A 70240-nucleotide genomic window follows, 5' to 3' on the forward strand; every position below is an offset into this window, starting at 1 on the left:
TAAGCACCTGTTAGAGGACGCCTGTCCTAAGCACCTGTTACGGGACCTGTTCCTCCCCTGGGGCCCTGGGTCTCAGGACCTGGGAGCTGGCCCATGAGGGAATCACATTTCCCTCATGTGCCCCTTCCCTGGCCAGTGACTTCCAAGTGTCCCTTCCACGGAGGGGCGGTCGGCATGTTGAGTGAAGCCACAACATCAAGGCCCCCAGCCCTTCTCCCACGTGGCATACCTGGGCTCTCACCGTCCCAGGGGCTTACTCTCCCCATCTGAAAAGTCGTGGTAGTTCTTGAGGTTTGCTTTTCAAATTAAGTACTTTCAGTAAAAAGTGTTGCTCTTTCTGAATTGATAGAATCTAGGAAATGCGTCCACCCTAAATTCTCCCTTAATACTATATTCACTTTGTTTTCGGAACCGTAACTTGACTAGGTGTTATCAAATTGCAATAAATGTTTTCTGAACAGGCCTCTTCTCACATATTTTGTGTAAAGCATTTCTAACACCTGGAGTGCAAGGGAATGCTGGATTTGTGGCTCTAAAGGATGACAGAAGCCTCCCAAGTCCAGTGCTTGAGACCCAGTTTTCCAGGTTTCCTGCTTCAGCCTCCCTGTGCTGCCATGTGTGCACCCTGCCCTGAGCCTCCCCTACTCCCCTGGCACCTGCAGAATGCCTCTTAGGTCTCCAGGCCCTGGGCAGGACAGCAACTTGGGGCTCTCTCTGATGGGAAACGGCACGGGCCTCCCTGGGGGTACGGAGGAGGCCCTCCTAAGGAGAACCAGTGTTCCAGCTCTTCCATTGGTGTAAAGGAAACTTCAGGGTGAATTAAAACCCATGCTGATTAAGGAAGGATTGAGCCTTTATCTCACAGAAAAGGTGCTCTTTAGCTGGCCTCAGCTAACACAAGTTAGGTGCCCTGGCACAGGCCACACCCCTGGAACTGATTAAGCCACTGGTCATTGATGTGCTGTTTGAGTTAATGGGGTGCAGGTAGGGAGCCATTTGGATGGCTCTTCTAACTCATAGAGGGTGATTGGGAAGTTTGGGGAAGCCTCACCCATGCATTACTTCTGTGTTGGGTGGGCCTGACTCTCCCAGGCCCAGGGGACACAGGGGTCCTAGGCAAGAAGCCCTAGTGAAGCCCACTGAAGTGCCCCTCTGGCCTGCCTGCCTTGATTCCTTGGAAAAACACTGGCCCAAGTGTTGGGTGACCAATTATGGGTCAGATGGAGCAGGCCTTGCTGAATGAAGTCACCCTTGACTAGCCGGGTCCTGGAGTGACCCATACTGGACTTTGGGCCCAAGAGGGCAGACCAGACCTTGAGTCCTGTCTTCCATAGGAAGTAAAAGCACTTTCCCTTCAGAATTTCCTTTCGGCTCCTATGGTTTTAGTATTCTTATTTCTGTGTCTTCTATGAAAAAATCTTCATTTATTTATTTTTCAATAGGTAACACCAGCCTGGTACAAAACTTAGAAGATGTCAGACAGTACAAATGTAAAAGCAAGCCTTCCTCTTGCAGGGACCCCTGTTCCAGTCCTCTCCCCAGAGTATTCCTTAACTCTGTTTTTAAACAGTCTTTTAAAACCATTCATTTCCTTTTATTTGTTAGTGTTTGCTGATGAAAGCTTAGAAAAATCCAGAAAAGGATGATGTTTTACCGCCTAGATTATCACTCTTTGTTTTTTAATGTTTGTTTATTTTGAGAGAGAGAGAGAGAGAGAGAGAGAGAGAGAATCCCAAGCAGGCTCTGAGATGTCAGCCCAGAGCCTGATACCGGGCTCAATCGCAGGAACCCATGAGATCATGACCTGAGCTAAAATTAAGAGTCAGATGCTCATGGGGCGCCTGGGTGGCCAGTTAGTTAAGCGTTCAACTTCAGCTCAGGTCATGATCTCACAGCCTGTGAGTTTGAGCCTCGTGTTGGGCTCTGTGCTGATGGCTCAGAGCCTGGAGCTGCTTCAGATTCTGTGTCTCGCTCTCTATCTGACCCTCCCCTGCTCACGCTCTGACTCTCTCTCCTGCAAAAATAAATAAACATTAAAAAAAAATTCAGACACTCAACTGACTGAGCCACCCAGGCACCCCTCAGAATATCACCCTTAACAAATTTGGTGTGTTTCATGCAAACCTTTTAATGCTATCTGTGCATATTTCCACCATATTTGCGTTCTTACTGTTTAGGCCTCTTTGAACACTTTTACCAATTAACATTAAGTAACATTTGTGATATAATTTAAAATTCCTTGTAAATATGTAATGGCTGTATAACATTCCATCACACTTAACCATATCCCTGGTATGGTTTCCATTGCTGCAGTGAACATTTTTGTGTTAACATTCGTTTCATATTTTACATTACAATAGTCTTTCAGATATATTCCTCAAAGTGAAATTAGTGTATTAAGAAGTATGCAATAGGGGTGCCTAAGTGGCTCTGGCAGTTGAGTGTCCAACTCTCGATTTTGGCTCAGGTTGTGATCCTAGGGTTGTGGGACTGAGCTCTGCATCTGGCTCTGCGCGGAGCGTGGAGCCTGCTTGGGATTCTCTCTCTCTCTCTCTCTCTCTCTCTCTCTCTCTGCCCCTCCCCTGCTTGTTCATCCACACTCTCTCTCTGTCTCTCTCTCCAAAAAAACAATTTTAAGTATGCAATATATTTTTTTACATTTTAAATTTTATTTATTTTTGAGACAGAGAGACGGAGACAGAGTACTAGCAGGGGCGGGGCAGAGAGAGAGGGAGACACAGAATCCGAAGCAGGCTCCAGGCCCTGAGCTGCCAGCACACAGCCTGACGCGGGGCTCGAACTCGTGGACCGTGATATCATGACCTGAGCCGAAGTCAGACACTCAACAGACTGAACCACCCAGGCACCCCAGTATGCAATATTTTTTAAAGCTGTTATATCCTGTCAAAATTCTTTCTAGGTAGTGTTAATAATCTGCTTTCCCCACAACAGGGTTTGGGGGTGCACATCTCACTGTATCCTCACCCAGAAATAGGATGATAAGTGTCTTAAACTTTATTTGTTGAGTGATTACTGACATCTTGGCTTGATTAGTTTTTCTTTGATAGTGGGGTTGACAAGGCTGGGGTGACCTCCTGGTGGCCGTCTTCCCAGGTGGTGTTGAAAGCCCCCGGGTCCTACGGCCTGAGCAGAGGGCTGGCAATGGGCTGGCCCCCTGCGGCTGGCAGGGCAGTAGCTGGCTGGGCGGTGGCAGCGGGGTGGCCAGGAAACACTAGGGGGCTGCCAGCAGGGTAAGGAGGCAGCTGAGGAAGAAGCCTTGCTGGTGGTGGGGGGGACCCAGTAATTATAAAAAGAAACCATCTGTTCTGGGCCGGTTATTAACCTGCTTTGGGTGTTGACATGACAGCGCCGGGCAAGATTTTTCACAGGCAGATGGTGTATTTTTAGCTAGAATGAACTTTTTTATTTTTCTGTTTTTTTATTTTATTTATTTATTTTTTTGAGATGTCTGGCTTGGAAGTAAACACGACTGGGGTGTGTTGCAATGCATGGTGGGGAGGCTGTCAGGAATGGGGCTGGAGGTTTGGAAGGAAGCAATTCTCTCCCCATTAGTTATTGAGAGGTGCCATCTAGTGGTCAAGTATGCACATCCTCTGTCAGTTTCCCTCCCAGCCTTCTTGGGTTACCTGACCGGCCAGGACGTGGCTCCACCAGGATGCCTGTTATTGAGTTCCCCTTGGGAGGGCGGCTAGGGTCTTCCTGAGGTTTTAATAAGCCATGAACAGAACATCAGCCATATCTCCTGCAATCTTTTTGCATAGAAACCAGAATGTGTCTCAATCCTGAACAATCAACATATGGCAATTAAGAAATGCCAGGATTCATCTAAACCACACAGGGAAAGGGGGCTGACTGATGCGTTTTCAGTTTGTTGGGAGGAGGTAAATGGCTTTATTAACCGGAGGAGGCTTCTTGGACTATTTGATAACGGTGGGTCAGGAGGTGAAGCTCGAGCCGGCCAGCTGGATTGTAGCCTCAGGGCAGCTGTGGGTATCCCAAGTGCTGGCACACAGAAGGAGCCAGAGGTGATGGCTACTTAATTTGTATGAGTTTTAAGGGAAGGACTTCACTCATTCTCATTTGCAAAGCAAATGCCAGGATAATAGCTTCTGTTTCATAACAATTAATTGGTAACAATAAATACAAATGATCAAACCCAGAACTGGCAGGGCTGCAGGAAGACACACACACACACACACACACACACACACACACACAGAGTGCTGGAGAAAATACTTGGTGATACAGTCTTTTGGGAGAGTGATTTGAAGAAAAAAAGTCACAGGAACCATAAAATTGTATACACTTTCCAGCCAACAAATTTCACTTCAGGGAAAACATTACAATAAAATAATTCAAATGGAAAAAGGATAAAGATATTCATAGCACTGCTGTTTATGGCAGCAGGAGAAAAGGGAACCAGCCCCAGTGCTGAGCAACAGGGACATAGTCAAACTGCATATGTGGGCAATATAATGGAATACTAATAGCCAATTTTAATAAGTAGTAAATGGGGATGGGTATATGAAATTCGGTAGAACTTCTCCATACACATTGTTTACCTTACAGCCGTTTCACCCTTCCATGCTTGGGGGGAATAAAGAAAAAGACAAATTCTAACAGGTGCTGGTGACCCTCCAGGCTTCCAAAGCTGTGAAGGCATGGTTCAGAAGAAGCAGTGTGCAGCAGACAAGAGGCCCTGCGTTGTGGGCATCTTGTGCCCCGAGGCGTTCTAGTGTTACGAAGTGTGAGTGCTTTACCTGTCCCTAAACCACACAAGGACCAGCCTGGTCCCCAGCTCCCTGGGGCTGCCTCCTGGGCTGGACTCGAGGCTGAGTCTTCACGAGCGTGCTCCGGGGGCCCTACCTCCTCAGAGGCATGGCCCCACTGTAACATGAACTCCTTGAGCTCCACCCCAGGCACGTGGCACTTGTACCCACGGACTCTGGCAGGAAGGTCAGCCATGCCGGGAACCATTTTGGATGTGGGATCTTCTCTCTAGTGTCTCACCAACAGAATCTAACACAAGCCACAAATGTGAGCCACATTTCTAAAAAGCAAGAAGAAACAGATGACATTCACTTAATAATGTAACTTAACCAAATAGACCAAATATTATCAACTTGTAATTGATATAAATGATTATTGAGATCTTTTCCTTCCTTTAAAATATTAAGTCTTTAAACCTGGTGTATAGTTTTTATACTTATAGCACATTTCCTTTCTTACTAGCCACATGTCAAGCCACATGTGGCCAGTGGCTACTGTATCAGGCGTCACAACTCTCTAAAATACATAATAGAAAATGTAAAGATGAAAGATTTTTCTTTTCCACTTGGGTCACCAGTGACATGGACATCTCCCTGTAAAGGGCTGGGAACCTCTTTCTGTCCCTTCTTTGTTCTGAAGTTCAGGATCTGGGCTTGTTTGAGGTACTTGTTAGAGGTCAAGAGCAGGTTGGATGGTGTTGTGGGCTCAATTGTGTGCTCCCCAAATTCATAGGCTGGAGCCCTAACCCCCAATGTGATAGCATTTAGAGGTGGGGCCTTTGGGAGGTAATCAGGGTTAGATGAGACCATGGCCAGGACACCCATGATGGGATTAGTGCCCTTATGAGAAGAGACATCAGAGACCTCACTCACTATCTCTCTGTGAAGACACAGTGGAAAGACTGCAAACCAAGAGTTCTCACCAGAATGCAGCCACACTGGCACTGTCATCTTGGGCTTCCAGCTTCTGGACAGTGAGCAATAAATGTCCATTGTTTACATTAAGTACAAGCCCATTGTTGATGAGTACCCAGTCTTTGCTACTTTGTTGTGGCAGCCCAAGGCCACTGAGACAGATGGGGCACTGGAAGGTTGAGGAGTTGCTGGTAACTCCCTCCTCACCCTCTCTAACTAGATTTAGGGGCAAGGGCATTTTCTCTCTGTATCTTGGGATAACAAGCTGGTCTGGTGTGTGGCTAAAGACCTTCTCCCTGGATGAACCTGACCATCCTCAGCAAGAGGGCTGCTTGCTGCAGCCACTAACAACCAGCCTTGTCCAGGGGCACCTGGGTGGCTCAGTCACTTAAGTGTGCAATTCTCAATGTTGGCTCAGATCATGATCTCATGGGTGTGGGATCAAGCCCCACATTAGGCTCTGCACTGCTTCGGATTCTCTTTGGATTCTCTCTCTTGCCCTCTGCCGTCTGCTCACTCTCAAAATAAATAAATAAAACTTAAAAAAAAAAAAAAAAAGAACCAGACTTGTCCTTCCACCCTGGTACAGGCAGCCCACAGAGGCCTTCGATCCCTCCACTCTTCCCACACCCCTCCCAACCCCTGCCCCCGCACCTGCCTAAAGAACACCTGAACACAGACTGGTCTTACTTTTGGTTCATCATCGCTAAGCTCAGGGAGGTGGCAGTGTTGCAGGCAAGTATCCTGTATTCTCCCAGACCACTTCCGCTCCTGCTAACCTCTTCTCCCAGCTCCCACCCCTCCCCCTCTGCCTTCTCTGCAGTGTGGCATGGTGCCTGTTTCACTATAGAAAGGGAAGTGTTTGGGAGAGAACGTTCATTGCCCACACATCTCCTTGCCCTTGACTTGTGCCAGCCCCTCCTCTGGGCACCCCTCTCCCTCTGGAGGCTGCTGCTCCAGTCTTTCTTCTCCTTCCCCTTCATCACCATTTCCCACTCTGTGCAGGGTTTCGCCCATAAGCATGTACACATGCATTTCTTCCATACTAAAAAACAACAAAAATTTCAACAAGGGTACCAGGACAATTCCATGGGGAATAACTGTCTTTTCAACAGATGGTTCTGGGACAACTGTATAAAAAATGAAGGCGGGCAACCCCCCATCTGATACCATATAAAAAATTAACTCAAAATAGATCATTTCTTAAATAAAAACATGGGAATAACTCTTTATGATCTTGTATGAGTCAATGGTTTCTTAGACATGACACAAAAACACAAATGACAAAAAGAAATTGATAAATGGGACTTCATCAAGATTAAAAACTTTTGTATTTCAAAGGACACCATCAAGAAAGTGAAAAAAAAATAACACAGGATGGGAGAAAATAATTACAAATCATGTATCTGATAAGGGACTAGTATCTAGAATATATAAAGAGCTCTTGGAACTTGAAAATAAAGAGACAAACAACCCAATTAAAAAATATGCAAAGGATTTGAATAGACATTTCTCCAAAAAAGATATCCAGATGGCCAATAAGCACATGAGAAGGTGCTCAACATCATTAGTCATCGAAACAACAATGAGATGCCACTTCTCCCCTACTCTGATGGCTAAAATAAAAAAGGCAATAACAAGTGTTGATGAGGTCGGGAAGAAATTGGAACATTTATATATTGCTGGTGGGAACATAAAATGGTGCAGCCACTTTGGACAACAGTTTGGCAGTTCCCCAAAATATTAAACATAGAGTTACCATATGACCCAGCAATTCTACTCCTAGGTATATACCCCAGAGAACTGAAAACATGTCCACACAAAAACCTGTATGTGAATGTCCATTAGCAGCATTTTTCATAAGAATCAAAAAGGGTTAACAACCTAGGTGTCTGTCAGCTGATGAATGGATACACAAAATGCGGTATGTACATTGTCTGAAACATGCGATGGGATGTTATTCAGCAATAAAAAGGAATTATATACCGATACATGCTACAACAGGGATGAACGTGGGAAGATGCTAAGTGGGAGAAGCCAGTTGCAAAAGACAACATATTGTACGATTCCACTTGTGTGGAATGTCCAGAATAGAGACTGAAGGCAAATGGGTGGTTGTTAGGGGCCAGGGGAGGGGAGAACGGGCAGTGAGCACTCATGGGTGTGGGGTTCCACTCTGGCATGGTGAAAATCTCCTGGAATTAGATAGTGGGAACGGGTGCACAATCTTGTGAATGTACTAGCAATCACTGAACGGCAAACTTTAAAGGGCAGATAGATTTTATGGGATGTGAATTATATCCCAATAAAGCTGTTTAAAAAGCACCTCTGGGAGTGGCTGGGTGGCTCAGTCGGTTAAGCAACCAAATTCGGCTCAGGTCATGATCTCACGGTTTGTGGGTTCGAGCCCCGCGTCGGGCCCTGTGCCGACAGCTCGGAGCCTGGAGCCTGCTTCGGATTCTGTGTCTCCCCCTCTCTCTCTCTGCCCCTCCCCCACTTGCGCTCTAGCTCTCAAAAATGAATAAACATGAACATATATATATATATATATACACACACATACATAAAGCACCTCTTCCATCTCTAGCCACTGCTGCGTTTCTCTTCCCCTTTGCAATGGAATTCTTCAGATGACTTCACCAGTTTGGCTCTGTTCTCCGGGTGCTTTCCAGCGGGCCTCTGCTCCTACCACCCCACTAAATGTTCTCCTGTCACAGCAGCCACATTGTAGGCGACCACTTCACGTGACATCCACGTTACTGAACACAGGCTGGCTCTTGGTCCTCATGCCACCCGATGACCCCCGTGGGCAGCGTCTGGCACGGCTGGGCCCCCTGCCGGCTGCCGCGCTCTCCAGGCCCTCCTCCGGCCTGGCCGGCTGCTCCCCAATCTCCACCTCCACCTCCGCGGCTCTGGCCTCCGGTCTGTCCTGTGGGGTTGTCCACGTGTGCAACAGCGTTTGTCAGCCCGGACTCTCGCCTGCGCTCTAGTCCTTCCCGTACAACTTTGCATTCAGTCTCCAACTTTACATGCCGAAACTGAGCTCCTGATACCCACACTCTCCGCTCAGAAACCATGACAGACAACCACCACTGGTTGGTGGCTGGCCCCCAGCCTTCTCTGTCTCACAAACCAGGAGCTTCACGCTTGCAGCTGCACTGACCTCTTTCTTTCACACCCTGTATCCAATGCACTGGCAGATTCTGTTGGTCCCACCTGCAAATATATCGGCGTTTAATGTCTTAGCATCTCTGCACGGAGCCTGGTGCCAGCCATCACCTCCCACCTCCTTAGCGGCTCCCAGGTTGCCCTCCCGGCCCCCGTGAGTCCAGTCCATGGCAGCCAGTGGTCCTGCTAAAAGGTGAGTCAGGCGTGCTTCTCTGCTGAAACACCTCCCATGACTCCTGTTACCTCGCTCCACGCAAAGCCAAAGTCCTTACGATGCCTCCAGGGCCCTGCTCCGTCTCCCCAGCCTTGGACATCTCCAGCAGCTCTCCCCTTCTCTCACTCTGCCAGCCACACCGGCCTCCTCCGTGCTCCTCCACCAGCCTGGGGACATCTCCACCCCAGGGTGTTTGCACTTGTTGCTTCCTCTGTCCGGGATGTTCTTCTCCCAAATATCTGCCTCACTTCCTTCAGGTCTTGACCCAAGTACACCTTTTCAGTGATGCCTTGTCTGGCCACTCGATCTGAAATTGTAGCCACCCAGCTCTCACCGTCCCCCTCTCTGTGTTGCTGTTATCTGTACACTCAATCCTTCTCAGATACTCCATTATTACAGGATCGACATCAAGGAGAAGGGTGTTGAGATTATTTCTTCAGAAACCAAATGAAAAAAGGCTCGTCAACAGAGCTGAACTAACAAGGGGCAGGCCGAGTGCCTCCATAGCGCACCTCTCTTGGTTGGGAATATTCCTAGTGCTGGAAAAGACCCCAGAGGTATGAAAGAGTATATTTTCCAGTTGTGCTTGTGGTCTGTCTCTCTCTCTCACACTGTGGTCTGTCTCTGTCTCTCACACTTTTACGAGTGTGAGCTCTGCGAGCGGAAGGATACAGCTCCACAGCTATATCCCCAGTGCCATAGGTACTCAAGGGGCTCTTGTTGAATGAATGAATAAAAATAACACTGATGGGCTTCCTTGGGGTTTCATTTTCCATCTCACGTGCAGGCCCAACACCAGCACCACCTCAGTCTCCCACACCGGCTTCTCTTGAGCACAAGGAAAGGCCACATCCCACGAGCCCGCCGAGGTGAGCTCCGGAGTCAGGATGCGTTCCAGGTGACTCCCCAGAGTCGCTGCAGTGAGAGAGCCCTACGGAACGCAGTGCTGGTGAGGCTGGTGAGGTGTGGAGCGTCTGCAGCCCACATCTGCTGGGGGGTGCAAACCGGCTCAACCACTGCAGGGGACAGCCGGGCAGCATGTGCTAAAGCTGCACATATGTATGTCCCGTGGCCCAGCACTGCCACCCCAATCATACCCTTGACAGAAATGAGAGCTTCGTCCACCAAAGACGTCTACGGAATGGTCATGGCCCCTTTTTTCGTGACGACCTGGAACTGCAAACAACCCAAATGCCCATCCACAGTAGAGAGGACATATGGTTGTGGAGGGCCCACCAAATAGAATATTCCACCACAATGCAAAACACCAAGTACACACAGATGCTTACAACAACACGGAGAGTCCTACAGACAGAATTTGAGCAAAGAAGTCTGAACAACAACAAAATCTTAGACTATGATTCTATCTATATGAAGTTAAAAAAAAAAAAACAGGGGAAAACTTACGTGAACACCAGTCCCTCGGAGGCAGGGACCCTTGGAAGAATCTGAGGGAGGCTTCTGGGTGCTGGAGATGCTCTGTATCTTGACCTTGGTGCTGCTCCTGTGGGCCACCTGTGTGTGTGTGTGTGTGTGTGTGTGTGTGTGTGTATGTGTGGAGTCTGAGCTGAACACTTAAGATCTGCGCACTTTACTGGATGTAGCTTAGACTTTGATAAAAAACCCAAAAGTCCCAGCGGGTACCCCAGGTGGCCAACTGCCCCCACTTCTGAACTTCATGTCCCGCCCCATGCTAATTTCCTCCTTGTACTGCTCTGAAGACATATCGATTTTCCTAACTGCTTACTCCTTGACCTTTGGAGAGGAGATCGATGTTCAACATACCCTGGACTGAACAGTGGAGGACATGGTACTCTCAGAAAGTACATCCTTGCTGAGCTCAGTGTCTCTGCGTCATTGTTGTCCTAACTTGATGGGGACTGGACGGGCTTTGTTTCCTCAAATCAGGTTTGCATCAGAATTATGTTTGTTCCTCAGAGTTTTGACTCATGTGATAATCAGCTTGTGAGACATTGAGGCTGCCTGAGTGAGATGTCGCTTTGTCTGTGACTTGAATAAAGGAAACAATCACTGTGTCCATTGTGCTTTTGAATGCTCTGTTTTCATATCTCGGAGCTGTTCATCATTGGGTGGGTTTCTCCCTAATTGAATTGAAATCTGCACACTGTCTTTGCCACAGCCTCATTGTGGGATGAATATGGGCCCCATTCTCTTTCCCTGGGCCCTCCTGAGAGCCAAGCTGCCACTCCCTGCCACGTGACTCAGGGCCACTCCTCTCTGTGCAGGTGGGAGACATGGATATGGACCCTCACACCCCTCAGTATGTCCCCTCAGGCCTCCCAATTGTGCTGGTTGTCCAGACCCGGGTCCTGTGCCCACTCCTAGAGCCAGGATGTGGATGGCTCAGCTGTACTAAAGCCCGTGGCCAAAAGTAAGGAAGAGGGCTTCCCCAGGGGTGTGTGAGAAACACGCCTGTGACTGCCTTTATTCTCATGGCCCTATCACACTCACAACACTTCTGACAGCACATGTGGGGATTCTCCCCCACACCGAGCGATTCCCCACAACCAGCTGGGTGTCCTACAATTCAATTCAGTTCTGACCTTGTCCCCCTGGAGTTAGTGCAAATGCCACGGACAAGACTGCCCCCACTTCCGACGTCGATCGCAAGTCCCAGGGTGTCACCTGGGTCAGGGTTCCCATGACCCCCCTCCTTGGGTTTGATAATTTGCCAAAACAGCTCACAGGACTCGGTGAAAAACATTTACTGGTTTACTATAAAGGATATGATAAAGGACACAGATGACCAGCCAGGTGGAGAGATGTGTAGGGCAAGTACGTGGGAAGGGGTGTGGACCTTCCCCCTTCCCCAGCGCACCTCCCTTCCAGCAGTTCTACGTGTTCACCAGCCCAGAGTCTCTCTGAACCCATACTTCCAGGTGTTTTATGGAACCATCATCATGACTGATCATTAACTCAGTTTCTGGTCCTTCTCCCCTTCCTGGAGAATGAGGAGTGGGACCGAAAGTTCCAAGCTTCAAATCATGGCTTGGTCTTGTCCACTAAGTACTGCATTAGGACATAAGGCACTCCTGTCACCTGGGAAATTCCAAGGTATTCAGGAGCTCTGTGCCAGGAATTGGGAGTAGAGACCAATATATACAAGTGTATTACTTCACTCCAGGAAACACCAGAGTGTGAGCACCCGAAGGAGAAACGTGTGCACAGATGAGCCATGGGCGCCCACCACCCCATGAACCCACTGCAGCAGCAGGGGGCAAGGAGCTGTGAGCAGGCCAGTGTTTCAAGGTGAGGACACAAGTGCAGAACAGAAGATGTGGGGAGCCTGGGCCTGTCTTGGGGGTGATGACTGCATCCCAGCCCCCGCCCAGACTCCCTCTCACTGAGCTCCTTTGCCTTGACTCCACTCTTTTAGACCAGCTCCAGCCCAAGCCTGGGGAAAGAGATTAGCAAGTGGCTGGCTTGGGCCAAGGCTGAGAGGGTTCATCTACTTCCTGGGTGGGGGTGGGGACCCCAGGAGGCTTGGTTGGAATACAAAGGAAGGCATTTTGGCATTTTAAGAATGTTGGCAATTTGCAAACCGCATAAAGTTTCCTTTTGTACACACAAAGGAAGACTTGTGGGGGGGGTGTGTGTGTGTGGTTCCAGAATCCTGGAACCCTGGGTTTCTACAGCCCTGGGTGTTGCTGTGGGCACCCAGGGGTCCTGTTAAGCCCAGCTGTGCAGAGAAAGAATGGGCAGCACCAGCACTGGCTTCAGGCACCCGACTCCTCTCCCTTCCAACTTGGAGCCACAGTGGGCAGAAACCGTTCTCCAGAAAGTCTGTTATTTGGGGTCAAAACATTTGGCTGGACCCCCTGAAGTGACACTCCAGGGATTGAAATTTCCCCTTGTTTTTGCCCAGAAATATCTGGCTTGGTCTTCGCCCACCCCTCTTCTCTTCCTCCCTGCCTGCCCGCCTGCCTTTCTGTTTTCTGCATTGGAACATTTCAGTCAGAGCTGGGCTCTGTGGTGGTGAAGGGAGCTGGCAGGAGACAGGACTCTGGGAGGGACATGGGACAATGCTCTGGCCACAGCCTCTCATCTGGCACTGGCTCTGACTCGTGTCAGGGGTGCACCTGCCCCTGGGGCCTCAGATTCCCTGCCCCAACAGTGAAGGAAACATGAGCTGCTCCTGAGAGCCTCCCTGGGTTTTCACTCTCCTTGTGTGACACCCTCCCTGCAACCGTCCTTACTCCCTATTCCTCCCTTGCACACTGCTCCAAAAGCTAGTCTGAGGCTTTGACATGGGGAGTCTGGGAAACTAGGAGGGAGGCTGAGAGGAGCGGAAGGTGTGTGTGTGTGCACGTGTGTGCACAGGGCTCCCTCTCTGCTGGGATAAAGACTATCTTGTGGGGTCTGGCCCATGCCCCTCTGTGGTCTTGCCTGAACTACTCCCTCCCCCTAAAGGAGCTCCTTCTGTGCCCGCTGTGCACCACAGGCTCCCTCAGTTTGGGCCCGGCTTGCCTGGAAAGGTACAAGAGTGGGGGGACAGGAAAGGGAAGGGTCAGGAGACCCCTCAGTGTCTGTCTCAAAGGCCTGGGTGCGGGCACCAGTGGAGACAGGATTAGCTGGTTAGGGGAAGCCGGTGGAGTCAGTTTCAGACACAGGGGCTCTGAGGCCCCAGTGACCCCAGCATCTTGCCATCATCCTCCATGAGCTAGGGGAAGTCTCAAGGCCACCTTCAAAGAAAGGCATCTGCAGAACTCTGCCGAGAATGTGAGGGCTGTAGGTGAATGGTGAATGGTGAATGAGTGGTCCCCCTGCCCTCAAGCAGCCTGGACTCCAAGGCCAGCTTTGGTGGGCACAGGTCTACTCAGACACCTCGTGACAGGTGGAGGGTGGGAGCCACAGCAGAGGCTGCAGGTGTTCTGGGAGCACGGATGGGACAGTCAATGCTGCCCTGGGACAACCAGGAAGGCTGCAGAGCAGAGGTGGCAGCAGCACTGGGGTCCACAGGGAGGCCCAAATTCATGGACAAAGGCAGATGCTGGGTTCAGAGTCGGCAAAGTCAGAGAAGAGAAGCCTGGGGTCTGGCTCTGTTGGGTTTGGTGACGCAGAATTCCTCCTGTGGCTCGTGGACCCAGCCCCAACATCTGAAATCCTGGCACAGGTCTCTGAACCTGCTCAGGGCTAAGGCAGAACATACGCGTCGAGGGGGTGGGCCCCTTCGTGGGCTCCCTCCCCTCAGACACGGGAGCCTGGGTGCAGAGACAGGCAGGAAGACAGCCCAGAGCCTCCTGGTGCCAGGTGTGAAAAGCCCGACTCAGAGGCGGCCTCTCCCCTGCCCACAGCCCTCAGGAGGGTTACTTCCTGCAAGGCCGGGTCAGAGGCAGGCCAGCAGAAGTGGCTGCCTCAGTTTGCAAGAATGGCATATGAGCTCCAGGATCCTGGCTGAGAACTGGGTCAGCCTTGCAGTCACTCCTAGTCTGTCCGGTAGCTGAGTCCAGCAGTGGCCCTGATGTCCCCTGCATCCTCTTTCTAGCTGAGTCCTCAAGAACAGGCTGAGGCAGGGGAGAGGCCCGGCCAGCTGAAATCCTCTGATATCAGCCTGAATGATGTCCCCCTGCAAACTGGTCTTAACATCACGTCTGCAGAAAGCTCTGCCTGGAAGGGGGTGGAAAGGAACTTCCTGCCCCTGCTGACAGGACAAAGGTCAGTGTTTGGGGCGAAGTGCTGGTCCCCAACCCTCCAGAAAGAGGCCAGGGCCAACAATTCTCATCCAGCACCTTGACTGGAGGCTCCAGAGGTGAGGCTCAATGAGCATTTCATTATCATCCCTTCTGCCCTGCCTTCAACCCCATTTCTTACTTGATTCATTTATTTAACCAACAAATGTTCAGTGCCAGGGACAGGAAGGCAGTTAATAAAACGACCCAGAGTTCCAGTCCTAATGGAGATTACCATCCTTTCTGATAAAGTCATGACTTCCTTGAGGCTCAACCAAACACCACCTTCTCCAGGAAGCCCTCCCTGATCACACAGCTGTTCTGGGAGCTCTGGCTCCTGGCTTTGTCTATCCTTCTTTCAGGACTCAGGCCACATCCCCTTCAGACTCAGGATGGCCTTATGTAACCTGGCTCTGCCTTCCTGAGACTGATGCTGATAGATGGCTTACTGAGAGACGGCTCTCAGAAAGTGGCACGTGCTGTCACCACCAGCACCAGTACCACTGCCTCCACCATCATCAAGGAGGGATAAGATTCCTCCGGTCCTGTCAACGCCCTGCCTGACTTCCTGCTTCTGGCAATTGCGTCCAGCACCCATACAGGTGGGCCCTATTTAAGAAGACTCAGCACCTAAAAATCCCAATAGTCAAGACTTCCAGGGAGGGGTCACTGGCTTACTGCCCGCAGAGGCCTCCCTCAGTATCCTCAGAGTCCTTCGGGAGCGCCGCATCCCTGCCCAGGGGCAGGTCAAACTCTAAAGGGCCTGCCTGTCAGTCAGTCCCCAAATGCCATGAGGTCACTGCTGAGACTCCACTTTCCACCTGGAGTGACTTCTGTCAGGGCTGATGCCACAAGGGTGCTTCAGGCAATGCTGAGGTGGTGGGGGGCTCCAGTGCCCTTCATAGGCATGGGCCTGGTCCTCAGAACCTCCCCTGGCCCATCTCCATCTCCCAGGAGGAGGGGCAAGAGAGGCCCCTCCCCGGGCTGAAGGATCAGCCTCTGGCAGGCAGGAGTCCACGCGCAGCTGGGAGGAAGGATTCCCAGGCGGTAGACGGGAGCACTTGGCTGGCAGGACAGCCGGTTCCCGTGCCCTTGCCAGGCCTTGTAAGTGAAGCCCCAGGAGACAGCGAAGGCTAGGATATAGGCCCAGCAGACCCAGTCCTGCAGCCAGACCTCAAGCTTCATTCTGGGGAAAGGGAACATTGTGAAGAGCAGAGGCATCGATTCAGCCTGAGGACTCCTGACCTCCTGCATGTGTGGGGGTGGAGTGGTAGCCAAGGGCGAGGGTCAGTTGTGTGCCCTTGGCTTGGGGCAACTCCAGAGCTTTTCAGAACCGCACCTGTTGGGGAGGCAGGTGAGAGAATGCAGAACCCAGCAGCCTGGTGGACAGCGAGCCCCTTTTCAGAACAGCCTGGGGCGGGGGTGGCTGGAGGCAGGGCCTGGCCTGACCCTTGACCCAAGCCAGGCTGACAAGGTTGTCTCTGGAGGGGAGCAGATGTAAAAGAGTGAGAGATGGGGTCTCTTGAGGCATCCCCTTCTCTTCTTGGGCCCAGATCTTCTTTTCTGAGAGGCCCTGCTTCCTCCCAACACATTCCCCTTTGTGCTTTAGTGGCCAGGGGCACTGGTCATCACTCGACCTCACACACTAGCCCAGGGCAAAGTTCAGCCCATGGCATTTATTTAGCTTCCTGGTGCACCATCTGCAGTCATCTAGAACATCCTGTAGAACAGGGGAGGGGCCAGCTCTTTAGGAAGAGATGGAGACAGCCAAGGCCAGCCGTCTGCCACCCACCACCACAGGCAGATGAGGCCTCAGTGGAGCCTAGTTCCTTGTCTCAGGGATCCTAGGGGTCTGGGGGGCTATACAGCCCCTCTCTCTGCCTCAGCCATCTGCACACAGCTATCAGGGCAAGCTCTTGAAAGTCAAGAGCAGACGTGCTACCCTGCTGAAGGTCCCAGTGGCTCTCGGCACATCTGAGCTGGTCCCGCCACCTCTCTGGCCTCAATCCAGCCATGCTGATCCAGAACACATGGACTCCTCTCCTCCTCAGGGCCTTTGCACTTGTCATTCCCTCTGACTGGAACACCATCTCCCCAGATGGCATTGCTGACTCTCTCACCAATCACAGGGAGCTTGTCTCTGTGGCGTGCTGCCCTCCACCTGCCCACTATGTCATACCTCAGTCCCTGTCCCATCACAGCACATACTAGGACCTACAGCACCAGCTTCTGTGCCTGTCTCCTCCGCTGGAGGAGAAACCTTAAGAGTGGGGACGTTGTGTTACTCACAGCTGTGTCCTCAGCACCTGGCATGGCACAGAGCAATGAATCTGCATGAATGAAAGCCCTCCAAAGGTTGCTGGCCACTCGAGCCTTTGGGTCCTTACAGGCTGTACCTAACACCTTGGGGCTCAAGGAAGCAGCCACCCTCTCCCAGTCCTGGGTGGGGGGAGGTACAAGGAGAGCAGGTCTAAGGGTCCCAGGTTGAGGGACAAGGCACCACTTGCCCAGCCCTGGTGAGGAAGTCATGGACCTTGGTTACCTGCCCTGCATGCCTGGGTCTTGTGCTCTGTGCCCCCATGTCAGGCATCTGTAGAGAAGGCTGGCAGTGCCCAGGATCCATTGCAGGCATCCTTCCTGTCCAAGTGAATGCTGCCCCTGCTGCTTCTACTCCCCTCTACCAGGCAAGGGAGGCTCCAGGAGAGTGCGGCTGTGATCGAGAGGCCAGTGGCTGGAGCTGGGCACTCCCCACCCCCCCCAGCACCAGCTCTGGGGTGAAGGGATGGGGCTGCCTGGCCTGGCTGTGAGAGGGTATCTGATCTGTCTTCAGGAAATTGTCTCTCATCCTGTGATGTGTCCTGCCCTGAGCCCTCCGTCCAGGCAGAACCAACCTGGACCAGTTTGTGTGGCTCAGGGAGACCAAGGGCTTGAAAACCAACACGTTCTCAGAAGTACCTCTGACCCTCTCCCACCTGCTCCCTCTGCCTGCACAGAAAGGCCATAGGCAGGCCCCGGTGCCTCACACTTTACCTCTTCTATCCTCCCTCACTGGGCTGGAGGCTTGCCGTCCCTGGGATCCAGCGACCTGCCAAATCAGAGGTGGCATTATAACCAGACCCTCAGGATCCTATTTGCATGTGAGGATTTGAGAACTGGCAGAGGGCAATTCTTCACCTACGGCCTGGAGCCCGGATAATGGGGTTGAGACCTCCGATCCTGGCCAGAGCCCACTGTGCCATGAGGGTAGGGGATGCTTTCCTTCCCCCAGAATCACTACTTCTAGCTGACAGTGATCTTCCCCTCTTCTGCCACAGGGCAGAAGCAAATGCAGGAGACCATCAAAGGACCCATGACCCTATGGCCAGCTGCAGGCCAGGCATCAGGAGGCTGGCCTTCAAGCTCCAGTCCCAACACACTCGCTCTGAGTAAGGCCAGTCGCTGCACTTGGGGCTCTCCCACTCAGTGACATGACCCCCAGGAGCAGGCCAGGCAGGAGGCCGCATGGGAAAGCTTTGAGCCTGGAAGGCCCAGGCAGAGCTGGACAAGTGGCTCCGTGTTTACTCGCTGTCCATCCACTTAGATGACTCACACCAAGTGAGCAGGGCTACAGGTGCTGGGCCATGGTTAGAGTACCCAGATGGATGGCGAGGTTTCCTTGGGAACCAGCCAAGAACACATCCACGTGGTGTGAATGTCTGACCCCACTATGCTGCCAGTGTTCCCAGGAACACCCAGCGTGGTATACAATTGTTGACATTTGCCACCCAGCATGGTTTCAGCCCCTCACGAGCCATGTCTGAAGCAAAATCCTCCTGAACTTTTTGACCACGCAAGTCCATAAATGTTCTTTTTATTGTTAAATCAGTCTGGGTAGGGTTTCTGTCACTTGCAGTGAAGAGTCCTAACAGAAAACGCTGCCTTCCCCAGCCACAGGGAGAGAGGAGGGCTGGACTGAGAGGCATCAGACTCTTGGACAGCTGGACAGAGGTGAGATGGGGCCAAAGGCCTGGGCAGACTGCCCTGGACCCCCAGGAGTCAGGCTGCACCAAGCCTGGTGGGTACTTGGAGCATGGCTCTCTTGCCTGGCTCAAGATGAGCCCACATGCCTGGCCTGACAAGGCCCAGCCACCCAGGCCAGTGGGCCTCAGCAAGATGCACGGGCAGACGGTGGTTTCTAGGGCTCCCAGTCTTCCCTGGGGGTGTGCTTGTCCCAGGGCCAGGTGCTGTGGTGCACGTCCTCAGAGAACAGGGGACCTCACGCCAGTCCTACCTTCCCTCTGGTCCTGACAGGTACCCGGGGTTGTCTAGTTCAAGGGGTCATCTGGGGCTACAGCTCATAGGGCTGAGAAATAAATTTGTTCCCAAGAGGCCGAAGTGTTTGGGTTTGCTAACTGGAAAGAGAATTACCTGAAGTGGAGCAGAAGGCTGCCAACGTCCAGCCCAAAGGCACTGGGGGCCGAGAGAGAAAGAGCCATTCCCACTGCGCCTGCCACCCACGGGGCAGGGTCCTGGGGGCTGCTGGGCAGTCTGGGAACTCTGTTCTCTCAGGAGCACGGGCAATGGAGTCTGACTGGATACAGAAGGGACCCGGGAGGCCCTCCCGCACAAGCTGCAGATTCGGGTCAGCTGTGGAAGGACGACCAGGAGACGCCGGAGGCGTAGAACTCCACGCGGCTGGGCCAGTCGCCGTCCCCACTGCCCTCCTTGTCCTCGTCAGAGTCATCATCGTCCCCGCTGGATGCTCCGCAGATGGCCCCGGCCAGGTAGGCCGGCTGCCGGGGGGACCCCACGCTCTGCTCCTCCTCCTCCTCCTCCTCCTCCTTCCGCTTCTGGGCGGCCAGCTCGCGGTAGCAGAGGCTGCAGACGCGCAGGGGCTTGGGCGACAGGCGCGGCAGGAGGAAGCGCTCTCGAGAGCACTCGGCACAGACCACGAAGCCGCACTTGCGGCAGTGGTGGCGCCGCGTGAGGGCCGAGAAGCGCGTCTGCGTGCAGCGCATGCAGATGTCCGTGGCCTTGTCGGGGATCCAGGGCGCCGCGTGCTCCGTGCTGGGCTGGCGGCCCGTGGCCAGCAGCTGCCGCCGCACGCACTCCTCGATGTGGCTGATCCACTCCTGGCGCTCCGTGGTGGAGGCGGCCGACACCACGAAGGACTTCTTGGCCGTCTTGATCATCCAGCGGTTCTTGGCCTGCAGGGTCTCGGGCAGCGGCTCCAGCGTCACCTCCTCCAGCGGAATGATGTGCTGGCTGCGGTACTTGCGCTTGTTGAGCACGATGCTGCCGTACACCAGGATGTCATTGAAGAGGAAGAAGATGCGCGGTTTGGCCTTCTTGCGGCACTCCTTGGTCAGCACGCCCTCGCCCAGCAGCACCCGGCCTGGCAGGGCCAGGGGCTGCCCGGATGCCCCGAAGCAGCTCTCGACCGCGGCGATGCGCTGGCTGTTGATCTCCGTGTTGGCCAGGTAATCCACCATCTTCTCTGGCAGCCTGGCTGTGGGAGGAGCAGCAGGTGAGGGAGGCATCAGCTTGCCCGGCACAGCTGGGGGTAGGCAGGGAGCGGGAGGTGGGGGGAGGGGGGAGTGGTGGTGGGACCACACTGCCCACCCCACCAACTCACTGAACCCACCCAGCCAGACAAGCCACTCATTACCCTACTGCGACCCAGAGGGCCTAGACAGCCACCCAACCAAACAAACTCGGTGTCCCAGAAGCCAACTCTTAGCTATGGAGAGATGAAGGGGGATTCCCCCGTGAGGGGCATGAGGAAGTCGGCTGGGGATGGGACGTGTGGCTGCGCCAGGCTACCACTGTGGGCAGTAGGGGCTCGATTCCCTGGGGAGCCTTGGGATACAGGGTAGAACGCGTCTCAGCGCTGACCACCCCAGTTGAGCCCCAACTCCCATCAGGGGCTTCCAGGGGCACCGAGGACCTGGCACGTTGGGCCTGCCCCAGGTGGAAGGGCACAGGTGCATGTACCAGGACACCAAGTGCCAGGCCACGGGGGTCTGCATACCTAACCCACCACTGACTCCCCCATCCATCAAGCCAAACCATCACAGACCTGCAACCCACTCACTCAGCCTGTGAGCTCAGTGGTCACCACTGCCATCATCACAGGTACCATGTGCTGAGTGCTTTCTGCACGTCAAGCATGAATATCTTATTTAATCCTCACACCAATCCTAGGAGGTAGAATCCCGCATTGACAGGAGGGAAAGTGAGGCTCTGTGAGTAAGTAGGGGGCCCAGAGCTTGTACCCCGGGAGACAGTGCCTTCCTCCGTGGAGGGTGAGGCCCACTCTGTCCTCCCCTGCCAAGCACAAAATGTCAGTGGCCCAGGTCTCATGCAGGCCCCCTGTGCTCTGTCCACACATATTCCCCTGAGCCTGCAGACTCATGGCTTTGAAGACCACCCAAACACTACTGACTCCCCAGGTCAAGCCTCCGGTCCTGGTTTCTCTCTGAGCTGTGGGTGTCCACCTGCTCACGTGATTTCTCACCCGCTCATCTGAGAAAAGGTCCTCGAATTCAACATGCCCAACACAAACCCAGCTTTTTCCTCTAGCTTTTCTTCTTTTCCATAAACAGAACCATTCACCCAAATCTAGGACTCATCCTTGAATTTCCTCTTTCCTGTACCTCCAACATTCAGCCCATAAGCAAGCTCCGCCATTTTTCTCTCTCACACTGAGCCAGAGGCTGCCTGCTTCTCACCACACAGCTACCCCGTTGAATCTGCAGCAAGGCGCTATCATGCCTGCCTGAGATAGGCTCTCCCATGCTGGCTCCCTCCTGTGACCTCTCAGCTCTTATTTCCCTTCAGAAAGGGTCTCTGACAACCCCAGCTCAGGTAGCTTCTCCCCAGACCCAGGACAAGGTTGGCAAACTATGGCCTAAGGGCCAAGTCTGGCCCATGGCCTGTTTTTGTACATAAAGTTTTATTGGAACATGGTCACTGTCATTCATTTACAATTGTCTGTGGCTGCTGTCATGCTGCAAAGGCAGGCATGACTAGTGGTGACAGAGACTATAGGCCGTAAGGCCTAAAATATTTACTCTCTGGCCCTTTACAGAAAAAGTTTGCTGACCCTTTCTCGAAGATGTTACCCTGTTTTGTTTTGTTTTGTTTTTTTTTTTACAGGATTTATTAGGACTTTATATTTTCCTGTCTATCTATCACTTGCTTATGTGTTTTCTATTTTCCTCACTCAGTTGTAAGCTGCATGAGAGTAGGAGCCTTTTCTTGTTTGCTACAGTATCCCCAGTGCTTGGAACAGTGCTAAGTGTTTTGTAAGTTGCTAGTGAACGAAGGGACCTTTCCAAAGCTCCCAGACACCCACCGTGCATGAGTTAGCTCTTACTTCTGAAGAGGAAGCAGGTAACAGCTGATGTCACTGCCAGCACCATGTGTACAGGCACACACAGCATGACCCTGGCCAAGCTGATCACACATGTGGTATTTCTGGGTCACCACAGTGTAGTTCTGTATGTCAGACCGCTCGTGGGAAGCTAGAGCAGGGCCCCGTATGGGGGTCGGACACACTGCACAAGAGGGGTGCTCGGCCCCCTGAGTCACATACCACGTGCCCCCTTCAGACCACAAGGCATCCTGAGAAGCTCTGCCCACACCACCTTACGAAAGAACAACTATTTTTAGGTTGCTAATCTTGGCTGTGTGTTGCAAACCTAGCTGATTATTGGTGACAGCCTGGGGCTCTCCTGCCAGGACTGATTACTGGGTCCCTGCTGTGGATAGCCTGGCAAAATTCCAGAGGCCACCCTCCAGCCCTTGGGCTGCATGCTGGGACCCTGGGATGGGCTGGATGATGGCTGCACCGGAAGAGCTCAGAGCTCAGTAGAAAGAGACCACCAAATGCAGTGAATGTAGTGCCTGTGGTGGAGACAAGAGAGATGTCTAGCAGCAGGGGAACAGCAGCAGGGGAACGGGTCCAATAGCCAGGTCTGCTCATACAAGGGAATACTGTCGGCTGTAACTATGACCCAGCCAATGTATGTGGGTCAACATCAAACAGTGAGTGGAAAAAGCAACCTGCTGACTGGTGTGTGACAATATATAGGCAGACATCACACAGCATTTCAAAAGTGTTCAAGATCTAGATCTCTGAATAAAGATGGACAGGATGGAACTTCACACTCATGAGGGTGGCTTCTATTTAAAAAAAAAAAAAGCCCCGAAACCCCAGGCAATAACAAGTGTTGGCAAGGATGCAGAGAAGTTGAAACCCTGGCACACTGTTGCTGGAAATATAAGTTGGTGGAGCACTAAGGAAAAGAGGATGGAGGTTCTTCGAGAAATTAAAAATAGAAATACCATATGATCCAGAAATCCCATTCCTGGGTGTATAGCAGAACAACTGAAAGCAGGGTCTCCAAGTGGTATTCACAATAGTCAAGAGGTAGAAGTGTCCATCGATGGGTGGACAAAATGTGCAACAGAAGACTGTTCTGCCACAGAAAGGAAGGAAATCCTGCTATAACATGGATGAACCTTGGAGACATTTATGCTCAGTGAAATAAGCCAGTCACAAATATACAGCATGGCTCCACTTACACAAGGCACTTCCAAGTAGTAAAATTCATAGAGACACAAAGTAGAAAAGTGGTTGCCCAGAGTTGTTATTTAATGGGTGTAGAGTTTGTTTTGCAAGATGAAAAGAATCCCGGAGATGTTTCACAACAATGGAAATGCACTTAATTCCACTGAACTGTACACTTAAAAATGTCGAGGTTTAAAAAAAAAAAATGATAAACCCAAACCAAAGTCAGCAGAAAGTGGCCTGGGGAAGGGTGACCTGGATGTGACCAGGAATGGGGGGGATCAAGTCGGACTGCACCTTAATCTATGATATTTTCTTTCTTTTATTTAGAAAAAGCAGCAGCAATGTGATAAAATCACAATACCAGCCAGTTCTGAGAAGTGGGAAGATGAGCTTCTTTTTCTTTCTCTAAATGTAAGGTCCTCAAAAAGAAAAGAGGTCAGGACAGTGTCTGCTTCAGGAGCTCTGAGCTTACTGGCTGGGAGCTCTGGCCTGCAGTGCATGCAGTGGGTCACCAGGTGGGGCCTCCCCTGACCACACAGCGTCAGGGTCCAGGGACACAGGAGATGCCAGGAGCCCTGAGCAAAGAGTGCTACCTGTTTCCTCCAAGCACACCTGTGTGTCAGGCTGCCTGGCAGAACTGGATGAAAACCCAATCTTACCACCACAGACTGAGGCTTAACACGTTTGGCAGCTGAAGCAGACAGACTTTGTGCCGGGACAGAAGACAGCAGATGGCCCCCACCTGGCTCTGTGGGGTTTGGTGAGCTCTAAGGGGCCAGCCTGCCCAGGTCCCCACTCTGACCTGGCGCTACCCAGGTGGGAGGCATGGAGGAAGTGAAGGGCAGCACCCAGGGAGGGGAGAGGTTCAGGCAGGGGAGGGCCTACAACTCTGTCTCCTTGTCCCTTGTAGGGGCACCAGGATGCCCCATGCAAGACTCCCATACTGCTTGTCCCCAGCCGATGATCTATAGACCCTCTCCAGGCCCTCGTGGCCCCTGTTCAGCTGCTGGCAGCAAAATGTGGCCCAGGAAGTGTGGGGGTGTTTGTGAAAGGGATTTGGGCCCTGAGCTGATCCCACACACTGACTGGGGCATCCAGAAGGCTCACATGCCCTTCTCCTCCATGAGCCTATAGTGGGTCCCAGGTTGGGTGAGGGGCTGGGCAGACAACATTCTCCTGGGGTTCTCTCCATATCTGCCCTCCCTTCCCACAACTGTAATGTCACACCTTGGTTTGACATGGCCTGGACATTTTTCTTGGTAAATATGGCAGCTCTTCACCCAAGCAGATGGGGAATCCTTCTTTTTACCGTTCTCACCAAAGAAGTGAATCTCTCTCCTTTAGGACAGGGGAGGGGAGAGCTGACCCCATTCCTCTTGGGACTAGCCTGCCTCCGGACAGCCTCTGGCATTGGGATAGTGCCTGTGCGGCCTCCGCTGTGGTACCCAGCACCCAGGGTGCTGACAGAGGGGGGACATTCCTGGAGGGCTGGTCAGTATCTGACAGCAGGGAAATTAATAGACCTGGTTTTGTTGTTGTTGTTTGCTTGTTTGTTTGTTTGTTTTTGGAAGGTTTGGGAGGGTGCCAGGCTCCTGGGCTGGCCCTCTTGAACACAAGTGATCCCACCACCTGAGCTGGGCTGAAGGTGCTCAGTGAGCACCGGGGTCTGGGGAACCATGCTCCAAGTGTTGCTGGATGGCCAGGGTTCTGTGCATGACGGACGAGGTGTCTGTCAAACCTACCTCAAGTCTGACCCATTGCCGGATTTTCTAAATAAAAGTCATTGGAACATGACAACAGAGGCTGGTTGCAAAGCCTAAAATATTTACATTTGGCCCTTTATAGAAAAAGTTTGCAGACCCCTGATCTATACTACCCCATACTATCAAATGCATAATACCACTCCTCCAGGGATGCACCTGACACGGGGCTGTGTCCTGAGGGAACTTGTTCTCTCCTCTCTTCCACTCAGAAACAGCCTTTGTGTTTCGAGAGAGATGTCTGGGGCCCCACCCTGGGAACCCTGGAAAACAGGACCTAGGAGGGACACCAGCTCCACCCTTCTGTTAGAGTTACAGTTGGGGACACTGCTTATAAGAGAGGGGGGAACCTGGCCAAGATCACAGAGAGGGGGAATAAGGATACTAGCCCCTTGGACTATCCTTTGGCTTCTGACTGGGGCCAGGCTGATTCATCACCAGCTCCTCTTCCCTCCAGCCCCAACCAGGCCCATTGGGCTTCCACACCTGCTTGATTTCACCTTCCAAATATTTACTGTAAGTCTGACCATGTGCCAGACACAGTCCTACTGTGTTTTGCACCAGGTTTCAGCAAGGAACTAGGGACAAGTCCTCCAGTGACAGACTTCCTGGTGGGGCAGCCAGACTAGTAAGTAAATCAACAGGTAATTTCTGACTGTGAGTGCTAAGTGCCATGAAGAAAAAGACAGAGGATCTGCCTGGCACAGCAGGGGTGGGGGTGGGGGTGAGGCAAGGTCTGGTGAGGAAGTAACCTGGCACCAACCTTAATACTGTGAAAGAGTCAGTCATGCAAAGTTGAAGGAAAGAATGTTCTGGGCCTTGGGAATAGCTCGAGAATCTGACCCATGGAGGCTGTAGAGGACGGAGAGAGAGGTAAGACATAAGGTCAAAGGGACGAGCAGAAGCCAGTCCTGAAGGTCCAGAGGCCAAAATGAGGGTCTGAGTTTTTCTCCAAGTACACTGAGGAGAGTGCCATGATCCAAATGTCCTCTCCTTCCAGAGGGGGCCACCCCTCAGCCTTGTCCAGCCCTGTGCTTCCCCGAGGCCCTTCTCCATGAAAAAAATAGTAATAAGGAAAATAAACCAGAGGCACCATTAACTAAGAGCTTACAGCTCACCACGTACAAAAGTAAGCACATTATAAGTATTATCTCACTTAATCCTCACAAAAGCCCCACTGGGGAAAGTATCACCTCCATCATCAAAATTACTGCTCAACGGCTCAGCTCCAAAAATAACCATGAGCTGCGGAAGGCTGTTGTTGTTGACCGAAGACAGAACCAGAAATCCTGAAGTCCAGAGCGCAGGGCTCCTCTCCAAATGCCTGATCCCCTGCGTACACTCCAGCTCCAACCCAGGGATCCCTTGGGGGTGGTGTAGGCAGGTCCCTTAAGCTCAGCTGGACTGCCTCACCTCCTGTCTTGGGGCTGACGGGTGCAGGGACACAGGCTGAAGTTAGAGTCATCTCTTGGCCAGCACAGACCCCAGTGGAAATTATGTGCCCAGGAACACCCCAGTACTAAGTGGAAACTGTGTGCCAAGAATGACCCCAGCAAGGATAGTCCCCTCCTTGCTGGCTTTTGACCCTCTGGGGTGAGATAACAGCTTTGCTCAAATTGCAAATGATATTTTCCTTGGACTGTGGAGATAAAGTTTCAGAGTGACTCTGAACCTTGGAACCTTTAGAACCTTCATTTTCCCACCTGCAAAGAGGGCTGATGACACCACTCCCCTGCCTAACTCTTCCGTGTTCAGGGAGAGAGAGAGAGGGAAAGAGATTCCAGTTCATTCCAGGTTGGGACTATCTCTATGGGCCTGCCTCGGTGACTTCCTCTGTGAAATGGGAGATTAAGCCCCGCCATTTCCTTTGACAACTCCTGCCAAAAGTCACAAATTCCAACGCTTCAGGGTTCAGATTGTTCCTCAGTGAGAGAGGCCAGAGAGGACCTAGGCCACTTGGAAAACACTGCCACCTCCCCCACCCCCACCTCCCCAGTCCACTGGGGCAGTTGTCTTGGTCCACTTGTGCAGACCGCGAAAACCGGGACCAAGAAGTGAGACCACGACGATGGCGTCACGCCAGGTCTCTCAGAACCATCACGGGAAAACTGGCGTGCAGAGATCCCTGTCACCCAGGGGGCAGATCCGGGGGCGCCTCCGTCGCCCGTCGTGCATTCCCGGGGATCTTGCTTTGATTGCCCAGCTCTCTTACCTGCGCTCACCCGTCTCTCCCTGGAGCCCCCGGAGCCTCCACCCCGCGTCCAGCACCCCCAACCAGCAGTAAGCGCCCGTCTCCGCTCCTCTGCTCGGGTCAGAGTCCGAGATGGCCCTGGCTGCGCTCCCGCCCGGCCAGAGCCCCGGAGCCACCTGGACAGGGTGGCCCGGGGAGACTGGAGGCGGCGGGCACACTGCTCGCCTGCTCCGCGCGCCCCGGCCAGCCCGGGGGCACTTACCTCCTCCGTCTGGTCCCGGCGCGCCTGCACCCTGCCCAGCGCCCGTCTGCGAGCCCGCTCCCCGGCGCTGCTTTCCGCTCCGGGTCTGGGTGCCCCTGCCCCCTCCCGCGGCCTGCGCTACGGCCGGCCCACTCCAGTCAGACACGCCCCCCACCGCGGCTCCGCCAATCGGAGCCCGGGCGCGCGGGCGGGGGCGGAGCCTGGACGCCCCACACTCAGAGCCCAAGTGCGGAGGAAGTGTGCGCGGGCGGGGTGTCCCAAGTTAGAATCGGCCGGACCTGCATGAAATTACTTTTCGGAATCTCTCAGGGCTGGTTCTCCAGTCTAAATCCCCCAGTCGCCTGCCACCAGTTTCCCCTGCCGAACGCAACACCGCAGCTCCGCACCCTAGCTGCTCGCATCCCGCTGTGGACGCGTCTTCGCTGCGGGCCCCCGAACAGTGGGGGGAGGAAGGGAGGCGGTGGAATTATTGTGCCGTGTGCTGCCTCTGGCTGGCTTCCCTGCTGCTAGCTGACACAGTCATCTGCTCTCAGCCACCGGAAATTAATAATCATAATATTAAAAATCAGCAGCATTTAATCTGTTTTAAATTTTAAACTTTTTTTATAGTGGAAACTTGCAAACATACATTGATTGAGTCCAGTTTAATGGGATCCAGGTACTCACCACCCGCTCCAACATTTCCAGCAGGGACCTCCCCACCCAGGCCATCGCGTGCCTTCTAGGACCCTGGACTGAAATTCCCAGCCTCACCACTCCAGGAGGTCCGTCTCAGACTTCCTCTGGTACCCTCCCTGCACTTCCATCTCACACTGGCTTCTTCCTGTTCCTCAAAACCCCAAGACTGTTCCCACCGCCAAGGCTGTTAGACCACTTCTGGGCCTTTGCGCTTCCCTTGCCTCCAGATATTCCCATGGCTGCATTTTTGGCATTCAAGTCTCAGCTCAAACTGCCATGTCCTCAGAGGCTTCCCTGGAGGCCCAGAGCAGCTTCCTGCCTCCACTCCATCACCCTCAACTACCTCACCCAGTTTTATTACTTTGTAAAGTATTTCTCCAGCCCGAAGGCATCTTATTAGATCACTTGTTTACGTGTTCATGGCTGGTCTCCCTCACCTAGGCTGAGCCTCATGGGCTGGACTATACTCCTCTCATTCATTCCTTTGTCTCCAGAGCTGAGATCAGAATTCAGCACTTAGTAGAAACAGTAAATGTCTGTGGGTCAGATGCAGTTTGTCTTGCCAAATAGGGCAGACCCTGGGCACTTGGGAGAGGAGCTGGCTCAGGCCCATGCAGGATCTGCGGGCCAGGACCGAGGCAAGAGACAGCAGCAGGAGCCAGAGTGGATCTCTGCCTGGAGGCTGGAGCTCGGAGGCAGGAGCTGAGTGGCGGTGACCTGGTGACCTGCTCTCCTGGGTGGTGTGGGCGGAGCCTGTGAGGTGAGAATGTGCCTCTCCAAGCCCAAGAGGAGTGAGGCCAGGACTTGGACTAAGAAAGGAAGGGGATGAGGCAGGGGAGGAGAAGGGACGGAGAGGCCTGGAGAAAGAAGAGGGTGGAGGTGGTAGGCAAGTGAGGGGGCCACCGATTGTGGCCTTGGAGAGCCCACATCCCCACCTCTATCACCTTCTCTGCTATTACCTCCTCAGCAAAGACAGTGTTTACTGAGCATCTGACAGAAGCTATGGCCTCATAAACGTACTCAAACATTATAAAATGCATTGCCAACATTTCATATTGAGAGATTTCATATAAAAATCAGGATTTTGACCTTCTAAATCAGAGGATTTGAAAACACTGGTCCCCCATCTCACTGTGGAACTGTCCCCTTTAGATTGCGCACATGACCCCATTCACTACAGTCCCCACCTCTCTCTGTGGTTCCCCTCTTGCCCTACTTTACCCATTTATGTGCCTCCGGTTGAATAAGCACTTGAACTGATGAGTTCTGGTGGTATAGCCAGGCCTCCATACAGTACAGAGGAGGAGACAAGGCCCACCCACCAGAGGCTGACTTATAACCAGAGAGGTCGGTTGGGACTTTGAGACACTGGAAAATGCCATCCCAAATGTATGCACTGCTGGTTGCCAGGGGGTAGTGGTGCTGGAGGGGGACTTCGAGCAGAACCTTCAAGGCCAGGTTCCATGGGTGCTTCAGCACCAGGTCCCCCACATCCTAGCAAGAGGGGCCTCTTGGGGAAGATAGGCCCTGCCTGGCGTGAGGTAGCCATGGGAAGGGAGCTGGATAGCCTTTGAAGGCAGGGCTTTCTGGTTTGAGACAGCGCCCTGGCACCCAGCACTATGCCTGGCATGGAGCACGTGTCCAGGAAGGGACGCCTTTCCCTGGTTCTACAAAACCGGAGGGAGGAGGCATACCCCGTAGGTCCTGCGGCTGGGAGACCCCAGCTAGCCTTGTCACAGTGCTGGTCCAGGGCCCACTGGGGCCTCAGTCTCCTGGTCTGTCCTTCCTTCCAGCATTGACATTGTGTGGATTTGGGTGGAGCTCTGGGAAATCCCCTGGAGGCGGCACAGACTCTGACCAGCTAGTCGTCCACCCCTTCCCAACTGGGACCAGCTGTGGGTGGAGAGGACCTGGGTGGAGGGCTGTGCTCCTCCAAATACGAGGAAAAACTCGTGACTCAGGGAAAGGCAGAAGTTGACTCAGCCAAGCCACAAGCTGTGGAAAAAATGAGGTCTCCCTGAGGCTTTTTTTGCTCCTCGGGTAAGAAGCCCTTTCTGAGGGAAAGCTGGCTTCCAGACTTCAGGAACCAGGCCTTCAGGAAACTGCCAAGGCTTATGATTTTCAAGCTAGCAGTTCCGGCAATCACCTCAGTGGAAAACACCAGGCATTTATCTTGGATCTTCTTCTCAAGTTTGTCTAAGTGCCAAGCACTGTGTGCTAAATACTTCATACTTCATATTCTCTTATCTGTCCTTAGGCTGGACCTGTCATTCCCCACTTTGAGCCTAAGAAAGTGAGGCAGACACAAAGCATTTAGGGCAAAGTATCAAGACCAACAGAAATGCTGCAGCAAGAGAGGGAAGCAAATGGGGCTAAGTATTAACAGGTGAGGTCTCTAAGTCAGAGGTCGGCAGGCTTTTTCTGTACAGTCAAATAGTAAATATTTTAGTCTCTGTGAGCCAGGATCCCTGGCTGCCGTTCAGCTCTGCTGTTGCACAGTGAGAGCAGCCCTGGACGGTGCTCAGGCCCGTGGGCAAACTTGACCTAGGGACCCTAACGTTTGCTGTCCTATCAGGTTATGAAACATTATTCTCCTTTTGATTTTCTTTAAAAAAACTTTTTTAATGTTTATTTTTGAGAGAGAGAGTGCTAGCAAGCACAAGCTGGAGAGGGGCAGAGAGAGAGAGGGAGACAGAGGATCTGAAGCGGGCGCTGTGCTGAGAGTAGAGAGCCCATGTGGGGCTCGAACTCAAGAACCGGAGATCATGACCCGAGCTGAGGTGGATGCTCAAGCTACTGAGCCATGCAGGTGCCCTTCTCTTTTTGATTTTCTTTTTAGCTACTTAAAAATATAAAAGCTCACAGGTCATGCAAAAACAGGCCACAGACTGGAGTTTGCTGACCCCTGACTTACAGATGTTCATCATACCTTTCTTCTTATGGTTTGAAAATATTCAAACCAGTGGGGCACCTGGGTGGCTCAGTCTGTTCAGCTCAGGTCATAATCTCACAGTTCGTGGGTTTGAGCCTCACATCAGGCTCTGGGCTGATAGCTGGGAACCTGGAGCCTGCTTTGGGTTCTGTGTCTCCCTCTCACTCTCCCTCTCTCTCTCTCTCTCTCTCTCTCTCTCTCAATCTCTGCCCCCCCCCATCTTGTGCTCTCCCTCTGTCTCAAAAACAAAGAAAGAAACATTAAAAAAAAAGAAAATATTCAAAACCATAAGTTGAGAAAACAAGAAAAAAAAGGAAACAGTGGTTGTCCTACTTACAATGGGCAGGTCATAAACTCAACTTCAAATTGGTTTGATTCCCATGATTCTGCATGCTGCTTTCTTTATCAGTAATACACATAATGCACCCAAGGCAGAGTCTCAAAGCCGTGGAAATGTGGGACATTTGGGAAAGATTTCTATTTGAATGGTTATGGAGATTGATTTTAAAGGAGGTGATCTTGAGAGGTTTGGAAACTGATTTCACAAGAAAATCTCTCCAGATTGCTGGATTTAGGATTGCTGAAGTATTGGATTTGAAACCACAAAAGAGCGGTGGCTTCCTGTCCGCCACACCCCTGCCTCTGCAGCGTCAATATTTATCCCTTTCTGTGTGTGTGTTTGCCCAGGTTTGACAAGTCTGCACGTCCTTATGTTTGCGAGCATTATTGTGCCTGCTTCCCATCCTGCGTGTTCCCATGAGGCTCTGACCAGGCCAAAGGCGAAAACGAGAAAAATGAGAAGAGAAACATAATCCCTTGAAAAATGCTTCAGGTGGATAAAATAAACGCTGCATCTAAAGACAACATTCAGAATGATCTAGACACACCTAGTTCCTAGAATAGGGTAAAGCAAGAGGCCTCTGACAGCACTAGTTTGACAAAGTTACCTCTGGGTCATTTATTCATTCAGCAAACAGTCATTGGACACTGTGCCATTGCCAAGCAGTGGAGCCAGAGATGGACGCAGCACTGCCTTTGCCCTTGGGAGACTCAGAGCTGAGCAGGGGGCAGACTTGTGAAAACATCTATCCATGAGGAGCCAGAACGCTCACCCAGGGCAGAGGACAGAGGTCATCTCAGGTGAGAACTGTCGTAGTTGGATAACACAGCTTGGAGCACAGTTTTGGCACCAAAAAGTCAGCCTTTGGGGCCTGACTGGCAAAGAACTCTTCATCTGCTGCATTTAAGGCAAGAATGGGAATTTTAGGAAGGAACTTGCAAGCTAGAGAGAGACAAGGGCCCAGCATGTGGTGTGGGGGAGGGCCAGGGGAGGCTTTCCAGCTGAGAAGTGGGGCTGGGGCAACCAGGAAAGGCTTCAAAGGATGGGGATGGCTGATATTGCACTTGAATTACTTGCTGAGCTGCCTGAGATGCCCCACATTTTTGGCCATTCCCCTTTGAAGCTTCATGAAATCCATAACTTTGCTGCCGGGAATGCAAATCGTTATATCCAACTTGTATGGTGGGCAATGTGGCGACATCTATCACACTGAGAAAGGCACAGATCCTTTTGTCCAGCTGATCCACTCCCAGAAATTTATTCTTACACATTATTGTGTGTTTGCAGAAGGATATATGCTCATATTTATTCATTGCAGCTTTGCTTATGGTAGGGAAATAATGGGCCGGCCCAAATATCCATCAACAGGGGGCTAGTTAAGTAAATTATGGCACATCCATACGATGGCAGGGCTTACCACAGGCAAAGGGAAGAAGGCAGGTCCGTATGTCCTGATGTGGAAGAATTTCCAAGATCTGTTGAGCAAAAAAAGTAAGGTGCAAAAAAGTGTGTGTGTGTGTGTGTGTGTGTGTGTGTGTGTGTGTGTGAGACCTCCTGCGTGTGTGTGAAAATTATTGCTGGCAGAATTCACGAGAAACTGGTCAGAGTGGTTGCCTCTGGAAGGGCAAATGGGTGGCATGGACCCATGGGAGGGGGACTCACATTTTATACCCTTGTTTGGTTCCCTCCCACATTGGAAAGATGCACCTGTGTAACCAGCAGATATTGTGGAAATGACAGTGTGTGACTTGCTCTCTTGGATCACTCGCTGTCCCTAGTCATGAGGATGGCCAAGCAACCATATGGAGAAGCCGTGCCGTGAGAGACTGAGGCCTTCCTGCCAACACCAGCACCAGCTTGCCAGCCACGTGAGGGATTGTCCAGTCCCTGGGAAGCCCTGAGGTGGCTGCAGCCTAGAATGACACTTTAACTGCAACCTTCTGAATGACCTTGAGGCATAACCATCCAGGGAAGCCCCTCCCCAACTCCTGACCCGCAGAAACTACATGAGATACTAAACGTTTATTATTTCAAGCCACCCAATTTTGAGATAATTTGTTATGCAGCAACAGATCACTTATACATCTTTTTATTTCTTCTAGACTTTGTACCTTTTGCATTTGTGCATTTCCAAATAGTGGTGATTGATGATAATAATCATAATCATAACCTAGTACACACCATGGACTGTGCGTGCAATAATTCAGGAATGTTACCACTGGTGGATATGGGGTGAAGCGGCAGAAAGCAGTGCAGGGCAATGATCCCTGGACTAAGTAGGGCTCCCCATGAGTGGTCAAAGAAGAAGATGAGGAGCCTGACTTCCACGTGTGTGTGTGCGGTGGGGGAGGGTGGTACCTGTGCAGGGCACAAACAGCCCTTAGGTGCAAAGGTTTCATACTAGCTGCCTGCAGGTTCACAGGCCCTTTTCGTTTGGTCAGCACACTGAATGTTAAAATCTGAACTTGATACCCACCAGAATTGCTAAAATTATAGATGGCGACAATGTCAAGTGTCGGCAAAGATATAGAGCAAGTGTGTTCTGGAGGGAGTATAAATTGATATAACCACTTTGGAAAACCATCTGGCAGAGTCTACTGAGCTCAACATAGGCCATCCCATGGCCTAGAAATGCTGCTCCTAAGTGTATATCCAAGAGAAATGAGGGCATGTGTCCACCAAAGTAAATGTGTAAGAATGTTAGAAAAAATGTTATTTATAATAGCAAATTAAACGAAGCCAAGGAGGGGTTCATTGAAACCTCTGATCTCTAACCAATCAGCCAGGAGCACAGGGGACAGCCTGTACTTGTGCCTGATGTCTTGCAGTGGGAGGGGTGGTCTTGTGGGACTGAGCTCTCATACTGTGGGATCTGATGCTGAAGGGTCATGGTGGACTGCTTTTCTCAATTCACTCCTTCCATGCCAAGGCCCTACTTCCTGTGGGCTGTTCCCAGCCAATGTCTGTGTGTGCAGGGTGCTCGTACTGGTCCGTGCCTGTGAGATGTGGGACCCTGGGCAATGTCTTAGTTGGGGCTGACCTAACGGGTTATAGACAGGGGAGCTTAAACAGTAAAAACTGATTTCTGACCCTCCTGGAGGCTGGAAGTCTGAGATTGGGCACGAGCACAGTTAGCCTCTGGTGAGGCTTCTAAGTTGTAGACGGTCTTTTCCTTGTGTCCTCACGAGAGAGAGACAGAAAGCTCGCTCGCTTTCTGGCCTCTTCTCATAAGGGCCGGAAGCCCATTCCCGAGGGCCCCGCCCTTGTGGCCTGTGTACCTCCCGGAGGGCCAAATCCCATCCCACTGGGATTAGGTTGCCACATAGGAATTTTAGAGGGGACACACTCAGTTCCCCACAGGCAGCCTTGGCTCAGAGATTCCCCACTGGCCTGGCCCACGCTCTCCTGGAACTGCTCTGCGGTTTGACACTCTCTACCCAGCTCTTCCCACTCCCTCTCTTTCCAGGTGTCCCAGGGCAGAGTAGCCCACAGGCTCTCCCCACCTTTTCTGGAAACCTCTTCTTTATCCTTCACCGGTCTTCTCTCCAGTTCATGTGCTTGCATGTCTGCTCTTGCCCCCCTGTCTGCTTCCTGGAAGGATGTACGGGTGGTACTCCCAGCACCTGAGACCCCAGCCTCCAGAGGTCCTGCCTCTGCTCTGCCCTCCCTTTACCCCCTGTTTCCCAAACCCTCAGCTCTCTCCTCCTTTCCTGCTGAGGTGACTGAAGAGCTTTGATTCATCCACTCTTCACATCTTAGGGAAGTTTTCTATTTCTTGTTTTAATTAAAAACTAAGAAAAAAAATTTTTTTTAGTTTTTAATTAATTTATTTCTTAATGTTTATTTTTGAGAGAGAGAGAGAGAGAGAGAGAGGCAGAAAGAGAGGGAGACACAGAATCTGAATCAGGCTCCAGGCTCTGAGCTGTCAGCCCAGAGCCCAATGCAGGGCTTGAGCCCATGAGCCATGAGATCATGACCTGAGCTGAAGTTGGACACTCAACCAACTGAGCCACCCAGGTGCCTCTTTATTTATTTACTTTTTAGTTTTAGTATTATTTTTAATTGAGATATTGTTGACATTGAACATTAGTTTAATTTCAGGTATACAATAGAGTGATTCCATGTTTGTATATATTGTGATCACCACAATAAGTCCTGCTTGTTTATTTTTGCTTTTGTTGCCTTTGTTTTTCGTGTCAGAAACAAAAAATCATCAGTAAGACTGATGTCAAGGAACTTAGCACCTGTGTCCTTCTGGGACTTTGGTGGTTTTAGGTCTCATGTTCAAGTCCTTAAGGCATTTTGAGTTAATTTTTATACATAGTGTAAGGTAGTGGTCCAGCTTCATTCTTTTGCATGTGGCTGTCTGGTTTGCCTACGTCATTTATTAAAGAGACTGTCTTTTCCTCATTGCATGTTTGCAGCTCCTTTGTTGTAAATTAATTGGTCATATATGTGTGGGTTTATTGCTGCACTCTCGATTCTGTTCCACTTACCTATGTGTCTGTTTTTATGCCAATACCATACTCCTTTGATGACTATAGTATTGTATAGTTTGAGATGCGGGAGTGTGATGCCCAGGCTTTGTTCTTCTTTCTTGAGATTGCGTTGGCCAATGGAAGTTTTCTTGAAACAGAAAACTCATCATCTCTTCCATGATGCATTCTACTCCTGTTTCTTGAGACAAACTCCAGCAGCATCTTCAAAAAATGCTTCATCAAACCTCCCTGCTTAGACTCCATAAAGAGGATGAGGAAGGACAGTGTTTTTAACAAATGGTGCTGGAATAACTAGATGTCCATATGTAAAAAAATGAACCTCCAGGTAGATCTCATGTTTTATACAAAAATGTACTAACGATGGATTGGTGACCTAAATGTAAGACGTCCAAGTATAATAGTTTTAGAAGAAAACATTGGGAAAAACCTTTGGGCTTGGGTCAAGCAAACAGTCCTTAGATAGACACCAAAAGCATGATCCAGAAAGGAAAAAAAAAAAAGGAAAAATTGGACTTTATCAAAATTAAGCTTTTGTTCTGTGAGATACACTTTTAAAAGAAAAAAGCCACAGGCTAGGGGCATATATTTGCAAATCACATACCTGACAAACAGATATATATTCAGAATATGTAAAGAATTCCCAAAACTGAACAAAAAAGGAAATAAACTGTTCAATTTAAAAATGGTCAAAATATTCCAGTAGGTGATTTACCAAAGAAGATATATGGATGGCAAGTAAGCACGTAGGAAACAATCAATATCATTAGACATTAGGGAAATGCAAATTAAAATTATAATGAGATACCACTGCACACCTATTTGAATGACTATAGAAACCAAACCAAAACAAAAAGTGATAATACCAGGTGCTGGTGAGGATGTAGATCAACTGAGACTCTCACACACTGCAAAATGGTACAACCATTTGAGAAATGGTTGGACAATGTCTGAAGAAGCTGAACATACTCTCACCATATGGCCCAGAAACCTCACTTGTACTTACTCAGGGGAAATAAAGACTTTTGTTCACACCAAACCTGTTCACAAATGCATATAACAGCTTTATTCATAAAAACCAAAAATTGGAAGCGGTCCAAATGTCCTTCAAGTGCTGAATGGATGAACAAAGTGCGGTATATTCATACAGTAAAATGAAAAGGATCTCAGTCCTAATAAGGAACAAACCACTACAGACCCAGTAACAAGGATGGAGCTCAAATGCGTTAAGTTAGAAGAATCCCAGACTCAGAAGTTCCATACTGAATGTTCCAATTTAAATGGCATTCTGAAAAGGTGAAACTGTAAGATGGAAAACATACCAGCATCGTTTCAGGTCAAGTGTGGGGTTACTACACAGGAGCAAAATGAGGGTAATTTTGGGATGATGGAAATGCTGGTGTATTCTGCTCGTGCTAATGGCTCCACAGCACACATTCGCCAAAACACGTGGAACTGTACACTAAAAGAATGTGGATTTTACAAGTGAAAACAGATACATAGTTACATAGTCTTTAATTTAGAATCTCCTAGCACATAGAGTATTTCCTACATTTGTTCTTCACATGGTTGTCAATTACACTGGAATTTGTGTGTGTTTCAAAAGCTTAATGTATTAGATTTAAGAAAAATGGCAAAGTCTGGGAGTTGGGGTTTGGTGGCTATCTAGGTAGGAAAGAAAATCATGCTGGAATAGACACTTGTCCAAAGAAGACATCCAGATGGCTAACAGACACGTGAAAAAATGCTCCACATCATGCATCATCAGGGACATAAATATCAAAACCACAATGAGATACCACCTCACGCCTGTCAGAATGGCTAACATTAACAACTCAGGCAACAACAGATATTGGTAAGGATGTGGAGAAAGAGGAACCCTTTTGCGCTGCTGGTGGGAATGCAAACTGGTGCAGCCACTCTGGAAAACAGTATGGAGGTTCCTCAAAAAATTAAAAATACAACTACCCTATGACCCAGCAACTGTACTACTAGGTATTTATCCAAGGGATACAGGTGTGCTGTTTCAAAGGGGCACATGCACCCCAATGTTTATAGCAGCACTATCAACACTAACCAAAGTATGGAAAGAACCCCAATGTCCACCGATGGATGAATGGATAAAGAAGATGTGGCGTATATATATACAATGGAGTATTACTCAGCAATAAAAAAGAATGAGATCTTGCCATTTGCAACTACGTGGATGGAACTAGAGAGTATTAGGCTAAGTGAAATTAGAGAAAGACAAATATATGACTTCAGTCATACGTAGAATTTAAGATACAAAGCAGATGAACATAAGGGAAGGGAAGCAAAAATAATATAAAAACAGGGAGGGGGACAAAACAGAAGAAGCTCTTAAATATAGAGAACAAACTGAGGGGTTCTGGAGGGGTTGTGGGTCGACAGATGAGCTAAATGAGCAAGAGGCATTAAGGAAGACACTTGTTCGGATGAGCCCTGGGTGTTATATGTGGAGATGAATCACTGCTTTCTATTCTGAAATCATTATTGCACTGTATGCTGACTAACTTGGATGTAGATTTAAAAAATAAAATAAAAAATAATTACTTTAAACTAAAAAAAAAAAGAAGAAAATCATGCTGGAAAACTTGCAAGTTACCTATTGTTAGAGAGCAGTAAAAAAAAAAAAAATAAGAAAGCACGCTCAATTTTCCATTGTCAGGAACTCTTTCCCTAAATGCATTAGGTAAAGGTCTTTCTTGCATTCTGCTAGGAATTCTTTAGCTATTTCCTGACTGGGAGGCCAAGGTCAGAACTTCCCCTCCCCTTTCCAAAGCCAACAAGAGGGAATTTCCCAAGAGTCCCAGTTTCCCTCACCCACACCTTAATAAGCAGAGCTCTGAATAAATAAAATAAATCAGCAAAATCAAAGACATAACAACAATAACAACAACAAAACGCAAAACCTCTCACACCAAATGAAATAAAATACAGCTAGAAAGAAACAAACAAAACAAAACCAATCTAGGCATCAAAACAGCCTTACAAAGGCCCTGGGGAAAATATCATGCCAAAAATCTTTCTAAAGGGGCAACTGGAGTTAAGAGAAACAATATTTCTGAAATGAGCCTAGTTCTTACTGTTGCCCTGACCCCTAACTCCACCCCTGACGCTGCAGGGGGCAGAAAGGGGAGCTGAGGACAGAATCCTATGGGGATAGCTCAGTAACACCTTCCAATCAGAGACAAATAGATGGAGGTCAGGAGTGGCCTTGGGAAGAGACGTGGAAATTATTAGTGGTTTCCATGTCCCCATGGTCTCCAGGGTCTTATGGAGGCAGGTCAAACCACCTGGCCTTTGTTTTGATTTTTGCTGGCTGGGGAGCACAGCTAGACACAGGAGACAGAACAATCATGTCACCATTTCTCTAATTTGTCGAACCACAAATTCCAAAGGGATTCAGGAAATGGATGGCTTCTTCTGGGTTTGACAAAATGTAGGAATGTCTTCTCACCTAGAGTCGAACTGTTCTTTGAATTCCTTTGATTGTGATGAAAAAAACAACTCTAGACGCCAGAGGCAAAAAACCGTTCCTATTTCCCATCAAAGTCACTACTAAGCTGTACCTGGGACCCACGTGCCCTTCTCCTGCCCGTGTATTGATGGGGGGGGTATCTCATCATCCCAACTGCTTTGTGATCCAGAGTAGGCATTGTCTATTTGGTACCCAGGGGGTTTGTCTGGAGCCTATGGCCAGGTGCCTGCAGGAACTATGGGGCAACCAAATGTCTACTGACCCCTCCCCTAAGCCCCCTCTCGCCAGGCTGTCAGCTCACAGGGCTGTCCTGAAAGTCTGGTATTAATAGAAGAAAGTACAGAGAACTTGAAACAGCCAGCACGTAAGGGCCCTTTAAAGAGTGCATGTGAGTGTACGTGTGTGTTAACAAAACTTTAAAATACTTACTGTAAAATGAACAACAGCTCCTCCCCCCTCCAAATTGCAACAAAAACTCCCAAATGCTTCATCAAATTAAGTCTCAAGGTTTAAAAAAGCAAACAAAACAGCACTCAAAGGCTTACCTTGAATCCTTCCCTCCTCCTATCCTCCTCCAGCCAGCCACTTTGATCTCTTTTGGCTGATTTGTCTCCACCATGCAGGCTTTTCAAAGCGTTATAGTTAGTCTCAGTCGGGGGGCTGGGGGTTCCTCAGCACCTTGAGCCCAGGCACTGTGTGTGTGAGGTCAAAGACTGAATCTGCAGCTTCTCCGTGGGAGAGAACAACCAGCTCAGAGCATGTGGATTAGTGCATCAGAGGCGTTCCAAGGCAAGCACATAGCAGCTCTCTGCGCTGTGACCAGGGAGTGGTTTTGGAGTATCTATTTCCTGTTTAAGAAAGTGGGTCCCTTCTGGTTTTCATTCTCTGGTATTAAGACTGCCCTGAACCCCCTGTACCCTTCCCCCACCCCTCCCTGAAAGGAGCACTGGTCACATGGGCCTCTGGCTACCGTCAGTGTCAATTAGGGACAGGGTTTCACCTGGCCAGAGTGTTTGTCTGGAGTCCAAACTTTCTTGCTCAATTTACATTTTTTCCTGAATTCATCATGTAAAGCATAGAGCAGACTTTCCCAATGGGCAGTACTGCATCTAACCAAAACCCGGAATGTATTTATTTGCCTTTGGTTTGGAATATTTCCCAGTTCTGAGCCCAGAAGGCAGTTTTCCTCACAAGGTCATTGCATACAGTTGAGCAGGTTGTTCACTGCACAAAGTGGTCAGCAGAGATGAAAGCGAGCCAAAATCTAACCTTCACTCCACTTGCCAAGCTGTGCCCAGTCCAGAGGGGGCCCTTCTTTAAGTTGTCAGTCTAGAAAGGGAACTTGGAGATGATGGAGATTCTTTTTCGATCCACTAACGACAATACACCCCCGTTGAATTATTATAGGATCTCTCATCACATAAACCAACCCTTGATGCTTCTTTGGGAAGGTCAGTCTCCTGGGTCTCTTGGAGAACTGGGAGATGTTCTCCATGAGATTCATGCTTAAAATCCATGGTTCTCAATTGTGGGCAATTTTGCTCCCCAGGGAGATTGCACAATGTCTGGAGACATTTTTGGTTCCACAACTTGGGGTACTCCTGGCTTCTAGTGGGTGGTGACCAGGGATGCTGCTAAATGGCCTACAATGCACAGGACAGCCCCCATAACAAAAAATCCTACAGCCCAAACGTCAACAGTGCCACTGTTGAGAAACCCTATCCGAGATGAACATAGCAAAACCACCAACTCAAGCAGATTGTCCCGTTGCAGTTCTGTCGAGTGCCTGGCTCATTGCCAGCCCCAGACACGATGGCAACCTGGCAACCATCATGATGACTGCGTCTATGTTTCTTGTTTGTTCCTGCCCAGCTCTTGGGAAGGCCTCACCTCACTGTCGGGGCCTTGGCCTGCGTCCTTTCTCAGGTTAGAGTACAGCGGATGAGTCTGGCCCTTCCTTACTTCCATCCCCGCAGGGGTCAGTGAGGCCCTCCAGGGAACGGGAGCCCCGGGGCAGGGGCTGCAGGGTTCAGGGACCTCCGCCCTGCTGGGCTCCTCCCCCTGTATCCAGGTTTGGGCAGTCAGGGAAAGCTGTGGTTTCTACACATACTTGTGGCCCCCAAAGCTGCTCCTCCCTGAGCCCTCAGAGGCTTTGAAGCTCAAAGGTCGGATTCTGGATTGGGGAGTGGTTCTTTGCCATTAGCGTCAGCATCCGTTCTTTCTCAATGCGCAGGCTTCCGGCTTCCTGCCTACAGGTGGTCTGTCTTTCGTGTCTGCATTTTTGCTGTTTCCTGGAACACTCTTCCCTGTGACTGTCACCTGGGAAATCCAGTCTTCAGGCCTCAGGCTGAGTGTCCCCCCAACTGCAAGGCGCCCCTGGCCCCCAGATAGAGGCGGAGGAACGGCTACTCTTCGTTTATACCCCACAGCGCCCCCTGCTGGGCCCTGTTCCTGCTCTGTCGCTCAGCATCCTGAGTCCTTCTGTGACTCTGCCTCCCTAGAGACTAAGGGCCTGAGGACAAGGGCCTTGGGCTCAGTGCCCATGTGCACACGCACAGTGGTTGCTCAATACTTGCTTTGTTGATTTGAGTTTCCCCTTAGAAGCACAGCTAGAGTTAGGTTCTGAGGCCAACTGCCTCCGATTTCAGCCACACTTGCTACATGCAGAAGCTGTTCTCTGTAAGAGGGGTCTCTTTGGACTCTGGCATCACAGTTGCATTTGTAAGGGCTTGCGTGTGTCTGCTGTTTATGACCAGTTTCCCTTTAGGTTTTCTGATGGAGAAAGAAACCTAACATCCATACCTCAGTTCATTACACGTGCAGGGGGTCCTTGTTAACTGAGGACAACGACTCTCAAAAATCCCTGAAAGCAAATCAACTCAATCAGAAAATAAAAAAGGAAATAAAAGTGACTTGACCTTCAAAAATGAAATAAAGTTGTGAGAATGTTTATCTTCCATTTAACAAAACATAGGATACCCTTGCAACTGCCTGAACATTCTCAGAGTGAACAAAGCTTGAATCATGTTGGTTTGGTTAGAAGTATATGCTTTCAGACACAATGTCTGGTCACTCAGTAAGATATCCTTCACTTAATGTTTGACTCTTCCTTCTTGGTCATAAGAATCAGTTCTGTGAAAACATTTAATTATTTTATCAATTTTCTTAACCCATCGAAATTCAAATCATTCTCTTTTGAAGCACCTGTTATTAGCCTAACTGATGTTCTCCAAATGTTATCTATTACGTTTTTTCTTGACGAATTGTTCATTTTATCAAAATGAGAAGTTAAAAATTTTTTTTAAATGCTTGTTTACTTATTTTGAGAAAGAGAGATCACCAGCATTGGAGGGCAGAGAGAGGGAGAGAGAATCCCAAGCAGGTTCTGAGCTGTCAGCACAGAGCCTGATGTGAGGCTCTAACTCATGAACTGTGAGATCATAACCTGAGCTGAGATCAAAGGTCAGGTGCTTAACCTACTGAGCCACCAGGTGCCTCAAGACATTTTTTAAAAAATAATTTTGCCTTGAATTTTATTTTTTAAGTTTATTTATTTATTTTGAGAAAGAGAGAGAGAGAACAGTGAGGGGAAGAGAGAGAGAGGGAGAGAGAGAATCCCAAGGAGGCTCAGTACTGACAGCGCAGAGCCTGATTCGGGGCTCAAACTCACAAACCATGGGATCATGACTGAACTGAAATCAAGATTCAGATGTTTAATCTACTGAGTCACTCAGGAGCCCCTTGAATTCTGTTTTTTAATGATAATATCATTACATCCACCCCTCATATCATTAGTATTTGCTACACAATCTTTAGGCACACAAATATTGCCAAAACAATCTTTTTCCATTGCTTTAATTTAATTTTTTTTCCTAGCATGAAAAGATACGGTGAATTTCTCATCTAAAATCCACCTTCTCTGTCCCCAGTCTCTGCCCTGGTACCACAGCGCACAGTATCAAGGAGAAAAGACTCTTCCTAAATCCATCCATCTTCAGGGGAGTCCTGAACAAATCTTGTGGCCTTAGAGGTCACATAAGTGACCTCTGACTTGCACTTCTGAGTTTGGGGCTCCTTAAAAATGCTATTTCAGTGGGATCATCGTAAGGCATGGGCAGCTTTCAGTTAACAATAGTAATACCTGTGAACACTTGCTGGGCATTTTCTACGTGCTCAGCAGTGTGCTCAGTGCTCTTGTCCATAGTTCACTCGAGCCTGGAAATATCCCAAGAAAGTTAGTTCCACTATCAACCTCATATTCAGTCTCATTTTGCACGTGAGATAAGTGAGGCTCAGAGAGTTCAAAGGACTTTCCCAAGCCACCCTCCTGGAAAGTGGCAGAACTGACACTCTAATCCAGGGCTGTCTGGCTCCAAAGCTCTTGCTCTTGGCTATTTATGTGTATGAATGAGCCCTTGCCTTACCTGGGTCTGCCTCTGTTTCCTTCTGGCTGCGTCCTGTATTAGCATTCATGTCCCTTTGTACAGAAGCTGGTCCTAGGGATTCCTGTGTTTGACTCTCTAATCCCTAGGTCTTCCAATTTGCCTTCAACCTTGTTAGTGTAACCCAGATGTAACTGGGGTCCCACGTGGCTCAGTCTGTGTGTGTGTGTGTGTGTGTGTGTGTGTGTGTGTGTGTGTGTGTGTGGCAGTCAAAGAAAGATGGAACCACATCCACAAAGTACTTTAGAGAACTTCTAAATCTGGGGTCAGACTCTTGAGGACATGTCGCAAGAGAAAACACATTCTTACGGTTCAGCAAATGTTCAAAACTCCTCTCCATCACCGCTCATTTCCACCTCCTAGTAGACAGTGGCAGCTCTCCAAGATTCCTTTCCTTCCCCACTCTGGTCTCCCGGCCCTCCCAATTCTCCCTGACACGCAGCCAGGCAGCTGTCTGTTCCTTTTCTTCCTCATCTTTTCCCATCTCAGCTTTTTATTATGTGGACCAGCTTCACTTCTCTGGTGTCTTTAGTTTTCTGTTTTCCTTTGTCTATTGTCCAGGTCCAGCACATCCAGTCGTAGGTCAGCGTATGACTCAGAAAGCGAGAATCCTTTCCCCTGGGAAGCTACAGAGAGAGAGAAAGGGGAGAAAGAGAGAGAGATTTAGGAGGCCAAAAATGTGTTTAGTCTCTGTAGCGTGCATGAGATGCAGTGAGCTGCCCTGGGGGTGAGGACGATGGCATGTAGCTTCTGGCAGGAGAAGAGAAAGTATCTCAAAGCCACATTTCCTTGCATCTTGCCCCCTGGCTTCTCCGTTGAAACATTCCCTTCCCTGTGCACAGGGACCCATTTATTTTGAAAGATGCTAGCGTCCGCCCAGCCTGGTGGGCCAGCCAAGGCCTCTACCGTTGGAGCAGGTGTGTGTGGGGGACGGGCGCTCAGCCCCGATGGCTGTCCTGACAGCTAGAATCGGCGTTTTCATCTTCTCCAAGCAGCAAAGCTCCCCTCCTGCCTGCAGACTTTTTATAATGGCAATAAGACAACTCTGGGGAAGATCATCTTGTATTAACTCCGGGGAGTAATCATCTAATCACATTCCAGGCTGATTTGAGGCACTCATCTGGACCAAATGCCTCCCCACACCCCGGGAGCGGCTTTATGAGGCAGCAGCCAGGCCCCATCGAGCCTTATTGCTTAATTAAAAACAAATTCCTGAGTAATTTATTTTTTTGTTTTTTATTATTTTTTTATTTTTTGTCTTCCCATAAAACTGCCAGCCACACAAAGGGTGAGGGAGAAGCCCAGGAGTTGGGAGAGGAAGCTGAGATTTATGGCTTGGCTGCTGTGCTGGCCACCTTGCCACTTGCTCGGGGTTCACATTAAGTGAGAAACCATCTTGTGTGGCTGGACGCTGGCGGGTTCTTAGAGAGTGAGAGGGTACAGCACAGAGGCCCACGGGCAGGACACCTGGGGTTTTTAAGTGATGTCAACCCTCAACCCCCGACCTGGGGTGTTGGTACAGCTTCTCTGGGCTGTGCCAGACCCTCCAAAAGGCCACCACCTAATTGGGGCCTTAATCTACCTGTCTAGGGCTGTTGGAGAGGCCAAGTAGTGCCACCTGGCCCCTGCTTTGGACCCTGTGAAGAAACGTACAATCTGCACCCTAGGATTCCCACTATTCCCAAGAGGAGTGTGGTCTTGGTTTCCTCACCTGAACTTGAGGGACAGATCTCCCCTGCATCACAAGGTGATGAGGGGATCAGAGCGGATAGTGGCGTCAGAGAAGCTGACAGTTCCCTCTCGCTTGCAGGGGATGGGAACGTGGTATTGGTGCACTTTCAGCTTCAGACCGGGAGACAAGAATCCCAGCTTCCCAGGAGAGGCTGCAAGAAGGGAGGCATCCTCTGCCCCTTTGTATCAGGATTCACAGCGGGGGCAGAGCCTCGGGGAGAGCCAGCAAAAAGGAATGTGTGTGCTCGTGCGTGCGAGAGTGCAGTTGGCAGGTGTGTGTGTGTGGGGGGGGCGGGGGACGGCGTCAGTGTGTGTCTGCAGAGGCCCAAGGGTCTCCTGTGCCAGCGTATTTGTCACATACCCTTGGGCCAAGCTGCGGTTCAAATCCCAGCTTCACTCGGGCAAGTGGCTTAACCTCTCTTGGCCTCAATTTTCTTATCTGCAGCATGGAATGATAGCATTGATCTAATCAGGTTGTTGTGAGGATGAAATTACTTAATATGTGCAAAGCGCTCAAAATAGTGCCTGGCAAGGGCTTCCTAAGCATTCGTACACCTGTGAGCACGTACACGTGACTTCTTAAAAATTTCATACATATAAACTTCTTCAACTCAGTTCACGTTTTCCCATAGACTTTAACTTCAAAAATTAGGGGTGAGCCTTCTAGAAATAATTTTGTGCCTATGATAAACCCAGATCACCAAGAAACAGTGGCCAATCTTTACATGACAAGTCATGATTTCTGCGGGAATGGGTGTGGCTTATATTAGGGTACAAACGGGGGGTAAATTAGGCTTAGAACTGAAAAGAAAACAGAGTTCTTTTGCCTATTACAATTCTGATCACCTAAACACTGCCTCTGGAGTCACAGCTTCTACAGGGGAGCTGAGCCTCAAATGCGCTTCTTCTCACTTTCCTCTCCTCCCACATCCATCAACACCTCAGAAATAAGAGCCAAGTGGCCAAAATGAGCTCTGGGAAGATTGCAATTAGGAGTGGAGATCTTGAGCCACTTCAAATGAGGGAGGCTTTCCTGGGAAATGTAAGGGTCATCCATTAGCATCTGCAGAAAAACATTCCTGAGAAGACAGTCTGCAAGAAGCTGCCGCCTCAGAAGGCAAGGCGTGCCTGTTGACCACAGTGGGCACCCAAGGGGCCCACAATGGGGGCCCCAGACAGTGACCATCACCAAAGGCGGGCCGCTGGAGGCTCTCCAAAGTGGCCTCTTGCTTCCCTTCTCTGAGAAGCTGCAGGGCTCGGCGGTGGCCTAGAATACCCTGATGGATTTGGGGGGGTTTGTGGGGAAAGCAGTGGCCCCAGAGCCAGTCTTCTGGGGTCCAAATCTTTGCCCTTTCATCTTGCCAGCTGTAGGCCTCTTCTCAGGGCTCCTTGGTGAATTTGGAGGTTGAGCGTTGCCTCAAGGGGGTTTTGCTAGGATTCGAGGTTACTCGTAGAGCACACGGTAGAGGCCTAATCATGTGAGTTCCGCAGCAGACGCCATTGATACGCTGCCCACATCGGGCAGGTCAAAGCCCAACAGCCAGTCTCTGCATCTGTTTACCTGGGGGCTTTCTCCAAAGCTCCAGAACTCACCTGTGTCCACCAAAGAGCAGTCCAGCCATGCCAGAGAATCAACTTGCTGGGATGGGCCCTCACCAGCCGGCCTTGGTGGATAAATGCCCCTACTTCCTCTCCCTTCAGAGGGCTACTCCGAGATGGGCTCCCCTCTCTTCCTCTGGTGAGAGATCCAGCTCAGTGCCCTGCAGCTGCAGCTTGCCTGGCAGCACACCCTTTGTTGGCTCCCTTCCCTTTTGTCTCACCCCATTTCGCCCCCTTCCCCCCATCCTGCCCCATTGCCAGTGTTTATCTTCACCTCCCAAATAAACTACTTGCATTGTTTCTGGCCTTTACTTGGATGAACCTAAATGCAGACAGTTCCTCCCCCTGGCCTTACCCCTCTCCTCCTAGCTGCTGGACTGGCAAAAACTTGACATAGCCGTAATGTCATCACCCCAAGCCCAGCCTTCTCACTGAAGCCAAGTACACCTTGTATACTTGTATACACCAAGTATACCTTGTATACACCAAGTACACCTTGTATACACCAAGTATAGCCAAGACTGCCTATGTTTCCACAGCTTTACCTATGATTTTTGCCTGCCTGGAAACCTTTTTCCCTTCTGGCAGAAATACCTGTTTTCTTGGGGAACTATACCCTTCTCTCTCTCCATCCCTTTGATTCAGGGGGGACTGAGCCCAGTCTTGGCTCCCAAGATAGACATGAGATGTGAGTCTGGCCGGTCAGAGCACAATGTTCTCTAGTCATAGTGGTTTGGGGATGTACGCCCGATCCAGGCTAGGCCAATGAGAACCCAACTCATGTCCTTTGCTTTGCTAATGGGAAAGAGATATCCTTGCACTGGGAAGCTCAGGCTGGTCACACATGAACCAAATACTTCCCACCATCAGTTGGCAGGAGGCTGAGTGACAGCAAGGCTGACACAGAAGAGAATATAACTGAGGAGGAGAAAGGTCAGATTTCTGACAATGCCTTTTGGATCCTTGAAACCAGCCATGTCTGAAGTTACAATTGCCCCCATCCTTTCCAGTCATATTCCAGGGTATTGGGCACAAACCAATACCTGCCCCCACCCCCACACACCATTTTTTATTAGGCCAATTTTGAGTTTGGTTTCTGCACTTCCAACTGATTAATACAGTTGACGCTTGAGCAATGCAGAAATTAGGGGCACTGACCACATGCAGTTGAAAATCTGTATGTAGCTTTTGATTTCTCCAAAACTTAACTACCAATAGCCTGTTGACTGAAAGTCTTATAGATAACATAGTTGATTGACACCTATTTTGCATGGTATATGTATGATACACTGTATTCTGACAATAAAGTAAGCTAGGGAAAAGTACACATTATTAAGAAAACATGAGGAAGAGAAAATACATTTATAGCACAATGCCATGTTTATGGGAAAAAAAATCCAAATGTAAATGGATCCATACCAGTCAAACCCATGTTGGTCAAGGGTCAATCGTACAGAATTCAATCCTGCTTAGCTTTCTGATTGGGAGGAGAGAATGTGACACCTTGATTGAGACTGTGTATCTATATCTGTGGGATGTAGGTTCTTCATGGGCAAAGTTGGTTTAAAACCATCCAAGGGTTGCCTGAAGAAGAAGTGTGTCCACAACATTTATCAGTTAAGATGTTTTCAGCCCTAAGTAGCAGACACTCAAACCTAAATTGACTTACCAAGAAGGAATTTTATCTCATATAGCAGGAAGTCAAGAAGTAAAAAAATTAGCAGGGTTCTTCACTCAAGAATTTGGCCATACCCTCAAGGATCCTGGTTATCTCCATTCCTCTGCCATGGGTTCTTCAGGGTGGGATCTTTCCCTCAGACTGGCTTCTGGTCTCAAGAAGGCAGCTGAGTTCCAGGCTTCCCACCTCCGAACAGCACCATCTAGAGAAAGAAAAGGGATTTATGGGCTGTCTTTCTATCCTTGCCTAGAAACAAAGAAACTGCTCCCTTACCACCAGTAAAATTGTGTAACAGGATAAATTAGATCACACCACTGTAAGAAGAAGGTCTCAATGTCTCTCAGTGACTTTTTTTTTTTAAATGTTTATTTATTTTTTAGGAGAGACAGAGCATGAGCAAGGGAGGGCACAGAGAGAGAGAAGGAGACACAGAATCCAAAGCAGGCTTCAGGCTCTGGGCTGTCAGCACAGAGCCTGATGTGGGGCTTGAACCCACAGACCATGAGATCATGACCTAAGCCAAAGTCAGATGCTTAACCAACTGAGCCACCCAGGCTCCCCTTTATATCTCAGTGACTTTAAAGGACAAAAGTTTATTTTTCATGTATGCTACACGCCTTAGCAGGTCAGTAAAGGGGCTCTTGCTAAACTCACTCGGGAACCTAGGCTGAGGCATCAGCTGTCATCTTGGATGTTGTAGGTGATTGTGCCAAAGGGAAGGAGGTCTGGAGGGTCTCATACCCGCAGGTAAACACTCTAGCTTAGAAGTGACACACATGACTTCCGCTTATAACTCATCGGCTAGGGTTGGTTTTATGGCCTCACTTGACCACAAGGAGACCAGGAAATAAATATTTCCCTGCCCAAAGTGGGGAGAACTGGAAATACTGGGCAGACGGCTCTAATAATCACAACAACTGCTCTCATGGGCTAGGATGAGACCACATGTCCATTTCTACACCAACGCCTGGCCAGCAGAGCAGGATGACCATGGTTGGCTTAAACCAGTTGTTTAGGTGGGTCATGGATGCTGGCCAGTCAACACAAAGGCCTCTACAACCTGTGACTGCTGCTGTAACTAGTGAGATACACATCGTGAGCGTATTTTCATTGGCATTAGATGGGGGAAGGGGCTGTAGGGAAGATGGCTGTAGCGCACATGATCTGAGTCCTGATGGGGCTGAGTCTAGTCCAGGCTTTCTACAAGGGCTAAAGCTACTTCCAAAATGCACTCGGGTGCCTGGCTTCAGTTTCCCGCTGATGGTGCCTGGGGTGACTGTGGGAGTCCCCACCAGCAGGGGGTACAAGGCTGTTCCTGACACAGGTCCTAAGTGTCATGCCTGAGCTCACCAGGATGTTCCAGAGCAGGCAGCTCAGGGGTCGCTTCTGTCAGGGATCCATCTGGGGAGCAGAGCCACTAGGAGATTATATGTCCTAAAGGATTTGTTACAGGGATTTGACCTTATCCCATCGTGGGAGCCAGTTAAACGGTCTACATGAAACTATTACTTCTGTGTCTGGTCCTGGGACCCACAGCCTGAGGGGCAGGTGATTAGGAAGGAATGGATGTGATGGGGAGGACACGAGGACAACCTGGCTCTGTGTGAGCCTCTCCCTGTCTCCCAGCCTCTGATTTCACCCATGAGGAGGGACCGACACCCTTCGTCATGGCCCAGAGCCAGAAAAGTTGAAGGAGGACCCAGCAGGGGCTGGAGGTGCTGTGGGCCTGGCCGCTTGGCTGCTGCCCACACCAGTCAGATGAGCCAGGAGGTCTGCTCAATGTGAGCAGCAACCACACCCTAAACCCTGCCTGACCTCCAGAGCCCCGAGAAGGAGCCAGCCGCCACTGCACTTCCACCTCCCAAATCTCAGGCAGTGTCCGTGGGGCCCACCCTTGCTAACTGGGAACTGTGCATGGAAGGGAATGCTGTGAAGTGTAGTTCCAGCTCATGCAAGTTGCCATGACACCAATCCATCCTAAGAACCCTTTGCTACCTTGCAACTCTTCCCTCCTTCAAGAGCTCAATGAAGTGGACATTTATTATTATTATTATTATTATTATTATCATTATTATTGCCACTAACATTCATCCTCCCTTCTTTTATTTTTATTTTTTATTTATTTTTGAGGGAGGGAGAGAGGGAAAGAAAGAGAGAGAGAGACAAAGGGAGAGAGAGAAAGAATCCCAAGTAGGCTCCATGCTGGGCTCCATTTCACAAACCGAGAGATCATGACATGACCTGAAATCAAGAGTCAAGTGCTTAACTGACTAAGCCACCCGGGCGCCCCCATCCATCCTCTTTCTTTTAAAAGTAACACCTTGGTGTCTTTGGAGGAACAATCTCTTTCCCACAGTCCATCCACGTGTTGCTAGGGCGGGAGGATTTGACCCAGGCTTGGCCAATCAGCCCCTTGGATGCTTTAGCCACAGTCTGATCAAGTGGACAATTGAGGGTGAAGGAATTCTAGGTGCAGAAAGAAACATTTCTTTCTTTCCAGAAAGACTTCAGCTATACTGAGAGAGTGTGAGGCTTGTGCAACCACCTTCTTGCTGTAACAGGGAAGCCTGTCTGAGGAAGGAGGCAACACAGAGCAAAGATATAACAAGAGAAAAGGGGTCCTGAAGACATTGTTTCATCCTCTGGATCAAGCCATTCCTGAAGGCAGTTCTACTCTGACTCTTCAATTGTGAGGGCCAATAAATCCACCCCTGCTTTAACCAGTTTGCTTTGGGTTTTATATTATTTATAACAAAAATAGTCTCAACTGATATACTTAATAGCCATAAGCAAACTCAGTGTCTCTTGGAGTGACAGCTCAGAGCCTTGTCTCCATGGGACCACAATGGAGAAGAAATACCCACCACAGTGCTCCTGAGCCAGAGAAGATCATGGGCTTCTGCAGAGGGGTGGATGAAGCAGGGTAATGGAGCAAGAAACTAGGCTGGAGTCCAGCTCCAAGCCTGACACTCTGTAGCACCTGGGGCATGCCCCCTCACTCTTCTGAGCATCATTTCCTTACTTATACCCTTGTCATCATGTCTTATGTCAGGTGTTCATACAGAGCTCCCTAGAATAGACCCAATCTCATGCTCCATGCATCTACACAGCCCCATTTTTACAGCTAGCTGAAAAAAAAAAAAAAACCCACAAGGAAATAAAATGATCTGACATATGTGTCATTTGCTTTGGTATTTTATTTTATTGGTTTTTTGACATCACTTTTTTAAAAAAAATGATGATCACCACCTGCTATATTGACTGCAAGACTCATTAAAGTTGTTTGCAAATGACTTTTTGAAAATAGTCCCATGCACCTTTGGCAAGGCACGCTGAGACATGCTCCAGGCTGCGGATGGGTGACCAGTTAGGGATGTCAAGAGAAACCTCTTAGAAGCACAGTCCACAGAGGTGGCCCCGAAATGACCATACCAGCCATGGGCACATTCACTGATTCACTTACTCATTCTCTAGACACCTACATTGAGCTGGCCTTTGTGCTGAGCCTGGGACTCAGGGGGATTTCTCTGAGATCATGGTCAAGGAGACAGGTGTGTGTTTATAACACCGTATAGAAGGGGTGTGACAAACCTTGGCACCCAGTATCTGGGTTTGGCTGAGGGGCACCTGGCCCAGCCTTAGAGACAGGGGCCACGTGTTTGGGATGGCAGGGCACTGTGTTGGCAAAGCCCAAGCTCTCAGACTGGTTTGGAGCTAATGAACTATCCATTCAGTAACAGAAAGAGTCAGGACAGAGCACATCTTAAATGAGACTTACTGTGTGCCTGGCCCTCTACATTTCTTACAACATGGCATAGATAGTCCTGTTTTACAGAAAGGAAGCTCAGACTCCCAGAGGCCAACCGACTTGCCCAGGGCCATGCAGCTTGGAAGTGTCTGAGCTGGGATTTGAACCCAGATTTTCCTACCACTGATTAAACATATACAGATATCTGGGTCCCATCCCCAGGGATTCTGGTGTAATTTTAGGAGGTGAAGTCTGGGCTTTGGTACTATTTGGAAAGAGCACTATGTGGTTCTACTATGCAACCAGGATTGAGCAGCAAGAAGGGGGACCAACTGAGATAGGGTGGTCTGGGAAGGCCTCTCTGAGGAGGTGGTGTTTGGTTTGCTCCTCACCTCTGCAGGAGCTAAAAGAGCTGGGTATTAGACAAGAAAGACTGCCCTGGTTTACCTGGGACTGTGCTAAAACCTGGCGGCCCCAGGGAAACCCCACCTGGAGCTCTAGGACAGGAGGGAGCTTGGAGGTGGGCTGGAGGGAGGGCTCTGCGGGCCTCATAGGATTTTATAATGTGCAGGAGGCTGGGAGAAACGTTCCTTGGTCTCCCTGAGGGAAGGCCTAGGATATGTCACCCACCTGAGTTTCAGGGAGCAGTTGAGCCTTTGGGTCTGAGAAAAGAAGCTTCAAGAGAATGCCTTTGATTCGGGGACTGGAGTCTGAGCTGCCTGACTTCTGGGGGCCCATTAGCACTCTGTCTTCATTATTTAGGGCCATGACTTACCTGTTACTCAACCAAGCCAGAATGGGGCTGCCACCATAAACACCCCTGGAATGGGGCCCGGGCGGCTGGCAGGGCCTCCTCCGAGAAGCATCAGCCTCGGTGAGCGGACGGTAACTATCATTTACATTAATTAGGCAGCCAGATAATAGGGTGTTCAATAGTTATTGCAGTGTTTAAATTCTGCAGCAAACACCGCTAGGAGCCAGGAGCTGGCAGGGGTTCCTGCCTTGCAAAAGAGAGACCTGTCCTCACCCTGGCAGACAATGGGGCTTGAAATTCAGGGGGAAAGGGAGCCTCCCTCAATCCTGATTTGGGGAGAGGGGCCCAGCCACAAGATCCAGCCCCAGCTGTGTGAGCCGGGGTGAGTTGATCTCAGTGTCCTCGGCCAGCAAACTAGGGCTGACTTCTTGGGGATAGTCCAAAGTTCTACCAAGACTGTGGCCATGGAGGGGATAGCTTTGACAAGTGACAGGTCCCATGTATTTGGAAGATGAGACCATACACCACTGGAACTCTGAGTTTTCTGGTGATAGCACACAGTAAACCTTGTCCATTGTGCTTTGTTCAGGACAGTTATTTACAGATGAGGACACTGAGGCACTGCGAGGTGGTTTGCCTAAGGTCACAGAGCCAAGCCAGGTAAGGACATCAGAGATGTGCCCACACCACTCTCCATCCCTGGCCTAGCTTTGCCATCTTCCTCCTCATTTCTGACCACCCCAGGCTTCCTTCTTCTTCCCCCACCTGCCTGTTTGCCCACATGCCCCCTCTGCTTTTCTCTGAGAAGACCTCAGCTGTTGTGCCCACCACCTTGGCCCTGTCAGCCTTTCCCCCAGCCCCGCCCTTTAAGAGGTGGGCCAAGCTCCGCTCATCCAGCTGGGCTGCAACCTTATGGGCCACTTGGCTGTAAGTGTAAGATCTGGCGGAGACCTGGGGGTCGGCTTGTGAACCCAAGATCTTGTTGATGGGGTGGCATGTGCACCCCTCAAACCTGTTCCCGTGTATTCCTGAGGCTGACACCCTGGTCCAGGCCACAGATGTTCCTCATGGGCCACGGCCTCCTTGCTGGTCTCCAGCCCTCACTCTGGCCCCTCCCTGGGCTGGCTTCCCATTGCCCTGCCCAGTGCCTCAGGTGCTAGCTGCTCATCCTTACTCTCCCCTCCCAGCCCTACTTCCCACCTCCAGTTCCTCTGCCGGAGGTCCCTTCCTGCCTAAAGCCAGCTCAGCTCTCTGGCCTCGTCTTAAGGTCAGGTCCCAAGAGAAGCCTGTTCCATCTCCAGACCTCTCAGGTGTCCCTGGCATGGACCCTGTGTCCCTCCCCCCCCCAACCCCCGCACTTGTGAGGCAGCCCTCAGCCCATGGGCACCCAAGGCGTTGGGCCCAGGTGGCATGTTTGGTCTCCCATGGGAAGGGAGCTGCGAGGACAGACCCTGCCCTCTCTGGAGGCCCCGCTCACTGGGCTCGATGGTGCTCATTGCCTCTCCTGAACAGGGGGAGCTGGTTTGAGTTCAGGGTGGTGATGTGCTAGTAACTGTTGAACGAGCCCTGATGCGTAGCATGGTGTGAATACTCCCACAACGGCCTGTTTCGAGCTGCCAGCATGAGCGGGGAGGAAGGCAGAGATACACACACTGGCTCTCCTGAGCCCCTCCAGCACACCACTGGTTTAGGTCCTGTGTTATTAGGAACACCATCGCGGTCACACACGTTTTGGGGAGACGAAGAGCGACTAAGGACGCTTTTCCACCTCAGCCACTGCAAGGCAAATGTCCACCGAACGGAGGGGCAGGGCACTGGGAGCTCTATCCCCGCCACTCCCCCGGCTTCTGGCAGGGGGTACAGCTTAATTCACATAGATTAAATGAATCTACCACAAGCACCACACTCCCTTATTCATGTCATTTGTGTTTGTAAATTAAGGTCAAGAGTAAGTTGGATCTTGAACTTGGGTTTTCTGACTGTACGCCAGGCTCTCCGGGCCGGGTTGCCCAGCACCAGCCACACCTGCCTCTACCTACACCCTAGGTCTGATGGGCACAGCTGGAAATGACAGAGAAAGTGCCTGCCCCACACAACGCATGTCACGGCTGTTCAGGGAGCGAAAGCCCATCTGGCTGGGCAGCTGGGAAGGGCAGGGCTGCGTGGCACCTGGGCACGGCCGCTGTCTGGGTGCCTGCTGGCACAAACTGGTGGGGTGGCCTCTGGGTCTCAGGACGCAATGCCGCTCTGCTGTGGAAAGCCACCGAGGAGGAGGCATCCGTCTGGGCCAGATGGAGGTGTGGGGAGGCCTTCTGACACAGAAGGGCTGCTGTGTGCACCAGCCCTTATCCACCATTAGGGCCCCGCCTTTGGCTCACTGTGTGTGTTTGGCCAGACAAGTTTTTAACTGAACACTAATTATGAGGAAGGCAGCATTCTAGATTGCACACAGGTTACAATGGATATAATGGTGTACAAGACAGGCCAAGTCCTGGTGCTCATGGAGCTTACATTCTAGTGGAAGAAAACGACAATAAACAAGCAGGAAAGGTTACTGGGAGGTGCTGCATGCAGTGGGAGATGAGGTCACACTGCTAAGCGACGGGTGTGGGGGCCTCTGAGAGGGAGGCCAGCCGGCTGTGGAGAGCTGAATGTGGAGGAGGGAGCTGCCTTGTGGTTGCGGGCCCAGGGGAGGAGTCCCAGGCAGGAGGTACCAACGCTCTGAGTGGGACAGAGGTAGGTAGAAAAGGCACAGGGGCGGGACACTGTGGAGGTGAGAGAGGCAGGCTGGCTTAGCTCTTGGGGGGCCCCTCGACGACCCTGGTCAGAAGCTGGCTTTAACGCTAAGTGTACTGGGAAGTCACTTGTGGGCTCTGAGCAGAAGAGGCGGCCCCACTTCACAAAGGGCGCCTGGACTGTGGTGGGGCCACACGTGGAGGCAGGGAGGCCGCGAGGGGCTGTGGCTGTGAAGTGGTGGGTGGGTGGCTGAGAGCAGGAGCAGGTGGAGGGAGAGCCATCAGGACATCAAGACAGATCAGAGAGGGGGCAGGTGTGAACACAAGGGAGGGGTCAAGGATTGCTCCTGGGTTTCTGGCTTAAGTAACTGGAGACAGAGCCCATTCACCGAGGTGGGACTGAAGGGGGAGTGCCCTTGGAGAAAGTCGATAATTCTTGTGCAGCCACGTCAGGTCAGGATGCCATTGCATATCCAGGTCAATGAGTGGTGGCTTCCGTTCCCTCAACAACTGTTCACTGAGTACCCATTCCAGGTCAGCAAGTGCTCCTAGATCACTGGGGATACACCAGCCATCAAAACAGTCATTGTGAGTTCAAAGGAGCTCACACTCAAATTAGGGGAGGCAGACCATAAAGTTCTGGATTCCGGTCGAGGGTTGGGGGAAGCTAGGCTGCTGATAGGATCTTCTAAGCCGAGTGTGTTGGGAGATGTGGGTGAGACCGGCTATGGGGAAAGGTGGGAGGGAGTCCAAGGATGGAGTTCAGGGCGTTCCAACATTTAGAAGCTTGGAAGAGGAGGAGCATCCATGAAAGGGCAGAGAGGGAGTGGCCAGGAGGCAGGGGACCAGGGAGTGTGGGGACACAGAAGGGCTTCAGGAGGGAGGGACTGGTTAACCCAGTCAGGTGCCCTGAGAGGCCACGTGAGATGTGGAGAGGGGGACCGCACTCTGAACAATGTAGTTCACCTGAGTGAGACTGCTCAGTGGAGAAGTGGGGGCACAATGGGCACGCTCCCCGTTTCATCCTGTCTCACCCCACTCTACCCACCCAGCACAGCCTGTTGTACCCTGCCCTCGGCTGTCTGTCCCCTCTCATGTGATCCATGCAGTTACCTGGCATTTAGGTCCATCTTCCTCCCCGCCTCGCGCCCCCCAATCCCAACCAGGACTCACTCTAAAGGACCAGGCCAGCAAGCTCTGCCTGTGGAAGGTGCATGAAGGGCAGGCCAGGACACAGAACGATTGATTCCCACCTGGGGCCTTGCAGGTTCTGGGTCCCTGCTGGGGACGCCAGCTTTGCCACTCCTCTGTGCCGCCCGTCTCTGTGTCTGTCTACTTAGCAATGCTCGTCCTTCACAGCTCAGGAAAAATTACCAAGAATGTTATTGACTCTAATTTTAATTTGTCTAGCACTCTTGTTAATGATGTCTATTTAAGACATCCATTAAAGGCCCATGAGGTTAATTAAATGGACAATTCCAATACAGTTCTATTAGAACCCCCCCTATTAAATTAATATTATAGGCATTTAACAGATGTCTTAATTAGGCATTATAGCTAAGAAATGCAAACTAAATTAAAACGAAAGCCATTGTCCAGAAAGAAAGCTTTTTACCATAATTTATGGCTTTTTTGGGGAATGTTCATGTTTACTCTTCAGAACCTGAGAGATCAGTCATTTGACAATCTTTTCCAGCATCCAGGAAACACCATCCTGAGAGTCCCAAATCTTAAATCACAGTCCAGACGCCACAACTGGAAGAGAAGAGACTTTAGACACCATCTGGAGTCCACGATCCTCAAACTTCAATGACTAGAGGAGCCGGCTGCGGTGTGGGAGAAACACGAAGCTGGAGTCTGCAGCCCAGGGGCTGGCTGCTTTAACAGGTGTCCTGCTGACCCTCACGCAGAAGTTCTAGGACCCCACCTCAGGAAATGCTGGTCCAGTCTCATGGCCCCATTTGCCAGGGGCTGACAGGGAGGCCCCCAGAGACTTCTGGACTGGGCGCATGGGTCAGTGGGATTCCACACCTTGCCCTGTGGATTAGAACTTCCCTAGTATCTCTCTCCTCCACTGAATTGGACAGAACCTGAGGCACCTCCTAGGGTTTGGGGCTGGTAGCCATAGCCCCGCGACCCCTTCCCGCCTTTCTTCCTGCTGGCCCGGAGCCTCGCGGGGAGGTGATTTCCTCGGTCCTCCATGACTGTCTGCGGTCCTATGTTCCCACTCTCCACATCCCACAGCTGCCTGGATCAAGCCTCCCCCTCCAGGGGTCCTCCCTGTCCACCCTGCCACCTGTGCACATATGTCCTCCCCCACCAGACTGTGCCTGGCCCTGGTGGCAGGGTGAGGGAATCTGGCAACGGAGAGGCAGCTGGACCTAAGTTCGTGTACGAGCCAGTCACGGGACCCAGTGGTGATGGGCTGGCTGGATGAGCTAGTGGTGCAAGTACCCTGAACAGGGGTGTGGCAGGCCGGGCCAGTGTGGGGGTTGGAGCCTGAGGGACTCCAGCTGGGGCCTCCTGTTCTGGTTGGGACAGCTCCGTGGCTATTATGTACTGAAGTACATCCCCACAAATTCCTGTCAAAGCCCTAACCCCCAATGTGACTGTACTTGGAAATAGAGCCTTAACTAAGGTGAAATGAGGTCATAAAGGTGGAGCCCTAACCCATAGGACTGGTGTCTAAGAAGAGAAAGATACCAGATTGCTCTCTCTCTTTTCCCGCAGGTATGCACAGAGGAAGGCCATGTGAGGACACAAGACGGTGGCCAAGGAGAAAGCTGTCACCAGACATCAACTTGGACAGCAACTTATCTTGGACTTTCAGCCCCAAGAATTTTTTGTTGTTGAAACTGTCCACCTGCAGTATTTTGTTAGGACGGCCCAAGCTAACACAGTGGCCATGACCCAGGCCACCCCTCACTTTCCCCTCCAGGTGTTTTGTCCCTTTCTTCCCCTGGAGAGGCTTTGGCCTGTCCTCTGTAGGCCTGTGCTATGGCCTGTCCTCCACAGAGTCGGCCCTGGGGAATGTAAAGGGCCCTAGGCTCTGCTCACTTTTTGGAGAATAGTGGGTCCCTGGGCTGATGTCTCCTGGCCCTGCAGCCCCCTGAGACCCAGGGAAGCACAAGTCTCTCCAGCACATGAAGGTTTATGCATGAGGCGGGTTTAGCTGTGTCTCACACTGGCCTACACATTCAAGGCCTCAGCTCCACCAGGATCCTGCTCCCTGCACGGGGGAGATGGGAGGCTTGACCACAAAGTACCACACTGGCCTCTGTGACAAACCTTGTGCCGCAGCTGTGGGAGCATGGCCAGCCCTGGTCCACTTCCCTGGGCTTCAGGCCTTGTTCTGGGGAGCAGTTAGTGCAGCCTCATCAGGATGCTCACTTAGAGCCAGTGTCCTGCTGGGCCTGGGCCCTTCTCTGCCTAGGAGGACGTAATGGGCCTTAGGGCACAGGACCCAATGGACCCCAGGTGGGCTGTGGGGACCACAGGGCATCCTAGAAACAGGCATGCACAGCAGCGGCTTCATGGCAGGTGAGTGTTCTTGTCAAGTGTCCTTGGGGAGAGGGGGAGAGAAGTCTACCAATTACACAGCCACTCACATGAGAACTTGAGTCTGCGCCAAATGAAAAACAGATTTCATGTGGCAAGTGGCACCAACAACTTTTCCGGAAAGCAACTGTGTATTTACACATTGGCTGCCTTTTACGTTACAGAGGGGAAGGCAAGAGCAATGTGCTTTAGGGGGTTATAGCACCTATGCTGTGACCAGAGTGGCACTTTCAGATGGTCAGAAGGACCAGCCACTTCATATGGGAAGCAGCCATTCCTTCAGTGGGAACCCGGGCAATAAAGGGACCACGTACACGCTCAGAGCAGCGTCTTTTCGTCAAAAGCATGGCTGTGCAGCCAGACCACGGGGTTCACACCAGCTCTGCTCTCTCAGATGGTAAGGCCCTGGGCAGGCGAGCGCGGAGTCTGAGTCTTTTGTGGCAAAACAAGGCTGTTAGCACACAGGGCTCAGTCACCGGGCCAGGCCGCCCATCGGAAGTGGTGCTGGGGCCTGAAACCTGCCCCACAGGCAGCGATGGCCGCAAGGGGAGAGCATCCACACCACCTCAGGACCATCCTGACGAGCAAGGACACCACACAGATGGAAGCAGGCACCCTCTGAGCCTTTGGGGGGGGTGGTGGCGTGTAGTGGCACCGAGCAAGGTCTTCCTGCTCTCCTGTCATAAAGTTGGTGTTTACCTCTCCCTGGGGTGTCTCTCCTCCAGTGTGGAGGCCAAGTGGGACATATGACAAAGCTGCTTCTCCTGGAGTAAAGGAAGAGAAAGCTCATGGATTTGCTGCCAGTTTGTCACTAGGCATGTTTCTGGTTGGTCGGCAAAAGCCCACTTCTCAAAAGGAAAGGGGCCGTGGGTCCTTCTGAGCTCTGTGACGTTCCTAATACAGAACACTGGACGCTGGTCCACGCCCTGTCCTTGCTCATGCCTGCCTAGAAGGACGTCAGCTAGCGGCCTAGAGGCACACACCACCACACAGGGCTGGTCAGACAGAACAGCCAAGGCTTCAGATAGCAGAATGGAACCAGGGGCTCAGCTGAGGTGGCACAGCTGGGGACTCAGGCTTGCTTGGTAGATCAGAGCTGCAGTCTTATTTCCCCTCAGCCTACCTTCCCTGGAGCCTAAGAGTCACAGGAATACAACGTTCTGTATACAGGTCCGAGCTCCCAGTACCAAAGAGCCATTAAGGCACACCCTGACGCGGCATGCTGCCTCCGTGTCCCATCCCAGTTCTAATCCCTAGAGTGAATGAGTCCAAAGCCCCTCTGCGACGTCACCCCTCACTCTTCTGCTTCCTTGGAAAAGCAAGGGGAACTCCAGTTAGGTCAAGGAGTTCGACAGTGGGTGTGATGTAAAACAACATGTCAGATACACTGAGTGACCCTGGGAATCGGGTGCCTGATGGCAGCTGTCTACAGGGTGAAAGTGAAGCCGCCACCCAGGCACAGCCTCCGGCTCACTTCCCTTCCAAACCAGCTGCGTCGGAGGGACTGTTTCTTCCCAACAAGAGCCTATTAGTACCTACTAATATTTTATTATTACATAAACAACGGATTCATCGCAGACCATTCAGGAAACACAGAAAAGTATGAAGAAGAAATAAAAATCTAATAATGCCACTAGTCAAGTCAACCGTGGTAATCCTGGTGTTTTCTGCCAGTCTTTTCTCTCATGGGAGCAATACAAGTTCAAAATCACCTAGACATGGACATCCCTACGTTCCCTGACTTCTTCGTTCATTGTGGTGTGTTTTTCCCGGATGATGAATTGTTCTTAACTCCAGTGTTAATGGGGTAGAGGTGGTCTATAACTAGAACCGGCCTGGCCATCTTTTCACCGAAAGGCGGGCACTCAGGTGTTTCCAGTCCTTGGGGTCACAAACAATTGCCTCCATAGCAAAGAGCTCACAGGTCAAATGTTCCCTTTGCTTTGAATTTCTTTGCAGATCGCTCACTTGACCGAAGCTGGAATTTGCTTCCATAAATATAGGAAATGAAGCCATCAATTTCCACTGTGAACACACAGTTTAGCTTGGGGATAACTGGAAAACAAAGGAGGAAAAAGGATGAGAAAAAAAAAAATCCTGACAGTAAGTTCACGTTTATGCAGAAACTATTCCTAAAATGTCTGTATTGGAAAGTAAGCTAAGGGGTGCCTGGGTGGCTTAGTCGGTTGAGGTCTGACTTCAGCTCAGGTCATGATCTCGCGGTCTGTGAGTTCGAGCCCCGCGTCGGGCTCTGTGCTGACAGTTTGGAGCCTGGAGCCTGCTTCGGATTCTGTGTCTCCCTCTCTCTCTGCTCCTCCCCTGATCGCGATCTGTCTCTCTCTCTCAAAAATAATGAATAAACATTAAAAAAATAAAAAAAAAAAGTAAGCTAATAAGAAATGGGAAACCCACAAAGGTTAGCAGTACCAGGATCACAGGGCATTATTCGGTCATGTGGCCAGTTTACTCAGACCGTAGATATAACTCAACACCCAATTTTCAGGGTCAAAGGCTCAAGCCAAATTCCCAGAAAAAGTGCTATAAATAGGTCTTCCCACATCACCTTAAGATGGACTCATGGCCTGTGCTCACTGGGGACACCTGTGTACCATTTTCTGAGGTTTAGAATGAGAATACAAAGAAATGGAAGGCAGCAACAAGAAAAACCAAGCTCCAAAATTTAAGGAACCAAAACCTCCCACTGTGGTTCTGAAATCTCAGATTTGCAGGCAAGGAGTATGGAAATCTCGACAGACCAGTGGTGCACACCCATCTCTGCTACAACAGTGAGCTCTAGCACATCAAGTGGATGACCCAAAGGGTCACCAGAAAGGGAAAGATCTTGGAACACTCCAGGGACAGGCACCACCTTAGCTCCCCCCATTGTCTGCTTAGCCCCCTTCCTCTGAAAGGCAGTAGCCTTTGGGCAGGGTGGGGGGGGGTCTCCGTCATAGAAGTAGACTCAGGTGTCTGGAGGCAGACCCTACAGCCCTTCCTTCCATCGTATCAGGCCGAGGCTGCTGACTGGGTGCAGGGATGCCTCAGGGAGAGCCACAGGGGCAAGGATGCCCTCTGAAGGTGTGGACTGCATGGTCAGCAGGTATCTGTAATCTGTGCTGACGTGAGAGACCAAACTGACCCACTGAAGCCACTAGTAAAGGGCTGATGAAGCTGGGGAGGCCACAAACCACAACGCCCTGAGACACAGTTACGTACCTTTTAGGCGGTCTTCTTTGGTGATAATTTTGAAAACGTGCTTTGTTTCCTGTAGAAGGATTCCTGTAACACCCACGTAGGAGGGGCATTTGGATTTTGTGACTGCAAAAGAAAAGGGCGTTTGAAGCCTTGGCCTCTGTGGTGCTGGGGGAGCCACAACCAGCTAGGCAGGGGGAAGTTCCTCAGCTCGACAGGGACCAAGCTGGATGAGAAGTCAAAGTCCCAATCCCTTGCCTGTGGCTTTGTAGCCTCTGGGTTGCTTTGCCAAGGTGTCCTTTGGAGGGCCTGCAGCCATGGGGTCATGGGAAGGACTCTGGAGCCAAGAGGTCACGTGTATGTCTGGCACCACCAAGACCCACAGGCTGCTGGGAAGGGGCCAAGTGTCACTGATGGAATCTGAAGGGACACCTGTCCATCATGGTCTTCCCATGACCTCCCAAACTCTGGTCAGAATGGAATCTTGCTACCGGCCATCGAGCAACGAGTAGGGTGAACTGCCACCACAGGGAGCCAGCCCCTCACCTCTCCTGACCCATGCCCCAGTATAGCCAGCGGACTGAGCGCTTGCTATGTGCCTGGCACTGTTTGAGGTAGCTGCTAGGCACAGCAGTGAATAAGACTGTCCTAGGTTCTGTTCTCAGGGAGCTGATGTTCCAATGGTAGGAGGGGAATGTGTACCAAACCACAAAACTGTGTTTTGACAGCGGTAATTGCTATGAACAAAAAAAGAACAAGGTAATGGGGAGGAGGGTTTTAGTGTTGGTAGACCCTCGGGGGAAGTGACATCTGAGTAGGGGCCTGAATAATGAGAAGCAGTCAGTCTGTGAACACACAGAATTCTGGGCAGGGAGAAGGGACAAATGCAAAGGCCCTGAGGCATGGCCAAGCTTGGTGTGGGAGAAGCAGAAATCAGGCCACTGTGGTTAGACCTGGTGTTCAGTAAAGTCACAGGGGCCTTTCAGACCACAGTAAGGAAGTAGAAGAGAAACATGGTCTGATTTCTGGTATAAAACCTTCCCTCTGGCTGCCTGGTTGGGGGAGAAGTGTGTCAGCAGCTTCTACAGGAATCCAGGGGAGATGGTGGAGGCTTAGATTTGGGGACTAGGACATGCTGATGGATGGAGGTGAGGGATTAAGAAAGAAGAAATGTGATCTTTCCCAGGCTTTTGGCCTGAACAGCCAGGGTAAACACTGGTACCATGAACAGAGATGGGGAACCCCAGGGAAAGGGCTGATTTATGGAGAGGCCTGGAGCTGTTTTGGATATGTGCAGCTTATGACACCCATGTACATGTGGGTGGCTACATCCAGTGGACAGGACAGCAGGATGAACAAAGATGTTCAGGGGAAGGTCTGCATTGGAGAGGACAACCTGGGAGCTGTAAGTCCATAGCTGACATTTAAAACCATGGGGAAGTGGATGAAAGGGACTTTCTGTTCAAGGCTGTGGGCAAGTGCCAGCAGCTGCTGTGCCCTCTGGGATAGTAGGTGGGGTCCTTGGGTGGAAAGGTACACAAAGACCATTTAGAGTGTGTCCAAAAAGTGTCCATAACTAGCTTAGGTAGCTAGTTGTCTTCCACTCTCAGTGTTGGTGGTCTGGAAATATCCACATGGCAAGGAGTGTGTCTAACCCTGTAGCACAGAGCTATGGTGCCACTGAGTGATGCCTTGGGCATTCGGGTGATCATATGATCTTAGGCAAGTTACCTGAAACAAGAGCCCCATGAAGATCTGCCTTTAACAGCTTGGCCTGAATCATCTGTGGCTGCCTAGGAGGTAAACAGAAGCCCTTAACATACACCATGATCAAGAGTTCTGAAAGGATCAAACAGGTCTACAAACATCTGTGGCCAACTGGTGCCTAAGGTTGCATTTATAGTGATCATAAGACTTGGGTTTTGCCCCAAAGGGCAAGGCTTCAGAAATGCAACTCACGTGTCTGGCTTGAGACCACCGCACAGATCCCGGATGTACTGTTTCCAGAGTTCATGTAGAGGGAGAAAAAGTTTGTAACTGTGGAACCAAAGTCAGAAAGAAGTAAAAAGTTAGGTGACATGAGCCGGGCAATATAACATCGAGAGAGCACAGAGCATGGCCTGATGCCAAGGATCCTGATGTGGGTCACTGGGGACTGGGTGCAGATCCTAGTTCTACAGCAGATAACCTGACTAAAATCAAGTACCTTCACCTTTTGAACCTCAGTTTCCTCACTGCTAGAACCCTCTTGAGGCTAAGTGAGAAGAAGGTGTTGCCCTCCTTTGCCCCTCCACCCTTCTTGCTGGCTAGATATAGCCTTGACAGCTGGGGCTCAGACACCTTAGACCATGAGGCAACATCCACAGATGACAGAGCAGCCACGATGCACCCGGGGAGGCACTGCCTGGGTTTCTGCCACACCAGCCCAGGGTGGTGCTCACACAGACTTCTTTTCATGAGAGAAACAAACTTCGATCTTGCTTAAGCCACTGCTACTTGAGGTCTTCTGTTACAAGAGCTGAACCCGGTAACCCAGGAGTAAACAGGAGTTGCTGGCTGTCATGTACACCTCCATGGAAGGTAACAGGTGTCTGGAAGGTGACTGAGCAGGTGGTGGGACCAAAGGGAGGGAACAGGTAAGAAGACCTCAAAGGCTGTCCTCTGGGGTCATCAGTACTGGTCCGTTACCTCATGGGGAGTCTGTTTACATGACACTATTGGTTAGAAAAGTGAGAACCTCAGGCTCACACTTGAAGTGGGCTCTATGGGTGCAGAAGCCAGTGAGGAAAACTGGGCAGGCAGCGGCCCCTTCCTCCACCCAAAGGCCAGCTCTTTTTGCAAGAGGGGCCATGGGCAAAGTGAATGACTTTGTTTTGTGGGATGTGGGAGGCTATCTGGCTACCGGTGTTGGCATGAGAGTCTAAAACCAGTCCTAAGACGCACATATGCAGAACCGTAGCCAAGGAGAGATGCAGTGTCGGCTGGAGGGAGGAACACATCCTCCCACGGAGTGATGCGTCCCTTTCAGAAACTTCTACAACATGTGGGCAGCACATTCTTTGGCAATAAAACCCCAGTGGATGATTCTGTCTAGTACTATTAAAAGCTATAAAGAGTATATATTAAGAAATATCAGTTCCTCTTTTTCTAGGAAAGCTGAAAGACAAACAGCCTGTTGCCATGGGTAACAGACTCACTTATGGTACGAGTCTCATTAGTTAAGGCTAGGACGGAAGCCAAACACTAAAACAGCAAGAGCCTCACGGCGTCTCACTTTAAAAGCCAAGCCCAAACACGGTCTGAATTGGTAAAGGAACGCTGCCCCCTTGTGGCAGAAGTGGGAGAAGCTCCGATAGCTTAAGAGGAAAGGGGCTGCCAACTGGCGCTGGGCTTCCCAAGTCCAGCCGAGACAGGGAAGATTAAGCTGCCCTACGTAGAAAGGCAGGAAAGACTTGGCGTACCTCTGCTGCTCTGGCTTAATGTCAAAGAGCCTCAGCTCCCTCCTCTGCCTGGCAGAGAGGCCTTTGGATTTTTTTTTCTTCTCTTTTCGCTTCCGGCGAGCGGAGTACTCCAGAACGACAGCCTTGCGTTGCAGGTGGTCCTCGCGGGCTTGCTGGCTCATGTGGGGCAAGCTGCGCTTCAGGAAGGCCCTCACGAAGGCCTCGGCCTGCTGGGCTCCCGGAAGCTGCACAGGGACAAGGTGGCACGGTGCCCACTGCTCTGGTTGGGACAGCCCTGGAACCCACGCCCTCTTACACAGCACTGCAACCGCAGATGGGACGCCATCGCGGACCCATCTATCTGCCCACTGAGCCTCACACAGCCACTCATGTGCTGGATGTTAGCTCCCACAGCTGTTCAGATGCGAAAGTCACACTCAAATGCCAATTTGTGACTGCCACACAAAACAGCCACGTCAAAATTCGACTTTCTGCCCTACTTCTTAGAGGTTATTTTGAGGATAAAAAAACCAAAACCCCTTTATATGTGGAAGAAAAGACTTCTCTGACCCTTGGCAGGGAGGAAAGCTTGGGAAACGTATGACAACACTTAATCAGTCATGACCAGAGGAAGGCGAGTTCAGAGAACCAAGCTATGGCCTCAAAGGAAATGATCTGACGCTTGGGAAGCTGGCACCACCTGCTGCTCCAGGGTGGGCCATGCCTTGGGGGGTAGGAATTTTGACACTGTGCCCACGATGCAATCCTCTTTCCTTGGGTTTGGCCCCGTGGACATGTCATGGCTACTCACTAAGTCTGCTCCCGCACCACTTGGGGAAAGGAAGTGCCAATGCATCTCAGCCTCCTGTGCTCAACTTCTCCCACACAGAGCAGAACATCAATTCACTGTACTTAGCAGAGGCTCTTAGGACCTCTGGGCAAAATAACTGTCATAACTATCGTAATTCTTGAAGGAACTCCAAACATCTCTGCCTCTCAAGCTGGGAGCTCCACCAATCTACTCCTCATTCAGGTGGCTCTGTCCTAGGTCTGCCACAGCCCCAGCGAGCACTGTGTACTGAGGCCCTGCCTCTTCGCTGGGCCATCTCCTGAACCCTGCTGCACTAACCGGGCTGCGAACACCTTGAAGCTCACGTGTCAATAATAAGCTCTCCCTTATGGAGGAGAAGAAGGGACAATGGGGGGCATCAAGATGTGATTCACCTCGTCTTCAAGGTAGCTCACAGTAAAAATGGCAGTTGGCTTCAGCTTTGCACCTTTAGATACTAACTAAAGACTCATGATCATCATCATTATTACTGCGAGAGGACAATTATTTGCTTCTTTTAAATACCTAAGTAGTCCCTCTTCATGGAGAAGCCAGATAAAGGAATATCAATCTTTTAAAATCTTGGTTTCATGTTAACTCCCTCAAGAGGAGTCACCAGGGGAGCTTCTGCCAAACTGACAAAGCATGTGTGCAGCATCCAAATATAATCCATATATTCCACTTATGAAATGTGATTTGCCTGCCCTCTTCAAGAGAAAAGGGGGCACAGTGACAAAGTCAAATGATAGTGCTCACCGCGCCAAGTTTCAGGTGGGCATAGCCCAGTGACCTCAGCACAGTGAAAGATGACACAAGATTAAGAAGTCTTAGTTTACCAAACAAGATAAGAAGAGGCGAGCATATGGAAACAGGCCATCAGAACAACAGATCTTGGCTGAGCCTAACACATCTACTAGAAAGACGAGGAGTAAGATGTGGGAAAGGACATCTAAAGCAAGACTGGAGTACTGAGCCATTCTGTCATCACCTCTGTTATTCCCAGACTTCCTGCCATGCACAGTACCTGAACATCGAACTCTTTTGCCTCTTTCTGAGAAAAGGCGTGGTAGATCACACCTGGGGGATTAAAGCAAACAAACAAATAAGAAATGATAATTCCTATTGGGTATGGCTATAAAGCAAAGACTTTTCTAACTATGAAAATAACTCTGCTTACTTAGAGATAGAAGAAGATTGGGTGCTATAAAGAGTACAGCTTCAAAGCTTTCTTGGATGCCTCTTATTCCCCCCCACCCCCGACCACCCATCTGAGAAGTTCCGAAGGTGTGCTTTAGAACAGTGCTTCTCAACTGTTAATTTACGTAAGCATCTCTAGGATCTCATTAAAATGTAGACACTTGGGCCCCAATCCCAGATTCTGCATTTGTAACAAGTTTCAGATGTTACTGCAGTTCAGCAGACCACACTAGGAGCTTGGTTAGGAGCTTGAACAGTTGCTCTAGAAGTCTAATTAAGCAACTCATTTAAAAGTTATATGATACAGGGGTGTCTGTGTGGCTCACTGGTTAAGCATCTGACTCTTGGTCTTGGTTTCAGCTCAGCTCATGGCCTCATGGTTCTTGAATTTGAGCCCCACATTGGGTTCTGTAATGGCAGCACAGAGCTTGCTTGGGATTCTCTCTCTCTCCCTCTGCTCCTCCCCTGCTCTCTCTCTCAAAATAAATAAATAAACTTAAAAAAAAAAAAAAGTTATACACTAGAGAGTCCCAGGATGCAGATGGTAGGAAATATTACACTTTGTTGACTGTAAGATGTTAAAAGATTTTTCACATTTTAACATCTATGAAATTGGGATGTATCACACAACAGATGGTGTCTTAAACTGATAAAATACAGTAGGTCTTTATTCAAGTTCAAAATATATATATTGATCAATGTGGTTTTGACCTCTAAAAACTTCCACATTTCTTAATTTGCCTGAAGAATAAAAAGATGGCTGTAGGCACAGAGTACGGGTGTGAGTGGAATAAGAATAAGACAAAGGCCTGGTTTAAGGGTCAAAAGACTAGAAAATATGGTTTACACAATGCTCTATCAATCTCACTCCAGGTCCCTTATGCTTCCTTGAGTACATATGAAAAAGCAAACTAATGTGTTATATTATATTATATTATATTATATTATATTATATTATATTATATTATATATGAGTCTGGCTCTCCCTCAGATGGAAGAATGGGAGTAAAACTTATTTCTAAAGAGCACCCCAGGAACGACTTTGCTTCAACTGTCACAGTTGTTTCGACATGAAAGTCTTTTCTGAAGCAATATACATACCGACTATCCAGCATTCATTACTTGCCATGTACCTGGTTAAAAGTTACATATATTTTCCCAACAATCCTTTAAAGTGGTTATTATTCCTATTATGCACATGAGAAAATTGCCGCTCATATAAGCTGAGACACGTAACTTGGTAACAGAGATAGGGAGTGGCACAGATCGAAATGAAAATACTGATCCAAAGACCAGCTTTAACGGTGTCTACACTCCCCTGGGTGCTTGCTCCCCTCCTTGGCATTGCTATCCTCTGCTCAACTCCCGAGTCCTGGGTTAGCGATACCATTCCCCAGCATGCTCCCTACGCTTTCCACCTGACAAGGGTCGTTCACAGAACAGCAGGAAGGCTGGGCAGATACCACTACCAGCACCTTACAGAAGGGGAAACCAGGTCGTAAAGAGTATCTGGGCCTTAACCACCGTCACCAAGTGGGAGGCAGTGGAAAGAGAGGCGGTGGCCCAGTCGGCGGTAAGGTCTTGGGCCCTCCTTTAACACCACACACCATTGAGCAGGCCCCTGTGGGGGACCTGCCGCCAGCTCTGACATCAATACTTGGCTCAGACACCGAGCCAGGCCAACCGGGACTCTGGGCCTCAGTTTCACTTATGTAAGGCAGGACAATTCCCACACCAGTTCCGTTTGGACTTCGCAGTGACCCTGTTCACCCACTAGCACCAACTCCCCGACCACTTACATCCCACCCCACCCCAGTTTCGAGGCCCTGCACCCCGCTTACT

General features: G+C 50.4%; 3 protein-coding genes across 9 annotated transcripts in view; 1 reads left to right on the plus strand and 2 right to left on the minus strand.

Moving 5' to 3' along the window:
* Nucleotides 1–462, plus strand: part of CE2H19orf12 (chromosome E2 C19orf12 homolog) — a 9726-nt gene extending 9264 nt beyond the window's left edge. For all 5 annotated transcript variants that reach the window (XM_042968732.1, XM_042968733.1, XM_007096721.2 and 2 more), the window contains one exon: nucleotides 1–462. This exon is cut by the window's left edge and continues 602 nt beyond it. The gene's annotated coding sequence lies outside the window, so the exon portion shown is untranslated.
* A 3885-nt stretch (nucleotides 463–4347) lies between these two features.
* On the minus strand, nucleotides 4348–40413 carry PLEKHF1 (pleckstrin homology and FYVE domain containing 1). 3 transcript variants are annotated; one of them, XR_006211987.1, is made up of 3 exons: nucleotides 40041–40413; nucleotides 19185–20265; nucleotides 4348–5071 (listed from the first exon to the last, which is right to left on the minus strand). XR_006211987.1 is itself a non-coding variant. In XM_042969809.1 (2 exons), the coding sequence occupies exon 2, from the start codon at nucleotides 20246–20248 to the stop codon at nucleotides 19400–19402; it is 849 nt and encodes a 282-aa protein (XP_042825743.1). In that variant the 5' UTR covers nucleotides 20249–20265; nucleotides 40041–40413; the 3' UTR covers nucleotides 18478–19399. The 3 variants fall into 3 exon arrangements, 2 of the variants coding, with proteins under 2 accessions (XP_042825743.1, XP_042825742.1); XM_042969809.1 differs by lacking the exon at nucleotides 4348–5071 and having other exon boundaries at nucleotides 18478–20265; XM_042969808.1 differs by lacking the exons at nucleotides 4348–5071; nucleotides 40041–40413 and adding an exon at nucleotides 27548–27631 and having other exon boundaries at nucleotides 18479–20265.
* Nucleotides 40414–61274: 20861 nt separating this feature from the next.
* The window catches only part of POP4 (POP4 homolog, ribonuclease P/MRP subunit), a 9186-nt gene continuing 220 nt past the window's right edge, over nucleotides 61275–70240 (minus strand). The window contains exons 1-7 of the mRNA XM_007096718.2: nucleotide 70240; nucleotides 68226–68278; nucleotides 66394–66617; nucleotides 64892–64969; nucleotides 64664–64725; nucleotides 62957–63058; nucleotides 61275–61795 (exon numbers count right to left, since the gene is read on the minus strand). The exon at nucleotide 70240 is cut by the window's right edge and continues 220 nt beyond it. Of these exons, the coding sequence (XP_007096780.2) occupies nucleotides 61659–61795; nucleotides 62957–63058; nucleotides 64664–64725; nucleotides 64892–64969; nucleotides 66394–66617; nucleotides 68226–68278; nucleotide 70240 (657 nt within the window). The 3' untranslated portion in view covers nucleotides 61275–61658. The remainder of the gene's footprint in view (nucleotides 61796–62956; nucleotides 63059–64663; nucleotides 64726–64891; nucleotides 64970–66393; nucleotides 66618–68225; nucleotides 68279–70239) is intronic.

Source organism: Panthera tigris, chromosome E2 (genome assembly GCF_018350195.1).
Source record: "Panthera tigris isolate Pti1 chromosome E2, P.tigris_Pti1_mat1.1, whole genome shotgun sequence".
Classification (NCBI taxonomy): domain Eukaryota; kingdom Metazoa; phylum Chordata; class Mammalia; order Carnivora; family Felidae; genus Panthera; species Panthera tigris.

Coding starts and splice junctions, on each gene's coding strand:
- PLEKHF1 (XM_042969809.1), bottom strand. CDS start 20,248: ATGGTGGATTACCTGGCCAACACGGAGATCAACAGCCAGCGCATCGCC.